Here is a 63,759-nt window from a genome sequence, read left to right as displayed (position 1 = left end):
TGTCTCAAGACTCCTTTCCCCATCTCGTTCCGCTCTCCACTCTCCAGCAGACCCTCCACGACCTCTACCCCTTCGACTTCTTCGCCGCCCTCGACCATCCCCCGCCCTCCCCTCCCGCCCACCTCTCCATGACACAAACCCCGCCCTCGCCCACGCTCGCCTCTGGATCCCCCTCCGCCCCGTCGGACGAGTCCTCGTCCCCCGACAACTCCGCAAAGTCCTCCTCCGCAGCCCCCTCTTTCTCCGACGATCCCGGCCAGCGCTGCCAGTGGGTCGAGTGCGAGAAGGTCCTTCCGGACCCCGAGACGCTCTACAACCACCTGTGCAATGACCACATTGGCCGCAAGAGCACCGGCAATCTCTGCCTGACCTGCAAGTGGAAGGACTGCGGCACAACCTGCGCCAAGCGCGACCACATCACCAGCCACCTCCGAGGTACGTTTTCCACTTCTCCCTCTCCCTCCCCCGAGCGGACCTCCGTCCTATTCCGTCCAACACCACGGCTCACACGCACCCAAGTGCACACACCCCTCAAGCCTCATGTATGCGAGATCTGCAAAAAGCCGTTCAAGCGGCCCCAGGACCTCAAGAAACACGAAAAGATTCACACCGAGGAGCACCACGCGCAGCACAAGCACTCCAAGGCCATCACTGTCACCGACCCCTCCTACTCCTCCCGCGTCCGCGGTGAGAGCGACAAGGTCCACGGGCTCGCCCCGCCCATGCACCACGGCGTGCCCGTCGCGCGCGCCAAGTCCTCCTCCCTCTCCCTCTCAGACAGCTCATCTGGTCAGTCTCCATGCCGTCCTCTTCGCCCGCCCGCGCTCACCCCTTCGGACCCTTCCTCTTAGGGGCCGACTTCGGCGTATTGCCCACACCCTCGCCGGAGCTCGATTACGCTTCGGAGGCTGTCGCCGCCCACGGCCGGGGTCAGTTGTACCGCGTCCACCCTTCGCTGCCGACATGGGAAGTGCTCTCAGACGAAGTTCCGGCCCGCAACATGCCCGTCAGCGGCTCGAAGCGGAGCTACGATTACGCCGTTGACGAATTCTTCTCCGATGTCAAGAAGCGACGTGTGACTCCCGCATACGATCCCCGTGAGTGTCCCGAGGCCGCTTACGACAAGACCTTCACTCACTGCTGCGCGCTGCATACTTAGACATGGCCGCGCGCCTGAGCAACCTCGCTTACCAACAGTCGCTCAGCGCTACCACCAACGGCGCCCCCGCTCCAGTTCCGATCCCACAGGGCAACTTTCCCCCACGCTCGGTCTCCTTCGACATTCGCACCCCGGAAGAACTCGCCGCGGTGAACGAATTTCTCATCACTCTCGGTCGTGACGTCGCGGCCGGCGGTGCCCACGCCCACCCAGGCTCGCGTCATCACCACTCCCAATCGGTGCCATCCGCGGTCGACGACGCGAACTTCTTCGACCCCGCCAACCTGGCGCAGCTCGGTCTCGGCGGGATGCCGGGCGTGCCGAACGCGGGTGGCCCCGGCTCAGGCGCAGGCTACCACGGCGAGAGCGGATACATGCCCCTCAACGAGTTCTCGTCGCACCCGAACGCGTCGTACGCCGCGCCGCGCGTCTCGCACGGGCACCACGTCCAGCAGTACGCCATGTACGCCAGGGGACACGACATGGGCGGTCCCCCGGTCGGGGGATACCGCCGCGACATGCGCGCGTCCGCGTCCGACGAGCACATGCTCGGGCTCAACCTCACGCCCTCGCCGCCGATGCCCATGCAGCACGCGTACCCGGCGCAGGGGGGCGTCCACGGCTACTCCTCGTACCTCGACATCGCGGGGAACCTCGTCGCGTCCCCAGGGTCGTCGCACTCGGGCATGTCCACGCCCCCGAACGCGACGCCGCCGCACATCCCGCTCACCGTCGCGCCGGAGAGCGCGGCCACGTTCGACTACCTCCGCACCGGCCGCGCCGCGCCCGTCGTCCAGCTCGGCCCCGTCGACTACCACTCGAAGACGCACCGCACCATGGTCCCGCTCAAGTCTGCCGGGCCCGACTCCTCCTCCGCCGCCGCGTCGTCCCAGCGCCGTCGCTGAGCAAGCGCCCCGCCCCGGTCGAGCCGTCGCTCGGCCCCGCACGGCAGCGCGGGCTGCCCGCGAAGCTCACCGCGTTCGCGGCGTCGTCGTACGCGTCCTCGTCGACGTCCGCGATCGCGCCGAACAAGTCCTCGCCGCTGTACCCGCACATCACCGCGGGCGACGCGCAGTTCAAGCTCCCGCCGCTCGGCGCGCAGTACCGCTCGCCCTCGCCCAGCGCGTCGTCGTCCGGCTCGGGCTCGAGCCGCGAGGCGACCGTGTCCCCGCAGATCCCCCCGCGCGCCGCGCCGCTGTCGCGGTCCGCGTCGGAGGAGTCGATGCCGGAACCGACTACGGCGGCAGCGGGGAAGGGGTCGTCGATGTACCCGGTGCTGCCGCCGATCACGGCGTTGTCGCGCGGCGGGCGGGAGGACGAGCTCGCGCGGGGCGTGGGGCGCATCGCGCTGGGGGCGCCCGTGGAGGACCGGCAGGAGCACGCGCGGCTCATCCGCGACATGCTGCTCGCGATCAACGCGGAGTACCGGCGCAAGCACGGCACGCCGCCGCCGCCGCGGAGTCCGAGCGTGAAGGAGGAGGTGCGCGGGCTGGAGAGGGAGGTGCGGGACGTGGAGATGATCGCGGTCTGATCTTGTCGTTCTGTGTCGGGAGCGGGGAGAGAGGACAGTACTTGGACGGTGGACACCAGCTGCTAATCGACCCGGCCGGCGCGGGTCTGTGTGTGTTTGTGTGTATGACGACGCGGTCTCCGGTCTGTAATTGTATCTGTCGCTAGCTATATGCTCCGCTCGCCCACAACTTATCACTCTACGTTATGACGCTCCTCGTTCGCAATCGTATTCTCTTTTGCTCTGGACTGTTTCCCTGACGCGATTGTTGTGGTGTCCGCTTACGTCGGTTTGGTCTTGTACGTACGCGCTGAGGACGAGCACTGCACCAGTCGGTGCTGCAGGCTGCAGCACCACCCGATCGGACACATCTGAACCACAAATGTCGCCGCTTCGGAGAACGGGTGGGACGCGCGCGCCCAGCGGCAGCGCATCCAGCAGCATCGTTTGTTTGGGCTCCTCACGGCGCCTCCGACGCGAGCGTGCGTATATAAACGAACCAGCTGGACACGAGACCGTCGGCCCTTCCAACTGCTGTCTTCCCGCGGTCACACACCCCGACGATCCCCTCGCACCTGCAACCCACATGGCCTTCGCGCCGTTCTACTACGACCCGAAGCTCGACTTCGAGCGGCTCCTGGACGAGCACGCGTCCGCGCCGCCGGCGCTTGGATCCCCAACGGCGGCGGCCAATGTAACGGGGGTGGCTCGGACCCCCGTGGGCCCCGTGGGTGGTACTGCCAGGTTCGCATGCTTTTCGATCCCTGGGGACGGGTTTCCGCTGACGTTGACTCGGTCTTTTGGACGGTGGCCTCCTGTTCGCTCGTACCCCACGCATGCCGCCTGACACAGCGTTATCCCCGCCGCCGCCCGCGCCGCCCGTCGTTCGGTGCGGACCTGCTGGGCTGGTGGGGCGTCGCGAAGCGGGCGACGACGGGTGCCCGGCGCGTGCGGACGTGGACGATGAGGGTGCGGGTCGCAGGAGGATGCATGTGTGTATATAGTAACCAGAAGTTCGCTTCCCGACTGTACTTGTACTTTCCACCTTGAAAAACGATCGATTTCAATGGCTGAGCTTGACTGCGGTCGCACGATCCTCGTCTTCCGAGGCGAGCAGAGACGGTCGGCGTCGTCGATGACGTCATGGTCTCCTGTGACGCCTGAACGGTTGCGCATACATACAGTCGCCGTTCGACCTGCGAAAGTCTCGTTTTTCCTTTTCATCGGTACCACCACCACTATGGTCGCCACTCGATCTCAAGACAGCACGTTCAGGGTGAGAGGCAACAGCGTCAGCCAGCTCCCCAGCGAAGTCTCGAAGAAGCCCACCGGCTCTCGCAAGCCCGCCTCGGCCAGAGCGGCGACGACGAGCGAGAAGGCGAAAAAGAAGGAGGAGAAGCCCAAGTCAGAGAGGAAAGAGTGAAGGTCGAGGTGGGAGAGAAGCGAGAGGGGCCCGAGGCCAAGGACGACGACGTCGAGCGGCCCCCTGCGAAGAAGTCCAAGATGGACGAAGCGGAGGACGCGCAGGAGGGGAAGCACCCCCTCGAGAACGCGTATCAGGCAGGTGCGTCTCCGATCCGCCGTCTCGTACCCTCGCCGACCGGTGCGGCAGGCACCATCGAGCGCGGCCACATCTACTTCTTCTACCGGCCCAAGGTCGAGCGCGAGGAGGCCCACTCGCTCGACGACGTCCAGCGGTTCTACATCCTCCTCTGCCGCGGCCCCCCAGTTCGCGTCCGGTTCCGCCGCCGACACGGCCAACGATGGGGAGCAGGAGCGGGAGATGGCCTCGTCGAGGAAGGCGCGGACGCCGTGCCCGCCGCGGAGCCCCAGGACGAGCCGAAGAAGCCCTTCCGCCTGATCCACGTCGGGAAGAAGGGGCTTCCAGACCCCGAGCGGGCTGGCGGGGGCGGTGGCAGGCGGAGGCAGATGTTCTGGGCGTCCGTCGACAGCGTCGGAGATGACCTGACGGCGCTGCAGGCGGGCCTGGAGGGGTCGACGTACGAAACCAAGACCAGGGGTGCGTCGCCTCGCCGACTCGCCGCTTTCCGGCGGACGGGACCGTAGATCAGACGTTGACGGCGTGCAGGAACGCGCCACCAAGGCCGGCGCGGCTCGCGGCGGCGTACGCGATCGTCAACCAGGACGCACGGATACCGTCTCAGCGCGAGACCCATCTCGGGTACCACCTCTCGCACCCTCTGCGGACCAGCTGGGGGAGGTGCAGAGGACGCTCGGCGTTCACCCCGCGTCGTCTTTCGTCGTGACGGTCAAGAACCCGCTCGCGCCGGCGAGCGGTCCAGGGCAGGGCTCCCGGAAGGCAACGCGCCCAGTACCCACCCGAGATTATGAAGGGCGTGTTCGGGAAGGGCGGGCGGCGCGGGAACGAGACATACGGGCTGCGGTTTGCCGCATGTGAGAGGAGGGAGATGCTGGACTACGAGGGGACTGAGTTGCTGCTGATTGCATCCAGAAGCGGAGAAGAGGGCCTTGAGGAGAGCTTGGGTGGCGGCAGAGGCAAAGGTGAGGCCCGCGCTGCCGGTGCATCTCGAAGGTTAATCATCCCCGTAGCTCTTGAGGAAGCCGAAGATAGGGAAAGCCAGGAGTCGATAGATGAGGTCATGAAAGAGCTTGCTATGGATGTTGAGAAGATTCCGGCTGATCCGTTGGAAGGTCTGTGGGCTTAGGCGGGTTCCCCGAGAACAGCAAGCCTCCTTGTACAGTAGTGTAACGCAATGCTTCACATCATCTTATCTTGAGAAGGGCTGAATGTGGGGGCTCGCCTGCTGCCGACCGGAGCTCATGCACACTCCAAGATGCATCGGGTATCCTTCGTTAGTAGTCGTCACATACACAGTACAAGTCGTACAAGGTCGGTAGCCGCCTCGAATCACTGCGACTCGGGCTCATCATTGTCCGTGTTGATCCTCAGCACCTTGACCCACTCGCGGTAGTTGAACTGCCCGTTCCGCGTGAACGGGCCCTTCAGGAACTTGTCGATCTGCACCACCGACGGGGCGTGAGCATCCCGTGCTCTCCTGGCGCAACCGACGGCGCGGAAGAAGGGGGGAAAACGACACAGGGCCGGCGGCTCACCTCGTGCTCGTCCATGCGCTCGCCGACGTCGCCCAGCCACCGGCGGACCTCGTCGCAGTTGACGAGGCCGGAGTCGGACTCGTCGAAGCACTCGAACGCGGCGACGAGCTCCGCCTCGGCGTCGAAGTCGTACAGGTGCTCGCCCATCATGGTGAGGAACATCGGGAAGGTGATCCCGCGGTCGCCCCCGCTCCCGCGCCTCCGTCGTCCGAGGGCGCGCCGGGGGCCGCGCCGCGCGTCGCCTGGGCGGTCGGCGAGGAGCTGGTCGAGCGTGGAGCGGGAGGGGGTGATGCCTGGGCGGTGGAGAGGGTGTGTGTGGGGTGGTCCGAGCGGAGGGCGCGGAGGAGGATGAGGGAGGGGACCGGGTGAGCGGCGGGAGCACGCGGGAGGAGAGGGGGAGAGGGGAGGCTCACCGAGCGAGGCAAATATGTGCTTGAGGTCCTGCTCGCCGACGAGCCGTCTCCGTCGCGGTCAATGAGCGAGAACGCCTCGCGGAACTGCTGGATCTGGGGCGGGGAGAAGAGCGAGAACACGCCGGAGGGCTCGCGGCGCGCGCGCGACTTCTGCGCCTTTGTGAGCTTGCTCGGCGAGCTCGTCGGCGTGATGTCCGCAGAGAGGCCGTAAGGGTACGCGACATGACTGTACAACGGAGGGCTTGATGTGGAAGGATGGAGTGGAGGTGGAGGGAAGGAGCGGCGGCAGTGGCGGAGGTCGACGACGGCGGGAAACAGGCGCCTGAGTGGACTGAACGCTTCGAGTTCGGACATTGGTGGATTCGGAAGGTGCAGGCATCACAGAACCGACGGCACAGATTTGTAACATACATTCAATAGAAGCAAGTATATGAACATTGGCTGGCCCATTGGCCCTATGGTCCATTTACTTCTGCATTGCCTTCAACCTCGGACGTTCTCCAAGATTCTTCCACAGTTGCCTCAAAATCCAACCACGCGGAAGCCACTTCATGATACTGTAGAACCCCGACAACGTTGCCAGGGTCAAGTACCTCGGCGGACAGGGCTTCAGGACCGCCCCGACTACTTATGGGCGAACGCCGCGGCGGGCATCGGGTTGTTTTGCTGGCTCATGACGAGCCTCTGCATGATCGCCGCGAGGTAGTCCTTGTACAGGCTGCCTCGGGGAGAGCGACGCGGTCGGCCTGGTTGACAGATATGTTCGACTTGACGCCTCCGGGAGAGACGAGAACGACGTTGATGTTGAGCGGGGTGCATTCCATGTATAGGGTGTCCGTGAGGGAGTGAGCGGCCGCTTTGGTCGCGGCGTACACACCGGCCCACGGGACTGGGCTATGAACAGTGATGTGTTGAGCGACACGCAGAGACAAGCCTGGAGCTGAGAGCGTACATCTCGCCAGCCAGAGACCCTATGGTCACGATGGTGCCGCTTTTGCGAGCTGCCATGTGTGGGATCACTGCCTTGGTCAAGCGGACGATGGAGAAGACGTTGGTGTTGAATGTCTGGACTATTTCCTCGATGGGAATGTCGATCAAGGCTCCTGATGTCTTGTCAGAGTCGAGTATATCCTCGCAAACATGTCCAACACCCACCGCTGCCACTCATCCCAGCGTTGTTGATCAATACATCGATGCGACCTTCACGCTCCATGACTGTGTCTACAGCGAGTTGCACGGACTCTTCGCTGGTGACGTCAAGCAACAGCTTATGAATTCCGGGGTGATCGAATGCGACCATAGACCCAGTCGACGAGCAGTTGCGTATACCGTGCATCCCTTTTCTGCAAGTTCTTGACATCTAGGTGTGCGTGAGCAGGGTCGCTTCGACATCGTTGAGTGTTGACTTACAATGCGAACCCAATACCTCCCTGAGAGCACCCAGTGACCAGTGCCACTTTCCCGCCAGTCATATCGAGCTGGGTTGGTTCGAGCGATGGTCTGGAGTGTTTCGCTGACAGACACCCTGATGGCGCCCGAGAAGGTAGCAATCCAGCTCTCACGAAGAACTCGGTCGAGTCCATGTGACGATGGCCGGAGCGACGGCTAAATTCGAGTCGGGGCCACGAAGCTGCATTCGGGGTGGAATTGCAACATGGAGACAAAAGAGATGGAACAACGGCCTCGTGGATTTAATGGACGCAGATCATGGACGGCAATCTGCTGCCGAAATGTGGACCAATCCGTGAGAAGCAGTCTCAGCAGCCACGAGGGAGACACGGGTGGAGTGGCGCAGTGGTGTGGTGCCGTTTGTGTGCATCGGTGAGCAGCGGAGGACGAGGCTGAGCCGCGCGAGTCGGGGTGCAGACGAGGTCGAGAGCAGGAGCCAAACAGAGCGCAACAGGCCGGCGCCTGGCCCGAGCGGCGGGTGGAACAAGACGGGGAGCGCTCGCCCCACTCCGCCCTGCCATTTAGCGACCCGGGGACAGGACCGTTCGCGCACACCCGCGCCGTCCTTCCAGCCGACGCCCATGTCGTCCCCGACCGAACTCTATCTCCCTTCCACTCTCCCCTATCCCCTCAAGCTCGTCTCCTTCGCCGTCGCTCCCGACACACCCGTCCAGCGCGGCTCGCGCCTCCTCGACTATTCCTTCACCCACATACCCCCAGACGACCCCGACCGCCTCGAGCTCCGCTTCGGCACCTGGGACTCCTCCCTCGAGGGCACCTTCTCCCGCTGGTCCTTCAAGCTCGGCGAAGTCATCACCGACCGCCGCGCGCGCGACACCCCCGCCGCATACATCCTCGAACCATGCAAGCACGGCGTCCAGATCGGCGGCCTCTGCTGCCTCTGCGGCAAGGACATGACCAGGTCCGTCTCCCCCGCGTTCCTCCGCGCGTCCCTGCCCCCCGCCGGCTCACGCCGTCGTCGCTGCCAGCTTCGACTACACCGGCTTTTCAGACGCGTCCCGTGCGTCGATCCAGATGACCCACCTCGCCAACGGCCGACCGTCTCCTTCGAGGAGGCGGAGCGCATTGAGCGCGAGACCGCCGAGCACCTCTTCCGCTCCCGCAAGCTCTCCCTCATCGTCGATCTCGATCAGACCATCGTCCATGCCACCGTCGATCCCACCGTCGGCGAGTGGATCACCGAGGGCGAGGCCTGGGAGGCGCGCCAGGCGAACAAGGCCGCGGACGCGGAGAACTCTGACGCGGACAAAGCCGAGCCAGGGGAGCAGAACGGAAGCCCCGGGGCGGATCCCGCGAAGGCGGTAGCGCAGGATGACGATGATGTGAACCCCAACTGGGAAGCCTTGAAGGACGTCAAGAAGTTCAAGCTGGGCCCCGAGGCGCTCGGCCAGCCACATCAGCGAAACAAGAGCAAGGGAAAGGAGAAGCTGATTGAACAGGAGGGGTGCATGTACTACATCAAGCCGCGGTACGTCGTTCTTGTTCGTGGTTCTTCTGCATGCGAGGCCCGCCACGCGGCCCGCCACTCGGGCCTCGTCCGTTATCTCCTCTTCCGTGCTGTGGGTGTTCCGCGAGACGCTCCGCTAGGAACGGGCCCGTCACATGTCGAGTGGCTCACCCATTTCCGCGCTTGAGCCTTACTGACATTACGACAGCCCCGGATTGCCGGAATTCTTGAAGACGATGGCCACCAAGTATGAAATGCACGTGTACACGATGGGGACGCGCGCGTACGCGGAGGAGGTCTGTGCTGCGATCGACTCTGACGGCAAGATATTCGGCAATCGGATCCTAAGTCGCGATGAGAGTGGCAGTGAGTACCATGTCGATTGAAAGGGCGACGCAGGAGGTTGACGCCGCCGCGAAGGCTTGACACAGAAAAGCTTGCAGCGACTGTTCCCTTGCGACCAGTCCATGGTTGTTATAATCGACGACCGAGCAGACGTCTGGGAATGGAGTCCTAACCTGGTCAAGGTCATCCCTTGTGAGTATCTCAGTGCCTGTCTATGATATTGTCTAACATCGTCGCCCAGATGACTTCTTCGTCGGTATCGGCGACATCAACTCCGCCTTCCTCCCTAAACTCGAGCCTATGGCTCCTCCCGCTTCCCCACCTCCACCTCCTACGACAGCCGACGCGGGACCAGACCCAACGTCTGTCTTTCCAGACGATGACGACGAGGATGACTCCGATCTCGACGACGACCTGCTCGACTCCGATGGCCCCTCTTCCCCCGCTTCGGCCACTGCCGAAGACGAACTGGCCGCCGAATTGGAGAAAGACGAGATGATCTCACGAAATACTCTCGCTCTCGAAGCGCAAGTCGAGGAGCGGCCGCTGGCGAAGAAGCAGGAGGAGCTGCAGGAAGAAGAGGAGAAGCAAGAGAGGCAGGAAACGCCGCCGGCCGATGCTGAGAACGGCGACAAACCCGCGGACCCCGAACCCTCCCAGAACGGCTCGACAACTCCGACGCCAGAACCGAAGAAGGAGAAGCCGGTGCGCAAGGCATTGCTGAAGAACGACGATATAGAATTGGCTCGGGTCCAGAGGGTATGTCAACACCTCTTCGTCTGAGTCGGCTCGTCTCACGCGTTTTGTAGATCCTCGAGTTCGTGCACGACCAGTTCTACGTCGCGTTTGAGGCGCGGAAACCGGACGAGTCCCACAGATCACCGAAGAAGAAGAAGCGACAACCAGATTCTGTGGATTACGACGTTCGGGTACGTCCATGCATGCGTTCACTCAAGTCCCCTCACTGATTGTGCACAGAGGATCATCCCGGCGATGCGGATGGCGACTCTTGAAGGTGTTCACCTGTTGTTCACGAGTGTCATTCCGTTAGAGACACGTCCAGAAACGAGCGAGATCTGGAAGACTGCGACTGCGTTCGGTGCACAGTGTTACACTGAAATCTCTTCTCGCCTCACCCACGTCGTCACCAACAAGGTGTGTTGCTTTCCCGCCACTCGCATTCGATTCACGGGGCTGACTTTCATCTCGCAGCCCAGTACGCAGAAGGTCGACGCGGCGCGGCGCTACCCTCACATCAAAGTCGTCTGGTTCCAGTGGCTCAATGACTGCATCTCGCTCTGGCGGCGGCTCGATGAGGGCCCGTACCTGCTCACGCCGCCCCCACCGCGCACCAGCAACGGCTCTGGTGGCGAGGGAGGCGGCGGCAGCGGAGCGCTTGCGAGTCCTCCCTCGGATCCTCACCAGATTAGTTCTGACCCGGAGCCGGACGCAGATGACTGGGACGATGTCGTCGTCGACCGCAGCCGGCGGGGGGCGCTCGGGGTCGAGGGCGGGAGCGCGCCGCCGACCCCCTCCGGGTCGGGAACCTCGTTCCACCCCGACGAGATCTCGTGGGAGGACATCAACGACGAGGTCGACGCCGCCATGAACGAGAGCGAGGACGACGGCGAGGACGACGAGGACGGGACGCCGAGCCGTAAGGGTGCCAGCGTGCGCGGGGGCGCGAGCGAGGACGAGGGCTCGGGGACGGACGGGACCCGGAGCGCGTCGCCGTCGCCGCAGCTGAAGCGCAAGCGCGTGCGCAGCCTGACGCCCTCCGAGCTCGGGCAGCTCGCCACGGCCATAGCGTCGACGGGCGGCGAGGACGGGCTGCGGTCGCCCCTGGCGAAACGCAAGAAGCTCGCGGCGGACCGCTCGGGCGCGAGCCGGCTGAAGGAGGGCGTCACCGCCGCGCAGCTCCACGAGGACGGGGAGAGCGCCAGCCAGCGCTCGTCGCCGGCGAACGGCGTCGGGGGCGGCGAGGACGAGGAGGACGAGTCGAGCGATTCGAGCGACGAGGACGACGGGAGCTCGGTCAACAACATGGTCGAGGACGACTTCCTCGCGCGGGAGCTCGAGGCGGAGTGGGGATAGCCCTGGTCCGCGGTGCGCCCGTTCGCTGCTCTTCCTTCTCCTTGGCCTCCTCTCTTCGCTGCCGCTGCTTTCGTCCATGCTGCTCGTCGCGTCTCTCTCCGCTCTTCCGCTGTCCGTGGTCCAGGTCCAAGTAGCAGTAGATTTATTGCCTCATCTCCGATGTAGCTATGTAGTATACGGAACCGGGATACCCCGCGACACACCCACACCTCACTCACGCCCACGCCTACGGGCCGCATCTACACACACGCAACACATACTGGAACGGCTTTTCGTTCGGTTGACCCACACATATGTACCTTAGCATCTAGACGTGAAATGAAGGGTTCTTCAGCGCGCTAAGCATCGGTTGGAAGCCAGTGGGCGTGGTGTGATGTGCAATGGTCTGAATGAGTGGTTGGCATCGCCGTGGGTGCGAAACCAGGTGGGGTTTGCGGCCAAACGGTGCTCCAGCGTGAGGATGGGAATGGGCACTACATGGCGCAGAAAGGGAGATGACGGCAGGCTTGACAAACGAACAACATGCATTGAAATTCTCGCTTCTTGATGTTCGATGCCCGCTCTTGAAGAGCATGTAGGGAGCTCGTGAACCAGTTGGGTGCCTGGAGCGACAGTAGAAGGGCCAACGGGTGAATGCATTCCACATCAAGTTATGGACGCCAGCCAGGCCCAACACATCGCTACGAAACCTCAAGCCACACGGACCCCCGGCAAGACGAGGAACGGACGCTGGAAACATTGATGTTAGCGGGCACCCAACGGCCATCGTGAACTGTTGAACTTACGACAGGATCTCGAGGTGAATGGTTGGCGGCCCATCCCGAGACGTACACGGAGGAAGCTCCGGAGCTGTGGATGTGAGAATGGGGGCAGGTGGTGGTCCGCCTTGGTCCACCAACGCCGGCTGCTTCCTCAACTGGACTTCGACAAGGTTCCGTGCAGTGCCATGTACAAACAGGCACCGTCACTGTCGATCAAGAGAGCGTCCATTCGCACTTGGTGTGCTACGCTCTACGCCAGGCCTCCTTGCTTGAGAATGTCTTCCTCACCGCCGACCGTCCCTTGGCCCCGTTTCCGCGCCCTCGGCTTCGAAAACTGTCCATTGAAGTCCAAGCGGAGCAGCAACCGCTCGACGTGCCGCCGCACCTCCTCGTCTCCTTCGAGTCGCCGGCCGCGCCGCGCACGCAGGAACGTGTGGAACCCGACACCCGTCGTGCTCGCCATGCTCGCGTTGTACATGGACTTTGTGGCGTCACCACCCGCAGGGCAGAGAACGGCTGCAGCGTGGTGGACAGCGAAAGCTGTTCGTAGAACGCGTCGAGGAGGGTATGCAGTGTCTGTGGAACACCGGCAAGTCAGCTCAAACGAACGAGCTGCGATACAGCGGACATACCTCATCGATCTCCCCGACGATAACATGCCGCTCCGCGACCATGTCCCCGACGCGGTTCCCGCCCGCGGCGAGGCTGCCCTCGAAGAGCAGCGCGGGAGTACATCCCGCCCCATCGCTCGACCTGCGCCGCGAACCGCTCGCACACTTCTAGCACCATGCGGATGATGCTCGTCAGCGCCGGGTTCGCGAGCAGGCTTCCGGTGAGAAGCCGCTCGAGGTAAGTCGTGTGGATGTGCCGCAGGGTGGTGAAGTCGAGTGGTGGCGCGCCAGCGGCGAGGTTTGCATTCGATGCGGTGCTCTGCGCGGGCCCGAATGCGGAGTGCGCCCGCGAGACCCCGAACGGTGCATCAGTCTGACCCGTCGCCTGTGGCCGCAACAGACCGGCGGGCTTCCCGCGGAGGAGTGCCTTAAGCCGGCGGAACTCGACGTCGACGACGTCGGTCATCACGTAGCCGAGGAGGGTGTCGAGGAACCAGTTCATCTCGCGCACGACGCCCCAGCCGCAGCGAAGGAGCCGCTTGCGCGCCTCAAGATCCTCCGCGGTGCCGCCGTCGCCAAGCCCCGTCCACCGGCGGCGGGCGCGCTGTGCGTTCGAGAGCGCGGTCCAGCAGACATGGATGCGGGTATGCGTCTTGCGAAGCGCGGAGAGGTAGGAGAAGAGGCCTGCATAGATCTGCAGATCAGAGGTGTGGAGGAAGAGGTCGAGCGGCCACTCGACGGTGTAGGTGAGCAGCAGCGGGGTGCCGAGGAGCATGTCATCAAAGGAGGTTGAGTCTGGGGGTCCAGAGAGTGAGGTTGACAGGTCTTGGACCGGCGGCGCCGCGAGGGAAGGCAACAGAGGACGGATGGGACCTGCGGGCATGCGGAAGTGGAGATGTGCGATCGACGGGTCTTGCTGAGCGGTTGTACCCAGCGAGGCACGGAGGAGGGCGAGGTGGAGGTCCTGTTCCCGGATCATCGAGCTAGGCACCGACTTGCCCGTGAGACGTGAAAGCTTCAAACGTTCGATCTCGCGAATGAGCGACAGTGCAAACTCGCCATTGCGTAGGAGGAAATAGTTGGCTCTACAGACGTGTCAGCCAGACGACCACCGCCGGCTCGAGAGAATGGGGTACGCACAGCGACTCGACGGCCTCGTCGACATCTTTGTGCGTCAACACGTTAAGCCACAACCACTCACTGACCGCCGTCCGGATGTCCGCAATTACCCGGTCGAAGACGTATTGCTCTTGCGGGAGAGTGGTGTGCAGCAGCTTGGTATGCTCACGCGCGAGTTCCTGCGGGAACTGCTTCTCCCATTTGGCAGCCTTGACCGTCCCGATCGCGCGCCCGACGTACGTGATCGACTCCCTCGACTGCGCGGACACGCACGACGGCACTGCGCCGTCGACGAAGGCGTAGTGCGTGTCCGCGATCGGGTCGGTGGGGGCGAGCGAGCCGTGGATGAGGAGTGCCTGGAGCTGGGCCATCCACACGCGCTGTACGGCTGCGGAAAGACGGTCGTAGATCGTCGCGATGCGGTGGATGCCGGTCTGGGAGCGGGTAAGGAGAAGGTCGATGAGCGGGCCTGGCTGCCAGTACTCGTGCGTGCGGAGGTCGTCGACGAGAGTGTCGAGTGAGGCAAGGGGCGCGTCCCACTCAGCGAAGATGGCGCGCAAGGAGGCGAGGGGTACAAAGGAGCCGCTCGCGACGAGGCTGCTGTCGCGCTGGAGCACCTTGGCCTCGGTGTCGACGACGAGGACCTCGTACTCGTCCTTGAGGATCTGGTTGAGAGTCGCGCAGAGGGCGGAGACGTAGCGCGAGGAGGGGCGCGCGAGGGTCGTGCAGGCATGCTTGATCTTGCGGTAACGCACCGCGATCTGACCAAGAGACTCGAGACACTGTTCCTCGCCGGGATGGAGGAGGGGTGCGAATGCGGGGTGGACGGTGTGGTCGGTGGGGAAGAGAGAGGAGGAATGACCAGCGAGCACGAGGAGTACTTCAGCAATCATGGCAGACGCAGATGATGACGGTGATGATGGGACCGCATATAGCGGGGGCTGCAGCCCTGGCGGTGGTGGCCTTGGACAGGGAGGAGCAAGCGCGACTCGGGCGACGCCCGCGCTCGCGACGCGTCTGTGGCGGAGCGCGGGAAAACTTTCCGTGTCTCGTTCTCCTCTCCGACTTCCACTCCCCACTGGACTTTTCACTTTCGTATCGCAAGCTCATCTCCGAACGCATCCCGGTCGACCAACCGTCAAGTAATGGCAACAGAGAGCACAAACGGAAGCCCTCCCCTGGGCAAATATCTTGCCTCAACTGGTGCGTCCTCCAGGTAATGGCTCGCGCAAGATCGGGAAGCTCATGGACCTCAAGACAAGAAAACGCGGGACAAGGCCATAAAGAGCCTCGCCGCCTTCCTATCTGACCCCGCGCGCGAAGCTCTGCCCAAAGCTGAGATGGCGAAGCTTTGGAAAGGGATCTTCTACTGTGAGCATGATCTTAGCACCTTAAGTCCGTTTTGCTATTGACATCCCTCCGTGGAGGTTTTTGGATTTCTGACAAGCCTCTGGTTCAGCAAGCACTTGCCACGGAGATTTCAGACATCCTGCTTGCGATCTCCGATTTGTCAGTCTCACTGGCGTTTCTGCGTGGATTCTGGGAGTCAACTGTCCGGGAGTGGAACTCGATTGATCGGCTTCGGTATGTGGTCCTATTGCTTGTCCAAGTTCCATCTTTTCACCGTTCTTCTCAGAATCGACAAATACTACATGCTTGTTCGCCGCTTCGTGAACGCCTCGTTCCGTCTTCTAATTCGAGCAGAGTGGGATGGTGCGGCTTGCAAGGAATATAACGGCATACTCACACAACACGGTGGACCTCTATGGTGCGTCTCGACCACTGGCTGCTCACTCACCCCCCGCAAGAGTTCTCATCTTATCTCAGCGTCGACGATCAACGAGTGCCATTAGGTCTGGCCTATCACCTTGCCGATATCTACGCCGAAGAGCTCGATAAGGCGCTCGCAAATCCTCCAGTCGATTCCCCTCTTCCCGCACCAATTACCACTCTCCTCGCTCCTTTCGCTACCCTGCTTGCGCGTGCACCTACAGTAGTGGCCTACGACCGCGTACAGTCGGCCCTCATCGATCCGCTTCTCGACGCCCTTTTGTCAGAAGGAACCTCAGAAGAACCCCCGAGTCGCAAACGGCCACGACTTTCCACAGAAACATACCTCCACCTGGTCTCGAATTCATGCACCTCAAATCCAGAACCTGAAAAGCCGCAGAGCACCACAGCCCTCCGGAAAGCAGTCCTGCAACAACTGTTCGATATCGCCAGTGAACCCGACACACGGGATGCCAGCCGGCGGAGGCTATATGCACTCTGGAAAGAGCGCAGCGAGGACGACGAATCCGAGGACGTCGCCAAGAAAAGATCAAGGACCGTCGACGCGAGCTGAGCGTTGAGCTCTCCGAGGCCCACACCTCAGGTCCGGTAGGATATGTTGTGCATAGCCGTGTACGAGAGCCAATCATAACTCTGTACACGAATGCCCCGGTCTCTTCTAGATCTCCATCGTGCCCGGTCTGCGTCCTCCCGGGAAGGGGAGGAGAAAAGACATGCGTGGTGGCGCCTAATGCCCAAGCGGGTCGCTCATCGCCCCCGCATCCGTTCAGATGGGTCGGCCTCGAAGAATGGTCAAGAACACCTGCAGTATATATGTACCCTGTAGTCACTCGGATGTCTGATAGCATAGGCGAAGGAGACAAACGGTAGCATTGATGGACCGTCAACTATGTTTGCCATACTTACATAGAAAACGTTGACACCCAACACAACATCGTAATCAAAGCGCGCCAAGATTGGGCGTTCCGTAGGTGTGTTCCGGGTTGGCGACGGCGCAACATGTTTTTTTTGGTCGTCCTCCTTTAACGCCCTCGAGGGCAGAGCCCTATGGTAGGCGTACAGTACAAAGCTGAATCTAAACTATCGGACCGGGATCACGAATCGGGGGGGAAGCTTGCGTCAACTACACAAATGCCCCGGGGGGCAGGGGCGCAACATGTTATCAAGGATAGTACGATGACAGCATATACTGGAACATAATGAGAGTACGAGCACATCGACAGGACCGACATGTATGGAGCACGTCTCAATGGTACCCACAACCAGTGGCACGTCGAGACCTCCGAAACATCACATGTCCTGTGCCCATCGTGAGTAAACCACCGAGAGAGGCAGACACCAGAACGTACCAGACAGTCGTTTTCCAAATCGATATACCACAATGGTTTGACCGTCACTCCGGAAAACGGCCTCAAAGCTTCGTCCAGGGTGTCGAGGGCGAAATCATAGTCGGGGCACTGCCAAAATTGCTCGTCGTAGTTGTAGTTTGTCCACAAATAGACGACAAATTACGCGAGAACGCCAGAGTCTGGGCAGTGTGAAGTTCCACACCAGACTTGTTCGACAGGTCCTTCGCCATAAGGTAGAGGGCCGCGGCAAACATCCCTCCCCCCGACGATGTGCGCTTCCGGCGATTCTCACCTCCTCCCAAGTAGGAGCCTCATCGAGAGGCTCATCGTTCAGTGGAAGCTTGAGTTTGTGGTGCTTGACGTACTCGGCAGCGACGTCGCCCTTGAAAGCGTAGCCGAAACGCCAGAGAAGGGGGCGGTTGGTGCCGTTGTATACCTCAGCACGGGGAAGACGGCGTCGTGGAGGATATTGCGCCTTGGATCGTGCGACGCGCTAGTATATGGAGATTCCTGAGGGCACATATGAAGGAATGAGAGCGAGGAGACACACTTCTCGACGGGCCACTTCGGATGGATGGAGTTTCTTGGGGCGCAAAGAGGTCGCCGTCCCGGCGTTTCCTTTCCCATCCATTCGCACTCGAGAGGAGACGCCACGCTGTTTGAGCTCGGTGAGGGAGCTGTGGTCTGAGGGCTGTAATCGTTAGATCCTCCGTCAATGTTGTATCCTTGTTGCTCGTGGGTCATGCCAGTGTGAGCCTGTATTTTGGAGGATAGTAGGGGGACGAGAAGCCTGAAGGAAATGTGACTGTGGAAGACAGACCAGCCTGCGGCGCCACTCGCGGGAGGCGTACTAGTACACGTGACCGCGTAGTGACAGCCCGGCCAGTGCCGGGCCCTCCACCGGTGTTACCCTTTCCCTTCGATACCTTCGTCACGGCCCATGACTCCGGTGGTGACCGCTTCTCGGACCTCCGCAAGTCTGACTGGTCGTCCGCGAATCCTCCACCATTTCTAGCTCAACATGCCTGTCCAGGAGCTCGGTGCCTGCGCCCCATAAGCGCAAAATCCCCGGCCTGTAACACATTTTTGACAGGCTTACTGCCAGTGAACCGAGACGAACGATGCTAGCCATAGGAGCGCGAAGGTGGTATGTGCTCCGATTTCCAGAGCGGCGCGTCGAGCAAGGACGAAGACAGCGACACCAACAAAGAGGATCTTTCAGAGCCCACGCTCCAAATCCAACGCGTCTTCATGTAGCCGTGCAATAGAGCGATTATAATGATACATACATGCTGGTATCTTGTACAGGACGTCCTGGTCCGGACTTCTCATTCGACTGCGCCGCCCCCGCCGACCGTTCAGGTCGACTTGTTCCGCGTCTGCATGACTTACACCGCAACCCCGCCGCGCAGCCTACTAGTCCCAGATGATAGTGTCGTTGAGAGCGGGTATGATCATGGACGAGTCACCGACCCAGAGGAGCTCAGCGCGCCGAGTGGGCCTCGCGGAGCTGGGTGGTCTCGGCGATGTGGATGGGTTGGTGGGGGTGGTCGCCGAACCGGCTGCGGCCGAAATAGCCTTTGGGGATGGCGGAGGGAAGAGGGCCCGTAACAATGCTGGAGAAGAGGACTCGAATTAGTATGAAGCTGATGGCAAGGGAGGAGGCAACAACCTGGGCTTCTGCCACTGGGAATAGACGAAGACGGCGAGCCCGGTCTCGAGGGAGGTCCAGAGGATGAGTGACTGCCGAAGGGGTTTCTGTCAGGGACCTATTATGGATGGAGCTGTAGAAAGTAGAGCTTACCGGAGCGCGGGCGGCGATGAGGGACATCATCGTGAGTGAGAGGGGTGGTTGGTGGTTGAGTGGTTGAGTGGGGTGTGTGGGTGAGACTTGAGTGGAGAGGAGTGCACTCGAGAGTCGAGGAAGAGATGACTGAGTAGAGGGTGTTGTGGAACTGTGGAACTGAGGTCTCACCGAGTCTAGGCGGTCCCGTCTTTATACACCCCGGCGACCCTCACCACATCATCCTGCAGCCCGCCTCACGCCACCTGTGCACGAGCCTCCCGGGCACAAGGCCCCACGCACGGTACGCACCGGGACGCATCGCCCAGCCCAGCTCGATCTCCGCCCGCGATAGACCAGGTGTGCGGACGTGACACGCACCGCATCAGGCCTAGGGCTGGCGGCGGCGATCACGTGTGGGGCCGATAGACGTTCTGGCCGAAAGCGGCGGTTCGAGCCCCGCCACCGCCCACAAGCCCAAATATCCCCGCCCGGCTCGGACGGTGCGTCATAAGCTCGAGGCTGGGCTGCAATAATTGATAATGTTGATCCGTACAGCCATGACCCGTTTCTTGTCGGTGCCGCTGAAGAGGTCGGTGGAGCGCCCGGGGTTTGTATTTGGCAAGGCACAGACATGGAGATTCTAGGCCGCTGGTCGAGCCGGTGCTGGAAGACGGATTGCGGATGCGTGACTTGAGGAACACCAGGCCGACTGGAACCTGTTGCGCTTCGCTTCATGTAGTTGTCACGGGCCGCCGCCCAGCACAGTCCAGAGTCCAGTTCTAAATCCTGATTGAGGAACGTCATATTACCATTCTCCGTGCATCTAGCGATTATCCTTTTGCAGTGTATATGCGTACAAGACGGCCGGGCAGACCGATGTCATGTCATCCCTGGTCGTGTCAACAACGTCAACGAATAATGGTACCCACGCTTGTAGCCCACCCTGCGGGCTCATATGTCAGGAAGCTCCCGCGTGATCAGCCTCTGCCAGGTGCTCTCTCGCCACCACTCGTCCATGCTGTTGATCCGCTCCCAGAGCGTCTCCTCGTCGACGCCGTACATCTCGTACTTGCCATTGTTGAGCGCACGGCCTTCCCTTCTCGCGACTTCTAGCGCAGCTTTATTCTCACCCCTGCAAAAGCATGTGTCAGCGAGGTGTCCGTAGAGGCATCACGATGCGACGCACTTCAGCAGTTCGAGAAGCTCCTTTTTGTCCGGGAAGAACAGTCGAGGCTCCAGGACCCCCAAGACGGCTAGCGCGGCGCGATATAGGAACGCGTCTCCTTCGAGAACGACGACGTCCCAGACTCGCGCACACGCCTCGAACGGTAAATGTTCGATAAATAGCGGCACTAGCCAATCCGGAAGGTACGATGATGGTGATATTTGATGCTGCTTGAAGTTGAAGTAGACTGACAGATGATACTGTAAGCAAGGACTAGACTAAGGCAAAGTTCGTATGTACGCACTTTTGGGCATTCCATCTGCTAGCAAGGTGTCGAATATCCTGCTTCATGTCAGCGCTGTGTCGCCTTTTGACTGGATGTATGCGTTACCTGTAGTATGCTTCTACCTGTGATTCCGTGCGTTAGAGTAGCTCCCATGTTTTACTGCAGATCACTCACATCGTCTTTTGACGACATACCGCCATAGAAAGACCGAAGACAATGACGCTCTAACAGGTTCCGTAGCGCGATGAAACCTTGCATCGGCGCCATGTTGATGAGGATCATCGCCGCAATCTTGGCCACTCCAACGACGTATCCAAGCCCCTCATCCGACCGAGAAACGACCCATGCGCAAAGCATGTCTCTCAGGTCCTGATACAACGGTCCTGTCTCGGGCGCAAACAGGTGGACCGATGGTAATGTCGTCCGGATGTCGTTTTCCAAGAGGTTGAGCACCGTCGTCGGGAAGGATCCCGATGCTAACGCTCTCTTTGCTCTCGATAGACACGTCTTGAACGAATCTGGGACACGGGTGTCGGGAACGCAGCCATTGGGGGAAGCACAAGGGACGCACCTTTGCTCAGCGCGAGCGGGTTCCCGATCGCTGCTTGCCACATCGACGCGCGCAGCTTCGTCGGGATCCCCTGCCACCACAATCGTCGCAGATGCGAGCTTCTATGGACGACCGTCCAGTCCGGTACGATCTCCCGCTCCCACTGCCCAATCGAGTCCTCGATCCTCTTCTCCCGCGCCAGCCGCCGCTCACGTAGTGCTTTCCTTCGCTTTTCCTCTGCCATTCCATACCCCCAATCCAGACGAGGATGAGGACGACGTCGGGGTCGACGCCACGCCAGACGCCAAACAGCAGAGGGGTCGGCAAAGGCGGGGACGGAGACGGAGACGGAACGCACGCTGAGTTAAGGTGAGGCAGCACCACCGACGAGCCGACCGAGCACACTCACCCGTCGCCCTGCTCCGCCGCATCATCTCCTCCCAGTCCTGCAGGTGCTTCCGGTCCTCCGTCCGCGGCTTCGGCGGCAGGTGCGGCGGCCGCGTCTTGCTGATCACCTTGTCGAGCATGCTCGGCCCCACCGAGCGCGTTGGCCGGTGCCGTGCCGCCATGGAGGTCGGCGTCGGGGGCTGCGGCACCGTGGGCGTGGGTAGAGACGAGGACGACGGGAGCGGGAGCGCGGACGTCGAGGCGGACGCCGCCGCGCCCGCTGCTGCGCCGGAGCCGCTGATGTCGAGCGGTGCGGGCTTGGTGCGCAGCTCGTGCTGCGACGCCGCGTGCTGGTGCCTCGCCGAGACGGATATCGGGGGGAGGTCGTGTGTCTCTGATTCCGAGCGGGGCTGCGACGCCGCCGAGGACACGGACGAGCGGGCGCGGGCGTGCGCGCCCACCTCCGTCGCCTGCGCCGTGGGCCCGGAGAGGTCGATTTGTACGGCGGGGTAGTCGGACCCGCCGCCTCCGTCCGCCTCTGCGATCTCCTCGGGCTCGTCGCACTCCTGCAGCGGCTCGGCGCGCACGTTGTCCGCGCTGAACCGCTCCTGCGACGGCTCGGACGACAAGGGCACGTCGTACATCGACGCGAGGGAGTCCATCCGCGCTGGCCGGGGTGGTGAATCGGGCTCCGCGTCGATGTCGAACGTCGAGACGGAGGCGTCGGGGTCCGCTGCGTACCCGATCTTTGCCGCCAGGTCGTTCATGTTCGTGTCCAGTTCCAAGTCCACGCCCGCCCCAGAGCCCCAGCGGTCGTCCGCGGCGCCAGTGCGGGCCATGCTCTTCGCGAGCTCTTCGCGGATCGCCGCGGGGGAGAACTCCGGGACGTCGATGTCGTTGTCCGAGAAGGCGTCGTCGTCGAGGACGAAGCCCTTGGGAAGGCGTGTATTTGTTCCATTCCCGTTCGTGCGTATGGGGCTGAGGTCGTCATCGTCGGAGTGCATGGACATGGCGGGCACCGTGAGGGGGAGAGGAGAGAGATGGTGTTGCCACTGCTACGCTGTGCGGACCCGTACGTGGGCTGTTCTCAGTTTAGCACTCGACCCGGGCAGATCGGGCCGCCGAGATCGAAGCGTCCCACCCGGCCCCGAGCTGTCTTGCGCTGCTTGTGCGAGGATAGTATGTAACGCATCAAGTGAAGGTTCTATTTCATGGGTGGTACATCGTTGTCTAACACGGTTGTCACTCGTCCCACGTTTTGCTCAACCTGGGGCGGTAACGCCTTCCTGTCTGAGTCAGATCCATGGTATACTAAGTCGCGTAATGTATACATCGTTGGGCAACAAACCAGCATTGCTCGCACGCAAGACAGAAATTCGTCACTGAGGGTTCAACATTTCAGCAAGAGTTTCCTGCAGCTCTATCACCGCATACGGATCCTCGTCAACCACCCGCGCCATGAACGCTGCGCCCGTCGGCGAGACATGGTCCGCTGTGTAAGCAAGAACTTCAAAGAGCTCCGCAGCCCCACTCAGGTGCAGGACGTGCGCGAGTGCACAGTGCATCCGCAACAGATCCGCATTGGGCAGGGCGACTCCTGCGATGGGCGAGGACGAAGTGACGTGTTTGGGAGCGTCGAATTCGGCGCTGTGGTCTGCGAATGTGACGTGGTCGCTTGTGGCACGGCGCCCTTCATATCGTTCGTTGTCCGGCATGTAGCATATCCGGTATCGGTGGGGTGTCTGTGCAGATATCAGGATGTGGGACTATGCTCTTGTCTGAACCAAATGGCACCTTTGTAGCCTTGAGACACCAATTGAAACCGTCGAAGTCTAGACGGGCTTCCACTGATAGCAAGAGTGAGTTTTGCGCATTGTCCGGGGTATTGATGATGGTCTGGACAACGGAGCGGTGTATCCGACAATAGTCCTGCAGAATTCCCAGCGTAGTCGAAAGAGACTGATCATTCCTCAATGTCAATAAACGCTCGCAGGATCGAATAAAGTAGTCTACCTGAAGCTCGTTCGATTCCGGGTGCAAGGCAACTGCCGCAATATTGAAGATGTGCGCTGCCTGCAACCGGGAAGCATAGTCAAAGTTCAATCTGCTACGGTACTCCTGAGGACACTCCTTGTCGAGGGCCTTGTTAAAGAAGCAGGTGTAACGATCACGGAGCAGCAACTACGGAGGGTACATGCATATGAGGACGCGTTGGATCGCCCGATAATAGTCTCGAGCACTCACGGATTTCCACGGACAATGCGCACGGTGCCTTTCCGCGTCTTCCGAAGTCATCGGGGCAGTGGGAGTCGAAATCATATCCCAGGAGCTGGAGTGGTCCGTGTCGTCCACGTACGCCATCGCAGCGACTGCAGCATTAATCGTCGGTCAGCGTGAGTGGGCAGGTATCAAATAGACGAAACCCCCACAAGGCCAGAGCATGTACGCCACCCACGCCGTTGCCTGCCTCTCCAGCCCTACCGCCAGACACTTATCTCGCTCCCGCTCGGGTTTCCCGGCTGCTTGTGCGACACATTTGTGGATGGCGTCGAAGACGTACCGTCGTCCGTGGTCAAGGTCTAGTAGGTCGGCGGTCGCGCACATCGCGACGAACATCGCGTGGGTGGAGTATTTCGACCGTGCGGCCCGTTGGGGTCCCTGTAGCAAGTAATTCTTTCGGCCCATCGTGGATGGTTGCACGTTTCAAACTGAGGGAGCAGTAGGACGTCCAGGTGCTTTCTGACACCATCAATGTCGTGAAAATGCATAGAGGATTTTAGCGGTGGCAAAAATGTGTCGGCGGAGAAGTCGTGGGTGGGCATTCGAGAGGGCATGTCGCATCTGGGGTGGAGATCCGAGAGAGCCACGTCGGGCAGGCGTCTGCACTGGGCGCATATCACGTGCAATATCACGTCGGCGATGCTTGCTTCTCCGTCTCCCTCTTCTTTGCACTCGCCCCCACTTCCTTCTTTTCTCATTGCGCCTTTCAACCGCGATCCAGTTCCGCGGGCCGATGATGGCCGACTTTGACGAGTATCACGCCTCCGCCCGCCCCCCACACTGCGACTGCGACTGGCTCGCCGCCCTCACGGACCCTGCCCAGGAGGACGGGCGGGCGTGGAGGGATCGGTTGACGAGCCTGAGCGCACGGCAGAAGAACGACCGGGAGGGGTGGAGGGCGTGCCCCCCGGCGGCCCCAAGTTCAAACGTTCACGCCCGGGTCTCTGTCTGGGCTCTGGGCAGGCCACCGCCCCGTGAGTTTCTCGCCTTCTTCCCGGCACCCACGCTCGCACGGTGTAGGACCCGGACGTGGACGGGCATGCGCTCGCCGCGCGCTCGTACGTGTTCGACGCGAGGCTGTCGTCAGCAGGCCCAGGACGGGCTCAACGTGGACGTCGACGAGCTCATCGACGCGGTCTCGACAAAGAGCACAAGATGGACGATGCGCACTCGCGCGGTAAGCCCAACGGACTCGGACATGTAGGATCACGCGCGTCTTCGTCGCAGGCGAGGTAGTGTGCGTTCCTCCGTCCGCTCTCCTTCGCTGACCTATTTTCTCCCCTGTGCGCGCACTGACTCATTCCTTCCTCCTTCACTGTCTCACCCTTCTCTCTCTCTGCTTCACTCCCTCGTCATTCCCTCTCACACGCACACAGACCCCCGCGTGATGCGCGCATGCCCGGCGGGTGTACGCGCTCCACGGCCGTGTCCGTCCTAGGCGTGGCCTTGTCATCCTTGTCCGCCTTGAGATCCCGCCAGCGGGCTGCAGCGGCGCTCTCCCCGCCGTCTTCCGCGAGTACGTCGTCGGCGGGCGCACGCTGGTCGGCGGCTGGCGGCACACGACTGCGAGCGGCCCGCACACCGTCCCGCTCGAGGGCACGTTCGTCGTCTCCAAGGTCGACCGCCCGCCTGCTACTGCTCCTGGTCTGGGTCTACATAGTTATATTGCACCCTAGGTTCCGTCCTCACCAGGAGTGATTGGATAGATTGTAGTAGTCACATGCAATTCATCTATTCGTCGCTTCCACTGTGTTGTAACATGGGTGTACGGGGTGTGTGAGAATGGTTGAGGCCAGAGAGAGTATGCTATTTACACTGTCTAGTCGAAACCTATCTTGCGAGGCTGGCTGGCCGATAATCACCTTTTCAGACCAGGCAAGATAATGTATCCCGCTCGGGATATCCTCCGTTTCCATCAACGAGCTAGCCCGGGATGGTCTAGGCTTTGGGTCGAAGTCTGGACTGATCCTGAGGTGGTGAGATTTCATATACACACCAGGATAACTCCCAGCCGTGGCTCGTCAGTAATCTATCCATCCTAACCTGAGTATGTAAGAAATGTGTTCATGCAATGGAATGCGTACCGCCCTACGGCAGCCAGCTAGGGCCACGTCCAAATTTGTTCGATGAGGTGTACCGTGCTCACGCCTGCTCCGCCGCATCGAGTACTTGAATCCATCTTATATGTACTGTTTCGAATTGTTGGACCGCATGTTCGAGCGTGACTCACGGCAGGTGTGGTCGGGTGTATTCGAACTTCGACCGGACCGCCCGTGAACGGTTCGCCTCAATACTGTCGACTTTTGGGCACTTATGTGTCCATATCGATCGAGCGCGAGCTGCTTCCGAACTTGTATTCTTGTGACCCACGACGTTCGAACAATTCGAGATTGGACAGTACTATCGACACCAGCTTGCTACATCCCCTCTCACCGTTGCACAATGGACAATACTCTACTAGTGTGGGGAAATGCCCGCCACTTTGAGCGACAGTCGCAATCCATCGAACTTGAACGGGTCTTCGTCGACCACATGCTTCTGGAAAGCATCTCCTGTCCCAGCCACTGCCGCGCCCGCGCCCGCAGAGCCGTCCTCGTTTCCAGGCTCTCTGAGCGCATCGAACAGCCCTGCGGCCCCGCTGAGATGCAGGACGTGCGTGAGTGCGCAATGCATCCGCAGCAGCTCCGGGTTGGGGAGATCGATGCCCGTGGCACTACTTCCCCGCTTGCGAGTGCCAGACTTGCTGAACACGGAGGACATAGCGGCCTGTTCGGAAGCGCTGAACTCGGCGCTGTGGTCCTCGAATGTGACGTACTCTTGCACAGGGTCGCGCCCCTCGTATCCCGACATGCGACAAATTTCGTAGCGGTGGGGTGCCTGCGATGCTAATGTAAGTGCATCAGTCGCCTTCAGCTCCGAGTAGCGCGTACCTCTGTAGTCTTCAGGCACCACGCAAAGGCATCGAAGTCGGAATGGGTTTCCGGGGACAGCAGAATGGCGTTCTGAGGATCGTCTGTCGTGTCGATTATGAGCTGCATGGACCGCTCAACCCGACAATAATTCTTCAAGATCGTCAGGGTAGTTTCGAGAGACTTCTACAGCGCTGTGTTAAACAGTCGCCAACAACACCAAGCATGAATGACTTGCCTCCGCATCTGTGGACCCTTCGTGAAAGGTCGCTACAGCACGCTTGAATATGTGTGCTGCGTTCAACTTAGTCTTATACTTGTACTGTAGTCTAGAACGGTGTGCCGTGGGACACGTCGGGTCGACAGCGCCGGAAAAGAAACACATAAAGCGATCACGAAGCAGAACCTGAGGAATGATAGTAAGACGTTAGCACGAATTGCCACCAAAATCAACCCGGGAAAAGGTCACAAACATGATCTCTCAGCGACGAGACCCTGTTCTTCGGTAGACTGATGATGGAAGAAGTTGGCGTGTCAGTGCCGGAGCCTGGCGCAGTGGCGGCTTCAGATATCTCCTCGGGTTCCATGATATTCATGACGGCGGCCGTGGCGACTGCCAAAAGAGACCTCGGTGAATGAGCAACAGATGAAACGAAAAAGAGGGACGCACAGGGCCACAACATGTACCCCACCCACGTCGTCGCTAGCTTCTGCAGCTCCTTCGCCAATATCATCTCTCTGTCCCTCTCAGGCTGTCCATCGGCGGTTTGGACGCAAGTTCGGATCGCCGTCGATAGGTATTCTTGAGCAGAATCACCGAGGTTCATACGTGCGGCGGTTTCGAACATGGCCGTGAACATCATGTGGGTGGTGTACCTCCCGAAGCGTATCTCGCGAAATGGTTTGATGCGTGATTCGAGTCGCTGGACCCACGTGGGCCGATTGTACCCCTCGAACCCAGGCTGGAGGAGAAGTTGGAGTGTTTCCCAGTCATCGTCCGACACGTTGGAAGGTCTGTTCGGTGGCGCCTCCGGGATATCCGAAGGCCGAGTCGGCGGGTCGTGCGGAAAGTTTGGAGGCGGAGTTGGTGGCTCGTCCGGAAGGGCTGAATATTGGGCCGGTGACGAGTGGATAGGAGAGCCGTGATCAGCACAGAGACTAGGTGCTGACTCTGAGCTGGCCATGGTAGAGAGAGAAGAAAGGGAGTCGGCCCTCTCTCGAGTCGTGGTGGATTCAGTATCGGAGGCCATGGTGGACGACAGACGAGCAGTAGAGCTAGACACGCCCGTCTGGTTTATATATCTCGCGCGAGCATCGAAGCACCAGGATAATCTTCTTCGGGTGCATCCTTGGCCGCCCATGATGTCAGTGAAATAGCCCCGTATAAGGTAACCAGGTTGGCGTCGACGCCAAATGAGCGGGCGCTGGTCACGTGATGTGGCATGCCGTACACGACGCCAACCTTACATATCGCTGGTTCGACTCCTCCCACTCTACCACGACCATAACCATGTCCAAGTCGCCCGTGACCTGCCACGGTGCGCGCACTTCTTGGCACCTGCGCATCAACGAACTGTTGACTGTCGACACTCACGTTGCAGTGCTCGACTCGTCGATAGGCAAGCCTGCTGCGGGCGTACCTGTCCAGCTCCAGGAGCTCACCTCGGCCGATGGGCCCACGGCGGGCTTCCGGGTCCTCGCTGATGGGCACGTCCACGTCGCCCGACGTCCGCAAGCTATGCTGATGCCCGCACGCCCAGGGTGACCGATTTCGACGGCCGCTGCATGCAGCTGTACCCGGAGGCCGCGCCTGACCAGCGCCGTGAGGACCTGATCAAGCTCGAGGCAGGGAAACTCTACAAGGTCGTCTTCAGGACGAGGGACTACTTCGCGAGCGTGGGCCGCAAGTCTTTCTACCCGTGGGTCGAGGTCGGTCGGTGTTCTCTCAATGGCACATTGCACAGACTGATGTCGATGCGCGCAGATCACCTTCGAGGTTCCCAACCCTCAGGAGCATTACCACATACCGCTACTCATCAGCCCGTATTCTTACACGACCTACAGGGGCAGCTGATTCAGTCGCGGAAAACACGCGGCGTGCGGAGATTGAAGCGAAATATAGGGAAGCAGATAGTATGACTAAGTATACACATGTAACGTACTCTAGGAACGATGAAAACAGGATATACAGTGCGAGATGACTGAAGCCCTAGTGGTACAGATGCGTCTCATACTACATGCTCGCAAGGCGGGGATTAACTTAGGTACAATACGATGCTGTGGTGCTAGTGACTGAGCCCCGGGGGAGCTAAATGCGGACTAGCGACGCAAGGCGGCGACAACGAGGACGGAGAACGCTCGCTCTCATGCGATGCTCAGCCCGTTGACGCCCTCCTCCGTGCTGTCGACCTCCCGCTCGCCCTCTCGCCGCGCCCGTGTCATGGGGCGCAGCACAGGGCTTGCGAGCCCGATTTGCGCGCGGAGCGTTGGGCTCGACAGCACGCTCGCCGACCCGAAGCTCTGGCGAGCTGACCAGTACGAGCTCGAGCCCGGGACGATAGGCGAGGAAGAACCGGAGTGCATCCCGTTTTGGATGGGGATGGGGATCGGCATCGACAGTCGGGGCGCGCCGGAGTGCCGTCCGTTGAAGGCTTCGCGAAGGTGGGAGATGGAGGGAGAGACGGCGCGCCGCTTCGCAGAGGTGGGGTAGGGGTCGTAACGGTCATCAACTGGGTGTGGAAGGCGCATATAGTCAGGACTTGGATGATGGCATGGGGAGAGTGAAACTGACTACTGGACATACGTTTCCTTTTGTTGTTCCGCACGGCACTTGTCGTGGGAGGGGGCGTGTACCGCCATGAGGACACCACGGGAGAGGAGAGGACCGAGGACGGCTTGGTTGGAGGCTTAGGGTTTACTCATGGCGAAAGGCAAAATGAGAACGCACCATATCAACGTCCATCGCGACTCCAATCGGGCTGTCGAGCATGGACAGTTCGTCGCCGTTTACGCTATGCGCAGGGGTGACCGGCTTCGTAGCGACCACAGACTCGCTGTAAGAAAACGCCGGCGCCGATTCGTCCACCTCGTCTTCGTCGTCGCTCGGGGAGGACTCGCGATGTGCATCGTCGCCAACTGCCTCCTCGGGGTACCGCCCACGATCAGACGGCGCTCGTGGGGTACGAGGGTGGCTCGGCAGGTCGCTCAGGGAGGCGAGGATACGCTGGAACTGGGCCTCCGACTTGGCCTCGTTGTCCTGCAAGTGCGACTCCTGTACGAGCGCCAGTATGCGCGGGACCCGGACCTGCGGCATGCGGCGACGCATCATCAGTGATGTTGGAACTTGGAACTCAGCTGAGGGGGGTGGTCTGGGTGGCGCAAAGCAGCGGAGTAGTGGCACGCATACACCCAGCGGTGCAATGCGGCGGGGAGGAAAGGGGAGGAGGGAACGAGCAGACGGGCACGGGGACGTACGGGGTGTGACAGCCTGCGATTGTGCGCCCGCGTGGGCTGGTCCTCATTCCCCGAACTGGAGCTCGAGGCCGAAGTCAGCCGGGGAGGCGTGCGCGGACGGCTCGTCTTCATGCTCGTGTCGCTATCGGTGTCTATCACCGGGCCCGGCAGAAGGGGCGTCGCGTGGCCGGACTCGCCGTCCGTGGACATCTTGTCGCGGTCGCTTTCGGAGTCTTCGCCCAGGCCACTGCCACCCTGGCTGTAGCGGCGGGTGAAAGAAGAGATGAGGGGACTGTGGAGGCGGTGGTCAGGCGGTGAGCCGTCGCTACCGCGGGATCTCAGGTTGCTTGGCCGGCGAAGACGCAATAAAAATGGGCTCAGATCGTCTGTAGAAGAAGTGGCGAGGGCGGAGGACGGAGACGAAGGAAGAGCAAAGTCGGACGAAGAAGTTGGGAGGGAGGGTCTTGAGGGGATGGATAATGTTGGCCGCTCAAAGTGCTTCTCCATGTTGGTTTACGCGAGCAATTGTGGGTAGGGATAAGAGGAAGTTAGGTGGTGGCTCATGGAGGGTGTAAGGAGGACAGGAAAGGAGAGTTGCCGTAGTAGACTTGGGCTCGAGAAGCCTGACGCCCGAGAGGCTCGCCCTCTATCCCAGCTCTTACCCGGCTACCGGGCCGGTGACTCTGGTCAGGGACTGCCAAGTGAGAACACTACATCGATCCTCTTACTTGGTCTCGACATACCCGCAGTTCAAAGGGAATACCTCCGACAATCGGCATTACACAAACGACAGACCGCCGACATCAGCAGACTTCGCCGTTAAACCCCGAGGGAGGCTTTGAACTGGATGATGTTGCTGAACACGCGAAATCATCAGCAGTACTTAGCAAGCAGAGAAATCGGTGCCAACGTAAACGTTGTTTATATGTAGCCCTCGGAAGGATGTCTTAGTACGGATTGCGAGATACGAACTGGCTACGGCGTAGTATGGCGTTCACTGGATGACGGTCCGTAAGCCAGACTTCCAGACCTAGCTCCGTACACGCCCGAGACGCCGGTAGATAGAGTTGAGATGATCTGTGGCCGTATCCGTAACGTATGGCGTCGTCCGTAGTCCGACAATCATGATGTCTATCACTGTTAGTTCCCCCCTCTGCTCGTCGATTGCCCCGGCTCGTGTGCGAGACGATCCCACCTCAGACTAGGTGTGTGAACAGGAAGGTACATGTAAGCATCCCTGGGGCGGGTAGTATGCGTCGGAGGTGGCCGCGGTGGCAAAGGCGCCCGGTGCTGTCTATCATTCATGAGGGGGGAGGAGGAGGAGGCGGGTGATTATGGGGGTTAAGCTAAGCACACAAACTTGAAGACTTTGCCTCATACATACCTGAGCAGCATTGTGATAGTTCGAAGTAGAGTCAGGAACACGCGGAGGTCGACGATCCAGCTGGATTTGATGGTCATATCTGACCGCAGTGAGAGGAGAGAGGCCTGAGAGATCGTCTGGAGGATCATACAAGACGGGCAAGGTAGGATGCCCACATGAAGGAAACGTGGACGAAAACCAGCAGAAAGCATTCTTTTCGTCCGGCTGAGCCCCTGTGTTTCTGATAGGGCAACTGTTTAACTGTCAGCCGCATTTCGTCCTGGTCAAAAGGCAAACTGTCCGCGTGTTCTGCTCTTGCGTGATGTTGCGCAGACCGCGCGCGCGAGAGTCGCGAGCTACGTGCCAGGATGCGCGCGCTGTGCATTGTGCAAGATGGGGAGCACCGTTCAGTCGTGCGTCGTAAGCCGCGCGTCGTGCGGGACATGCGCGATGTATGACGCGCACGCATCCCCCTCTGTGTCGTGTGTCGTGCGGACTGGGGACGCGCGAGTCGCGAGCTGCGTGAGGCGGGGACGCGCGCTCGCGCGTTGTACATCGCGCAAGACCGGGACGCTACCTTTCGACTGGCGGATATTTTATGAGCGAAGGGGTCGGGCGCTAATGTATGACGAGAGCTCGTCGAGAGCATTCCAGCGCCTGCAAGTTTCCAAACAGGGAATGGATTTTGAAAATACAGAGCGAGTTTGGTCTGGGAAGGGGGTCGGGACCCCTCCACAGACGGCCAGCGCTTGTCCAGCGCTCTCTCGATCTACGGAGGCCCCCGTCATCAACCTGGAGCATATCTCATTCGGCATCTCGGCGGAATTTCCTTCCAGAGCGATCTAGGGAAGTACGGAGCGTCCGTAGTTCCGTATTTCCTTACGGAACGTCATCCACTCTGGCCCCTTCGGCAATCGTGAGTCGCGTAGCTCAGACATTTTTGGAGCATTCCCGACCCATGTTTGTAAGCACAGATGGGATGCGTTGAAGTCCCCATGTGGGATAGCGTACGAGGACGTAGATACACTTGCGTAAACAATAAACAACATCTTACAGAACCTGCTTGAGCAGGGTCGCGACACTGACCGTCGCGGTGACGAGAGAGCCTAAAATTCGGACTATTCAGCTTCGAGTCGCATAAGGCGAGCAATCATCCACTTACCACCTAGACCCGCCAGCCCGAAGAGACTGCCAATGCGGCTTATACGCTACAGTCCGATCTGAACATGCGTTCTGGGATGACATAAAACGTCCACTCACCTTGGCCGGATCACCGGTGCTGTAACCAACGGTGTAGAGAATGCGGTTCATAACCCAAGCGCCACACAACCCGGCAGAGACCACGGGGTATTGCAAGCCACCGATCAGGGTGGCTGCGACAATGACAGGGTACACCTCGAGCGTGTTTTGGTGCGCACCTGCGACAGCTCATCCCTCAGATGTGGGCGGAAGACAGCAAGGGCTAGTAAGACGTACGCTGAGTGCAGTTAAACACCATAGCTTCCTTCCTGGCGGATGCATCGGCCTTCTCGGCATAGACTGTGGAGGACCAGAGCACTAGTTAGCTCTTGACAAAAAACCGGGAGAAGCGGAAACGCACGATAAGGGTATGGTACTTGGGCACGCTTACGAGCTCCCGACACCTTCACGGTCTGCCAGGCGATGAGGTAGAAGGTAGAGACCACGGCGGCGACCGGGTACACGAATTCCTTGCTCAGGACGATGGACATGGCGGCGATGTGGAGAAAGGCGGAGTAAGGGGATAGAGAAGAGCGGCCGAAGGGTGTGGGGAATGTGGGATGTGGACGATGGTCGGCAGAGTTACGCACTTATACTGGCTACCGGGTACCCGGCAGATATTACGGCAGAATCGGAATACGGCTGACGCGTCCCCACGGCACGGCGAATGTACGTCGTCGTCGTCCACAAACGGTTACGCGACACGTATCCCCTCTCAAGTCCGTCATTCCCGGACCAGCCACGTGCAGCCTAGCCATGGCTGGGGCACAGTGGGGCACCCTCTGTGTAAGCAAAGGACCAAGTTTGATGAGGATGCGCCCGTGAATGTTTTCCGTGCTTAGGATGCGCGCACGGATATTCGGAATCAGACATTCGGAATGCCCGAGATAGTACTGCGGACCTGTCAGTCCTGGCGCGCCAAATAGCAAGCCGCTGTCAGCTTTCAGTCAGCTCGATCGGCATCAATGAATGATTTTCCGGGACGGACGTAAGATAACCTCGTAGCCGGCATCTAATCTCGAACACGCCAAATATCCAACTTCACCACTCCGGAACTTGAACGCGTTTATCATGGAAGAACTTTAGATCGGCGGGTCCACGGTCTTCGACCACACAAGGCATTTTGGCAGGTGGTCACCGCCTGCTGAGGTAGGTCCCTTCGTCACCGTGCTGGCAACCGGTACTATGACCGCAAGCTTCGTAGATCGACTAACCCGAGGCCCACCTTCAAACTTGTATAAATCATTAGCGTACGTATTGCTATCATCGGCGATGCGGTCAGTGTCGCAGACTGAGTGCTGCAGGAAACCTCATCGTTCGGAAGTGAAATTGTGCCCGCATTAAATGACAATGTTGATCTCAAGCTTAAGATTTTGAGGTGCGCTCAAGAGCTTTACCATAAAGTGCCAGGTATGTATGGGAAGTGATTATAAGCAGGACCAGAAGCACTACATCCGAACGCAACGAATCTCAAAAAGGATGAAGACATAAGGATACATCAAAATCAAATAGCAGCAATAGTGTGCGTACGTAATAGACGTCGCAGGTCGTATATATGGTGTCGTTACATCTTCCCCAATGCCAGATCTCCCCCGTCTCCCTACCACAACACCATAGCACAGATATGGCACACACGTACAACATCACATTACACCGCATACGGCCTCGAGTGCGGAAGCCCTCACTTGCCCTCCCCGGGCTTCTCGTCCATGACGCCTTCTGTGCCCACGCGCTCCGCGTCCACGAACGTCGACGGCATCGTTCTCGAGCGCGCCGCACCGGCGTCCGCGCCCCTCGTACCCATGCTGGGCCTTGACAATGTCGTCGGTATTGGCAGCGTCACATGCACGTCCGGCGCGCTCGCGGTCCCGGTCTGGAAGCGGATGCTCGGACGGCGTGTGCGCGCCTCCTCATTCGCGCGGATCGTGCTCTCGCCGTGGACGAGCCCGAGGCTCCCTGCGCTGGGGCTGGGGCTTGGGAGGCCGTTCGAGGAGGGCGGCGGCGAGCCGGACATCGGGCTCTCGACCATGGTTGCTGGCAGCCAGACACCATCTCCACGACCTCCACGCGACTCTTCTCGTCCATCTCAGATGTCTTCTCCTTCTCCTCTCCCGGACGTCCGGCAACGCCGATGGGCTGTGGGCTGGCGAGCGCGATTCGGGGCGGCGGTCGTGGGCGAACGCGCGGAACCACGAGCCGCCGTTGGCGCGCGGCGGAGGCGAAAGAGAGTCGCGGCGGCGGACGGTCGCAGTGCCGTTTCCGCTGTGCATGCTTCCCGCCCCAGAGATGGAAAGATGGCTGCGCGATGCGCTCGCGGTGGAGAGCGCGGTTGCGCGCCGGCGTGCACGGATGATCGTCCCGAAGAGGCCACCGCCCATGCGCAGGGAGTCGATGCCTGGCTCTTCGGAACGGGCGACGATGGCCCGCTTCTCCTCGAGGAAATCCCAGTCGTCATCAGTGTCGGACTGCGCTCGGCCGAGTTCGAGGTCGTCCGTTGAGCGTGCGGGAAGAGTGGAATCTTGGCCTTGGTCGGACAGAACGTGTGCATCGTGAATGGAGTGCGCGCTACGCCGCGATCGGTGAGAATGGCGAGACCGAACGGTGCCTCCGCGGCCAGTTGGACATCGTGGGCTACGTTCGGGTCCGCCTCTTGGCGAGCTGCTTGTAAGAGCAGTGTGGTGTGTTCATCAACCTTTTTTCGCAAATTTAATAATATGTATGCGGCATGAACTGGGTGACATACGTTGCTTAGTTTCCTTGGATCGACCTTGGTCATCTGCAGGATGACGATACCAGTACAGATGACGACGAATGCCAGCACGATTGTGATGATCTCAGAGGCGCTGGCCTTCAATCCTTGGTAGAGGATCTGGATGCGCTTTGAGTGAGCTCATGCATGCAAGAGTAGGTACTGCAGCGTACAACTGAGGTGACCAACGTGCAGAAGGTGACTGGCAGTCGAAAGCAGGTGAGTGAGGGTGGGCAGTGGATCTGTAGGACACTCACAGGTCACGTAGTAAGTGGGCGTAACTTCGAAACAAAGCGTCAATCCTAGTAATGTGAAGCGTGGAGAGACTGTGAAGCTTACCCATAGCTGCGTACAGTGGTTAGAACATTTCACAATGTGCACATCAGACGGGCACTTGCCTGTGTTGAACATTGCTAGCGCCACATTCAGGTAGTAAATCTCGGTGACTGGACCCGATAGTCAGTTTCGAGGTGATGAAACAGTGAGACACGCAACGCACGCAACGTGATGACCACAAAGATAAGCAGGAAGTAGATAAACCAGTTCTTGAACTGCACGCAGCGTCAGTGTTTGACCAGCAGTCTACCAGACGTGAGCAGACACACCTGGTTCTGTCCTCGAATGGACGTGACAATACATGCGCCCAGACCTTGCGTGCAACTGACACTGAGGCCACCAATGAGGCTGCAAACGCCCTGTGCGCCACCGTGAGTCAGTTCAGCTTTGCTAAGAATAACCGTGGTAAGGACTGCAGCGCACCAGATAGGGCATCATACTCTTCTTGCCCCATTTTGGCGCGGCGTACACCGCGAGGAAGACGGCGGCGGCGATGACCACGCCTCCATACGCGAGGAACCATGGTGCGAGGAAGAGGTGCTTGAAACCCTCGATGGTCGATACGCTCTGCTCGTCCGGCGCGTTGATGGCAAGAATGGATGCACCGAGGAGGCACTGGAAGGAGGATATCCAGCCGAACAGCGACAGACGTTCCTTGAGAATAAAGTGCGAGAGAATGGAGGATATGACAACCGACAGAGCGCCCATTGGAGTCTACGAGGGGCGAAGGGAGGTGGGTACATGCGCAGAGTGGACTCGGGGGAAACGGGACTCACGACGACAATGGCCTCTACGAATGCATACGCGCCAAAGTTGCAGAGCTCACCGAGAATCATGATGATCATTCCAGTCCACCAAAGAGGCTGTTGGGCGCGTCAGTGAACGCTCGGGGAGCACTGCGCGGGCAGCTGGGCGACTCACCGACTTGAGATAAGCGACACCTTCGCCGGCGACATGACCCTTCTGCGACGCCAGGAGACCCTTCTTCTTGAAGACGAAGGACGAGCCGATGAGGACGCCAGAACCTATGGCGAGCACGACGCCAACGCTGCATTGCGATCGGCACGCTTAGCGTTGACATCGGGTAGGAGGGCTTGTGGTACTCACGCGCGGTACGTAGACGGCTGGTTGGAGTCCGACATAGTGGACGACGCTCAACGCCTGACACGGGGCGAGAATACGAGTGCGTGGCGGGCGTCGGGCAGCGGGTGTGGGGTGGGAGCGGGCGGAAGGGCGGGCGAGGCACGTTCGCAGGCGGAGTGGGAGGCGGGATCGCGTCAGGCCAAGCACGGACATGACTGCATCCAGCGGAGGGGTTTCCCCGCGGTCTTCTGATGCTCATGCTCGCAACTTCTACCACCATGCCCGTTTTGTTCCTGAGCATATCGTGCTGTTACCTCTCTGCGATGCGACTGCTTCGGTGTGTACTCAAGTACTCAAGTCTCAAGATCTCAAGGCCGCGACTTTGCTTCCTAGATTCTCAAATCGCGACCATGTGACTCCTTGAAAATCAAGATCGGCCCCAGCCTGGCGCAATCCCGGCTACCACCTTCGCGGCTGACTGCGCCGCAGTGAGCCAGCATCTAAATGAATCAGAATTCCTCAAAGTACATCCAAGATCTCATTCGACGACCTGTGCCACCCCCGTACGGCATCCTCTTCCTGTCTTCCATGACTTTGTAACCTCCGTGTCTGGCTCCTCTTCATCCAACCCAGTGCTCTCCGAGGAGTCCAAAATTCCCCCAGACCTGGCTCGAAGTCGGGCCTCCAATTGCAGCTCTCTGGCGTACTTCAAGCTTCAGCGCTCAGGCCCCAGTTGGCACATAGACGGTATCGGTCCCTCTCGCACCGTTCTGACAAACCGCTGGGACGGTTTCCCCTCTTACAGTAAAATTACATTCGCTGGCCATCACGTACGGTTCTTCGTTATCGTGTACTGTCTTCTGATCATGAACTGAAAGCGGTCCACCTGGCACGAATGCGAGCCTCCAACTCCTTATTATACTTGCGTCCTCCACAATCGTCCGACCCTTCTCGCAAAAGCACCCAGTCCCCACGACGTGCTCGCTCGCGAATGTCCCGCTCGTGTGCGATGGTGTCAGGGTGTAGCATGTTCAACTCCCCCTTGATCCAGTCGATGTGCCACTGGCGGAGCTCGGCGTCGATGTTCTCGAGCCAGGCGGGAGAGGAAAGCAGAGAACGCTGGGCGGCATGGAGATACTGTAGCTGCAGTTGGAGGTAGCGAATGAAGCTCTCGGACGAGGTGTCCATAATGCGGTGCACCAACGCGCAGTAGAACCGTGGCAGGGACGGATAATGGTCGGCACCGTTCGGGGAAGACCAGAGCTCCTCGGACATGCATGTCCACACGTTGGCATCGAAGAGAACGGTGAGGTCGTCGCAGGGAGGGTCGGAGGGCGCGGGGGATACGAGGACCACGGGAGATCCATCTACGGTGGGGTCCCAGAGCTCCACGCATGACGGGGGGTGCACCGTATGAGTCCAGCCCGCGGAAAGGAGAGCTGCCTCCGCGTCAGAGACAGAGTGGACGAGGAGGTAGTATTGCAAGGCGACGGTGTCTGAGCCGTGGAATTGCAGCGCTCGCTCAAACCAGTGACAGAAGGGGACGTTGTGCTTGATGAGGATCGGGCTGGGGTTCGGGTGGCCGTTCGTGGAAGACGGCGGCGAGGCGGACATCGGGCTCTTGACCATCGTACTGGAGACTACCTCCACGACCTCCGTTTGATCTTTCTCGTCCATATCCGATGTCTTCTCATGCTCCATCTCCTGGATGTTTGGCAACGGCGATGAGCTGCGGGTTGGCGAGCGCGAATGGATGCACGGCTGGTTGGAGTCCGACACGGTAGACGACGCCTAACGCGTGGAACAGCGAGGAGTTGAAGAGTGCGGTGCGGAAATCGCGTCGCTCCAAAACTCCCTGCAGAAAGCGCCCGCCTGGCCAGGCTCTGGCATTTGCCGAGCCGTCCTCCCAGCGCCAGCTCATTGTCTCCTCCTGCCTCCAGTCTCCCTTCAAGCTTCAAGGCTCCACCTCCCTGCTCATCCTCCCTCGCATTCTCGCGTTTATCTGTCCTCTCGCTATTGCTTGCCTTTGCACCCTTATCTTTACTAGCCTTCGTGGACACGACATAGCTCGCTGCGCAATCCTAGCAGCGGGGCACTACACATCGTTCCAGTTTCGGCTTCACACACCATCTGGCGTGGGCAGCGGTATCGGATGTATCAAGTACTAAAGTACTAAAGGCTGAGGGTGCATCGGCCAACAAGCCGCGCGGCGGCCGACCGTAGTACGGCAAGCGCTTGCATGGCTGGAGCGCCCGCAGAGTTCAACCATGCACGTGACTTGACCACCATTGGCGATATTTCACCCGTACATTGACTACATCCGCGTCAAATGTTTTCAAACTTTCAGAAGTATTAGATGCATGGTTCTTTAGCACGAATTTTACTTTAATAGCAGCCAGAAGCGGTTTGTGTTGATTTAGAGGCAAAACATGCAAGACAGACGATTTCGAGGATAGACGCTGTACCGCTGAATTTGTACTTGTTGTGATCAGAGCTCACCCCTTCAAGGCGCTTAATTGCTCGCTTCGTTACTTCTTATCGAAGACGTCTAAACTGTGCAAGGACACTCCTCTCCCAGCTACCTCCCAACCTCCCTCTACTCGCCCGACCTCTGTGCCTGCACCGAACTTGAAGACCCCCGCCACATGCCAAGGATTTCCAGCATGACACCATCAGCCCGGAGATCGCTATTGCGGGGCAGTGGCGAGCTACCGCGGCCTCGCTCCATCTCGGTGAGTCTTCCTAGCCATCCTCTCTCACTCTTCTCGACCCCCGCTCCTTACCCAGCTCTCTGCGCCCTCGCCAGCACCTCCCCCCTGTGGAGCACCACCACCTGGACTCGCTGCGCCGGCGGTGTCCTAGACGGCTGAGCGCGTGTGCGTGGGGAGCGCGACAATATCTAGAATACCTCACGTTGACATCGGTGAGCTTAGATCCCAACCTCCGCATCTCCGCGTGCCCCATCTGACAACGCGCCCACCGGCGTCCTCCGCAACATAAACCGCCATGTTCAACATTGCTGAGGGCCCAATAACGAGTGTGCCCCAGTGTCCTTCGCGCGTGGCCGGCGAGGGGCCCCACGCGTGGGTCGTGGTCTGCCGCGCACAACTCATTGCCGTCTCAGCGAGGTGTGCGTGCATAGGGGCATAGGGAGTGCGAGCGGGATGTATTTGGGGATGGACGTCGGGAGCTCCTCTGTAGCGCGTGCACCCACGGCGTCCACTCACTTCTCCAGAGTACCATGCGCGCACCGCCAACCGCGCCTTCTACGCTCTTCGATATTAAGTACTTTCTTGTTATGTTGTTGTTGGTGGTCAATATATTTTGTTTTGAGCCTTCCTCCATGGTGAGAGCGTACAGATCTCAAATTCGCCCATGCCCAAACCCCAGATAATTTAACATCCTCTATGTTGATGGACGCGTCATGTCATTTGGCACGTTCTTATCGCTCCGTGTGATCGAGCATGCTGCAGACCCCTCAAGGCCTCAACGCTCAGTTCTCCGTTCCCCCGCCCAGGTGAGCACGCCCCCACGTTTGCGACTTCCCCTCCGTTGCGTTGAACGACACATCAGTACCCCTTCTTCCGCGACCACAATCCTCAAGATGGATCCAGCTCCGGACATCCAGAACCGTCAACGCCAGTGCGTTCTATAGACCGACTCCCCCCAGTACCCGCAGGCTGACCACACTACATGGACTACAGGAACACCCTCCTGACCGCACGCGACGTGGCAAGAGCCATGCGTGACGACGACGTATATGCAGTCGTCGGAGGAGCGGCGTGCTTGATATTCGGCAGCACTCGGTTGACTACCGACGTCGACATTGTCGTCCTCAAGGCACCGTCAAAGAGTTGCGGTCTCGGCTTCGAGACTCCGCAAACTTCATCGTCGAACCCAGAACCCTACACACCGAGCATTTGTCCAAGGTTCCCATCGACATTGTATTCCCCCCGAGGATGTTCACTTATCCTTTCACCGCAAGTACCCCAGTCGTCGTCGTCGACGGCGTTAAGGTCCTCGCTCCGGTACCCCTCCTGGACTGCAAGTGCTACTCAGTTACGGGCCGCACCATCGAGGGAAAGAAACTCAGCGACACCACTGACATCAAGTTCCTGCTTCAATACTGCGCCCGCAATAGCATACAGCTCCAGGCGGCTGCCTTGAAATTCCTCGACGCCGAATTAGTTGAACTCCTCGTGAACGACTACCGATTCCGGAGCAGTCTTTTATTGACGTAGGGTATGACGCCGTCAGTGAGTTTCAAACTGTCCAGTCAATGCTTTTCACCCCAATCTCCCTCCTCCCCCAACTCCAAACTCCCTCGACCCTCGTCCTCGACTGCCCCAACCCCTTCGCCTCCTTGCAACTACCAAATCTGGATCGCCCTCGTCCACCTCATTGTGAAGCTAGCTAACTACGGCCCTTCAAACAGACAAAAGGTTTCCCTGATTATGAATATCCGATACGAGTTCTGTGACATTGATGGTATGGTACTGTTGACAAAATCAAGTTTCTGTACGACCTTCATACACACATGTTGCGCCATCAACGCTCACAGATGGCCTGTCAGTCACCACTTCGTGGCCGATCCCTCCGCCATTTGAAGTTCTCGCTGTTCCGCTCCTTAGCCGATTGATTGTATCATACTCCGTCCACTTGAATGTATTCCCGGACACATATTTTCTGTCTGCGCCCTATCGCACTGTCTCTTGCGGAACATGCCAGAAACAATACATGTTGCAACTCACTTTCGAATCCACACGTACAAACTCGCAAAGATTATGACCTCGCCACGACCTCGTGCCGATAATCCCCGCGCCCCTCCAACCACTCCCGCACCCATTGCACCTGCACGTCCCCCCGCTCCGAGCCCGTCACGAGCATCGCGCCGTCGGACGAGAACGCGCACGCGGTCACCGGCCCCCGAAATCGACGCAGCGCGCGACGCACTCCCACTGCGTGCCGGCGTCCGCCCCGGTCGCGGTCCTTCGCCACAGCCGCGTTGCGCCGTCCCTCGCGGACGCGGTCGCGACAAGCGCGCCGTCGGGTGACACCGCGAACGCTGCCGCCGCGGGTGCGGAGCAGGACGCTCGTGCCCGCGACCGCACCCGCGCCGTGAACCGTGGCGACGACGGCGACGCCAGTAGGGACGTCGTCAGGCCCGCCTTCGGAGCATACGAGGGTGCTGCCGTCCCGGAGCAGAGGGCGTTGGAAAAGATGTGCGCGGAGCAGAGGTGCAGCTGGAGGAGGAACTCGTACTCAGCGCCGCTGCAGCGCGCGGGCGCTGCGTCCGGATGCGGCGTGGTAGCAGCTGCGAACCCGGCGGGGAGGGAGATGGGGTGAGCCAGCTCCAGAGTCCGCCCATCGGAAGAAGTCCGAAGCCTTGCGTGTGCGCGGGGAAAGAGGAGACCACCGGGCACACGCGCTGCGGCAGCTCGTACAAGAGGGAGTACGTGCGCATGTCCCACACGAGGACCGTGCCGTCCGTGGAGCACGTCGCGAGTGCGGTGCCGTCGCGGGCCCACAGCACGGCGGAACAGTGGTTGTGGTGCTCCCCGTGGGTGAGCGCTGCGGCGCGCGTGTCTTGGCGGGTGTCCCAGACCTCGACGGTGTTGCTCCAGCCGTCCATGGAGACCAGACGGGTGCTGTCGAAAGAAAAGGCGATTTTCGGGCGCGCGCAGTCGTACTCGATCGTGGTTACTGTTTGGTCCACGAAGGAGGTCCAGGCGCGAACGGCCTCTCCGCCGTCTGTGGGCCATAGGATGATGGTGGGGACGAAACAGAGGGGGTCGCTGGAGCTTGCGATCCAAACGCCGGATGGGGACACTGCGAGGACTGCTACGGACCCCATGAAATGACGGCGTCCCAATAGTGCTGAAGCAGGGATCAGAAACAAGCACTAGTAAATGTGTGGCCAACGCACCCGGTGTTACCATCAGATGGAAGATGCCATGTTTGTATAACATCGGAAATGCCGTCTGAATTGTTTGCTGCACGTTATCTTCGTCGGATGATTGGAATATCGGAACAACGAAGGTGATGTTGACAGGAACTCGACTATCTCGCACGAGAGCAAGGGTGAGAAGGGCCCGCTCGAGATCCAAGCATAGAGGCAAGTGGTCCTCGTCGATGATAGTGGTCCTGATGTATGCATCGCCCAAATCGTTCCATTTGAAGCGCAGTCGTCGTAGTTTGGGTGCGGCTGTGACGACAGTGCACAGCTGTTGGACGATATTCTGGAACCTCAATGAAGGCGGGTCAACGCCGAATGGTCTCCCTATAGTCATAGTGACCGCGAGCGACTGCAGCTGATGGTATTGACTTGGGACTCGCATGACAGGCGTATCTGGTATATCAGCGGGTCAGTCGCTGGGAAGAGAGGAGCGGCGGGGTTGCCTACCAAATTGAGCAGTAAGTTTGAGATCGCGGAGTTGGAAAGCAGTTGAACACATCAGGATGTTCAGCAAAGTGGGGTTGCATAGCGATAGCTGAGCAATGGAGCAATGATGTTAGCAAGACAACTTAGATAAGTGACGAAATCCGACCACGGAACCGTATTACTCACTCGTAGGCGTACGATAGTTGACCGTGAGATAAGCCGCCTGCTAGCCAGATCGAGCGCAGGCGAAGGAGGCTCATTCTTGCAGTAGATGTTGTTGCAATTTAGCGCTGACAGGGATGTGAAGCAGAGTAGCAGCCGCACAAAATCCAAAGGGGTATCGAAGGACATGTCGCTCAGCGTTAGAACACGCAGGAAGGATCCACATCGCGCGAAGCCGTGACTGACGAGGCACCGACCACTGGATTATGGAAAGCTTCCCAGAGACCCTTGCAAGTCCAGGAGCACAAGTTAGGGAGTTTGTGGAGAAGACCCAATAGAACGGCGCTGGGATAGACCTCGTTGTAGGTGTCATGGACGAAGACAGCTGTGACATGGCACGCCAAATCCGGGGTGCGCTGAAGAGCGGTCTGGATGGCGTGGAGGCCACGCAAGTCGGTGATGTACAGTGTTTGGAAAAGTCGAGCGCGGGCCCGGGGCTGCCACGTTGTGCAAACCAGTGCACAAGTGCAAAGTGCTCGAAGGTGGTGGGCATCCTTGAGGGGAAGATTCGCGTCGTGATCGCGCCTCAGCTGGTCGATGATCGCGAAGTGTATCTCGAGAGGGAGGATAAGGCGGAAGCGCATCCTGGAGGGAAGAGGATGACCTGGACGACTGCCCGACCATTCTCACCACTGGCAGGACTGGCTGTTTGAATGGGACTTCGGAGGGCGGCAAAATTGACAGATGCACATATGCGCCGCAGTCGGTGTCCCTTATGAACAATGACATGCTTGACCATGTGCTTCCACCAGGTCGTTCGAAGGGGAGCGCAGCGACGGTGGTGGCCAGGTGACGGTGGCTGCAGTGGGGAGAGCCTGAGAATATTTAGGCGCTTGCGCGGTCTGAGTCGCGTCGCTTCGATGCTTTTCACCATCCACCACCCACCATTAACCCACAATCTACAGTGAAGGAACGCCACTATGTTGGACGGCTTCGAAGACACAGAACGCGAGATAGAGCTGCGACTCCATATACACAGCCTGCTCGACCAATATTTTCTCGACCACGGTCTGACCAAAGACTATATTGAGTGGTCAACAGAACAGGTTATAGATGTACGCATATATTCACTTTCGACGCGCATATAACAAAACGCACTTTGTTAGATTCTTTCCGAGGGCCTCAAATCTATCCCAATGACTGCATCCACCAACATTGCTCTACCTCGCGACCCCTTCGAGATCTTGTGGAATCAGCTCCAGCTCGGTAAACTCGAGCCGTATAGCCCCCGTTGGGTGATCAATGACCGCAACACCATCTCGTTGATCAGACGGTGCCTGTCTCTCGTCCCAAAAAAGGTATCGGAGTCCTACTTGTACAAGGACGATCACGGTGCGACCAAGTTTCACCTGTCTGAGGAAAAGCTGACCGCGTTCCAGATGTCCATGACTCTCCTCACCCTCTCTCCCCAGTTCTCACCTGGAAGTCCATGAGAGAAACGCCACGTCCCGGAAAAAACACCTATCCCGGAAAGTCGGTCAATAATCTGCAAGAGGTGCTTCAAACGTACAATATCTCTCGAGTGGATGATGTCGCCATGGAGGATATTTACGTACGAGAGGAAGATGCGCTGTAAGTCTCTAGTTTTCATATCATATGGCACGTTTCACGCTTTCCATCACCGTAGAGGTTACAAACTCCAGATTGACTCAAAAGAATGCGCCCGCATTATGTCACTCATGAAGTCCATCCCGTTGATGAAGCGGCAGCAGAGCGAACCTCATGTTCCACAAGCCATGCAGGATTTCCTGCGAGCGGATTCTCCTGTGCCCTTGGCCCCGGAAAGTCTTGAACTGCCGATATTTTCACGAAACGATCCGGGGCGCTCAATACTCAAGGAAGACCCCGGAGATCGTCGATTATCCACCTTCCTAGAATCAATCCCAGGCCTGTCAAAGTTGTGGCCTCGCCCTGTTGAGATCATGGAGGAGGAGGAGGACATGGCGAATGCGCATCTTGCTGTGCTAGATGCACTCCGTAAGCTACGATCTTACGTGGGTAGAGGCCCCACTCACGCCTTTTGTCACCAGACCCCTTCAAACTACCGTCATCGCCGTTCACACTAGGCACGCCGTCACTATCGAACGATTCAGATGAACATGAAGGAGCTATGATACCCTCATCTCCCAAACACGTCTTGGATCGACCTTTCAGCCCAATGGGTGAGTTTAGCGCTAACTACAGTCATCCTCCAAACTGACTCGATTTCAGAAACCGTCATATTCCCCAGGTCAGAGACGATAGGAGGCACAATCAGGCCACACACACCTGTCTTCGGTGATGGCAAGTGAGTAGTTTCTGCGTTCAAGTAGCATGCATGATGCTCATGAGAACAGGTTATCAAGTTTCGTTTCTCAGTACATTAAGGCCGTTCCAATGGGCTGCGAAGCGAACATCGTACTATCTCCGAAGTTACGTTCATCATCCCCACCGATAACGCTCTCCATGCTGGGGCAACCACCAACGGAAGCGGAAGTTCTCCCAGCGGCCGATGATGCCCAAAACCCTGCCACAGGGAGGCGCGAAATCCGGATATTAAACAGCGACGATACGGACGACTTCATCTTAAAGGCAGTGGAAAAAGCATGTGGCGGTCCTCTAAGCGATTATGACCCTTTCCGTCCAATCCTTGAAGAGAAGTTAGATGAAACAGAGAGCATTTTCATGGACGGTACGTTTGTACCCTTCGCTCGCAACCGCCAGAGCCGACCCAACTCTTTTTCCAGTACCAAGAATGCGTGACCCCACCGAATATCCACGAGAGCAGCTCCTTCCGACCACGCTTCACGACCTCGTTTCGCTAAAGCCCCAGCTCGCCAATGTTGAGGAGCAAGAGAGCAAACCCGGATTCCATTTCCTGAAGAAGGCAAAAGGACTGTCCGCTTTAAACCTGTCTCTAAGTTGGACGTAAGTACCTGTTAGTCGCTCCGAACATCTTTCTGATCAGTTCAAACTATTTCAGACCGTTTAAATATCGCAACACGGTCCCCACGCAGGAAGACATAACCGGGCTGACTGAAAGAGACTTGACTGAGAAGCTTGCGAACAAGATTGAACTGCCTCGCGACGAGATAGCTGCTAGAGTTTCTGCCTTACTCGATGACCTTGCAATTCAAGATACACTCCCTGGTATGGATCTCGTACCCTCCTCGACGGCGCTTCGAGGCGACCACGCTTCGGATGAGGTTCCATCGAAGATCTATGTCACTTCGCAAGAACCAGAGTTTATTCTCCCTCGCTCAGACCAACGGCGACTTGCTGGTATGTCTATCGAAGAGGATTGGGACTGGGAGGGTAGCGACACCCAAGACACAACGTCCCCTGAAGAAAGTTCTTTCACACAGCCTCCTCTCAAACGGGTGCGCTTCGCAGACTCTCCGCTGTGCTACTCCGCCGAAACTCCCAGGTCTATGGCTGGGACCCCACTTATCAGCTCGAATCTGGTATAGTTGTGTCGGAACAAACTCTAGGCGACGAACGGACTGTGCTCATGCGTACAATCAACGACTCTGGAAATTTCGAGGCAGATAACATCCGCTGTCCTCCCCTCTTAGACATCGACTGGCTGGATCCCTATTACGGCCTCGGTGTCTCTCCGCAGCACAACAGTGTCTATACTGAAGTTCTCCGATCACACGCTGCCCCAATGCTCTCTTCGGTGTTGCCTGACGGAGACGAAACGAGTCCCTCGCAGCCTTCGGAAGACGGCGTCATTGACGTCATTTCCTCGTTCGATAACACTCTACCACCCCACCCTATCAATCTCATTGAAGCTCACGCTCTCGACTCTGTCAACACACAACCCCAAATTATCGACCCTTCTAGTGCGATTGGAGATGCGGTGCCGCTCGACGTAGCTCCGCGTCTATCTGTGACGTCTTCCCATTCGTCCACTTCCAGTCGACAGTCGCTCCAGCAATTTCTAGCTCTCTTCGGGAAGGTCGTGCAAGTAGAGGAGGCGCCATCCTCCGAACTAGATCAACCGTATCAGCGTCAACACCAATCCCTCCCGCTATCTCACTGGGTCCTTCCATCCATTCTGCAGTTCGGAGTATTCCACCCGAGCTACTAGACCGAAGCACTCTACAGCTGTCCGACGATTACGTGCCACCCGACACTATTCACCGCTACATGGCCTCGATGGATTTTATCCAGCGCCGCGCCCTCGTCCGCGCGCTTCGAGCCTACTGCGCTGTCGAGCTGATCGAGCGAGAACGCCTTGGAGTATCGTCTTCTCCCAACGCCGCCACTACTCCCAATAATTCAGATGACGCTCACCTCATTCTCGACGTCGACGCCGCCGTTCTCTTCGTACCGCTGGAGCTTCTCCCGGCGCGCGGCGCCGCCCTCGCGGAGCTCCTCGCCCGGCTCTCCTGGCGTTACTTGTGCCAGCTCGTCATCCTGCAGTGCTACCCCTCTTCACACGACATCCGCGGGGACTCGAGCCTCGACTCGTCCGCAGCCCAGGCGAACGTCTGGAGCCCCCCAGTCGTCCGCGCCGTACAGCGCTACGGCGCGACGTTCAGATTGCCGAAGGCATGGACACCAAGCGCGCTGGCTCGGCGGTCGTCTATGCGTTCGCCGCCAGCGTCGAAGAGGCTGCCGCGTGCGCGCGGGCATATGGGGACATAACACATGCGGAGGCGCACGGCGCGGTACGGTGCCCGCGAGAGTGGTTGACGCACGAGGAGCGCGATGTGAGTTATTCTACGCAGCTCTCGGGGATCGGCGTCGGTGGTCTGTCCGAGCACTGGCGGCTCGGTTTGACGCGCTGACGGACGTTGGGCTGGCTAATCTTGGTTTCTCGCAGGGCGAGGACGAATTGTCCAGCGTGGACGGCATGAATCTCTTCGCCGCGTCGCTTCTTCTCTCACAGACAACGCTCGAGAAGTTGCTCGAGACGAGCCCAGACGAGCGGCTGGTCGAGTACTCCGACCTCGTCGGCGCGGATCGTATGGTGCGTCGCTCAAGGTGGATGGCGTGATGGGAAACAGCTCACGGTCGGCTCGTATTTGATCTTCAGAAAACTTTCAACGAGTACATCGCGAGGCGTTTGGAAGTGATAGAGTTGCCGCCATCCTCACCGCCTCCCGAGGACGTCAAACCCGACTCGTCTTCCGACCGCTCGACGTCGTTGTTTGGAGAGGGCGATCACAGCGCTGAGTGTTGATGGGATCCTCGAGCGTATGCTCGACGATGAAATACAACGCAGTACAAGATATAAAAATAGGTCTCACAAAGCGGCAGTCACAGATATTCACCCGTACATGTCGACTGTCAGATAACGCAAACGCCTCTACCGGTGTCACCGTCAACGCCCGAGACCACCTTCGCCGCGATCGGACGAGCGCCGTTCGCAGATCGTCGTCGTCCGCCGCTCAATTGACCTCCATCTCCCACAGCTCGCCCGTGCGCTCGTTCGTGCCGAGCAGTCCGCCAAATAGGACGGCCTGCGTGTGCCCGGCTGGATCGCACCAGCTCGCGCCGGGGAACCATCCACGCCCGGCGGGCGGGTCGAGCGCATGCTCCTCGTCGCCGGTGGTGTGCAGACGGTGCCACGCCCACCCTGCACGGAGGTCCCAGTCGTCCGAGCCGTCGTCGCCTTTGCTGAGCACCCACGCGTCGTCCCAGAAGTGACCCGCTCCGGCGTGTCCTTCCGCCGAGGGGGCGCCTTCGCCGTGGTAGAGGACCGCGAGCCCGTGGGCGAGCGCGGGCGTCGGCGCGGGGGAGCGGAAGGGCGCAAAGCCGTGCACGGACCGCGCGCCAGGCGAGCCGTGCACGGCATCCGCGACCGGCTGGACAGTGAGCCACTTGTCTTCGGAGATCACGTAAACGTCGAGCTCGCCCATCGCGGAGGGGAGCTCTTGCCCGCAAAACCCTGGAAAAGGGAAGGTAAGCTTGTGTTCGACGCACGACACTGGATGCTTCCTCGACGCGGAATGTTCACACAGCCTGTGCAGAACAATAGGGCATTTCGCACAAATCGCTCGGCCTTTCCATAACCAATCTCCGCCACCACCGGGCCCATGCCGCCCCGGATTGTCGCTGAATGTGGGACTCCCGGAAGGCAAGGCTCATCGTTCTAAAAACAGCTGTCATATCCTGTAGATTCTGTCACTCTCGCGCAGAAATCAAACATCTGGGAGGCGCACCGCGTGAACGCTGTACGTCCTGGCACGAAGCGTTCACACGGTGCGCCTCTCCCTGGGCTTCCCTGTTGTCCTGTGGTCTCGTCCCCAGCCGCTCTGCACCTTTACGAAGATACTTAGGATATCAGGCAAGAAATCACCATCGCCGCCGCTCTGCGCCGTACCCAACCACCGCCTCCACCCGGCACAAGGCGGCTGGAGATTAAACCATTGTCCCCGGAGCCGGGCAAGCTCAGGCTTCGCCAGGCGATCAAATGTGCGTTTGACGTTGCACGGCTATCCCTCGACAAACGTGGTCCCGAAGCGCACGGAAATACCCGGTTCGGGGCGAGGCATGTTGCGGGGATTGTGCGCAGATAGAGCAAGGGCCTGTACTCACCGCCATAACGCAGAAGCACGTCCGTATCGCCCGCGAGCCGTGTTGCGACAAGCGCGGTGCCGCCGCGCGGGGTTCGGGTGCCGACGCGAGAGCTTCCCAGGTGCTCGTGTCGAGGTCGAAGGCGTGCAGGGTGTTCAGGCGGCCGCTCTCGGGGCACCCGGCATGGATGTACATGATGTGCTGAGGCGATCTGCGTGAGGACCCATATTCTCGCCCGAGCTCCGGCCAAGTGCATGAACGGTACTCACTCCGTGCACCACGGCGGTGTGAAAGCTGCGCGGGGCCGGCGCCGCCGCCTCGTTCGCGGCAGCGACGCGTTCCCACCGAACCGAGCCTCGGTTGCCCGCCGCCCCGCCAAACGTCGCGCGCCAAACGCCCGTCTGGTGCGCGTCGAGAGGAGCCATGTCAGGCCCGCCGCGGCCGCCCCACATGTACAGCGCGCCGTCGTACCAGACGGCGGCCGCACCCACTCGGGGCTCCGGGAGGGTTTCGGCTGCGACGGCCTTTGGAGGAGTCAGCGGGCGCCAGCCCTGGGAGAGGACGCTCTTCGCGAGGTCGAAGACGTGGAGCGTGCCGCGCGGAGTGAGATCGCGGCCGAGACCGGTGTCGACGGGGGTGCGGGGCGCGAGCTCGCCGCCGTAGACGACGAGGAGGCCTGCGTCGGTGATCGCGACGGCATGGGCGCCGCGCGCGAGGAAGGGGGTGTCGGAGAGGAGAAACCAGTGGCCCTCGGCTTGTGCCATTATCGTCGGGTAAGCGGTGGCGAGGCGGGAGGCAGACGTGGGCTTGGCGTGGACCCCTGCGGACCCAGCTTGCCAGTGCACGACAACACAGTTTGCGCAGTCCCTTCACGACGAGACAGACGGGACCTGGCGCGTGACGGGCCGCGGGGGCGAGGATTCGATCGGAGCCTATCGACCCTGCGCAAACATTTGGTCGGAGCTTCGGGGCGCATGGCGCGGAGGCTGTGTAATTAACTTCGTCTTCACGTCAACCCAGTCGAGGTCTCCCCGTTCCCAACACACTTCTCGCGTTCTGGACGGTGCTTTTACTCAGCCATCATCTTCGGCTTGGTTATCAATCTAGCCACGCAGGTGCCGAAGGGCAACGTCGACGCCGGCCATCCATCTCCACAGCTTGCCGATGCCGGAGGACCGCGTCGTCCCACAGAAACCACCTAGCCCACGTCACTAGCCTCTCACGAAGGATGCGCTGTACGTGTGGGTCTCCAATAAAAACAACGGCTTGCTGGGCTGTGGGTGAACAGGACAACACCCTATCCCTATCGCGCACTCTGCTCTCAAGCCATGTCTACCACCAAGGATTTCCAGGTCACCATCATTGGCGGCGGGGTGTGCGGATTGGCGTGCGCTATCGCGCTCCAGAAAGCAGGGCTTTCCGTCGACCTGTTTGAAGCAGCGGTATGTCCTTGTCGCGTTCTATCTTCCGAAAAGACTACTCATAGTCTCCATCATCTAGGGTGCTTTCGGCGAAATCGGTGCAGGCATTGGACTGGGTATATGCGCTCTCTCATTCTGTAAACGTCTGACGTGACCTTCTGATTGCGTCTGCTTAGGGTCTAATGCTATCCACGCCCTGAAAGCCATGGGTCTATTCGATGCCGTACTCGCCAAAATTAACCCTGCGAGTTTTCGGCTAGGAGTTTTCTGTTCTATTCAGGCACTGGAGCCCATGAACTCATCTACGAAGTACGCACATCCGACTATTTTCGTGCAACGGTGTTCTAACCCCTCATATCACTAGTATGTTTTCACGCCTGAAGGAGCAGGCATCACAATGCTTCGGTAAAAACTTACCTCTGTGATACACGATGAATATCCTCTGACCCGACATTCTACCCTATAGTGCCGTCTTCCTCGACGCGCTCGTCGGACTCATCGACCCCAAGTCCGTGCACTTCAAGAAGCGCTGCACCTCCGTCGCCCCATCGGCCACCGACCCTGACCGGGTCATCGTCACCTTCGCCGACGGTACCTCGCACGAGACCGACCTCGTTCTCGGTGCCGACGGCGTCCGGAGCAAAGTGCGCGACTTCGTCGTCGGCGCGAGCGAACCGCAGCGGGTCGTGTTCAGCAACGCCGTCGCGTACCGCGGCCTCGTCCCCCACGCCGTCCTCAAACAAGCCGGGTTCAAGACGACGCTGACGGACCGCCCGGCGTGCTTCATCGGCCCGGACCGGGTGCGCCCCCGTTGATTCTCTGTCTCCACTCCCTCGCGCTGACCTCGAGTCCAACAGCACATGATCGTTACCCCCCTCAAGAACGGAGAGCTCGTAAGTACCCGCAACCCGACCCCCTCGTTCGGCACCTTTGCTGACAGACTCTTGCCCCCCTCTAGGTCAACGTCGCAGCGGTCACCGCGCGGTACGACGTCCCGATGGAGGCGTGGGCGCCGGACACGCCGTGGACCGCAGACGTCCCGCGTGCGGAGGTGCAGGAGGCGTACGCGGCCTGGGGCTCCGACGCGCTCACGCTGCTCGCCTGCCTGCCGGAGAAGGTGCTCAAGTTCTCGATGCACGTCGTCCACCCGCCGCTGGAGTCGTACGCCCGTGCGCGCGTTGCGATTCTCGGAGACGCAGTGAGTGCGCGCTTTGATGCCAGCCCCGCCGTCTGTGCAGCTCCACCGCGCTTCTGCTCTCCGTCCAACGGAGCGCAGCCAGCGACGCTAGAAGCGCGGCGGGACGCACACGGCGGAAGGGAAGTCCGCACCGCGCTGATTTCAATCTGGCGCAGGCGCACGGGATGTTGCCCCATCTCGGGGCCGGGGCTGGACAAGGAATCGAGGACGCGCTGCTTCTTTTCCGACTCCTTACCCACGCGCAGACCAAGAAAGAGAACCTTCCGGTGAGCGCGTCCAGCTCCACCTCCTTCTCGCGACTGCGCACGGAAGTTAATAAAACGCATCGCCCCCGGACGTACATAGGCCGTCCTCACAGCCTACTCCCACGTGCGACGGCCGCGCTCACAGGACGTGTGGGAAGGCAGCAAGCGCGCGGGAATGATCTACCACCTCCGCGGACCGAGCGGGGCGACGCACGAAGGGATCCGCAAGGACATCGTGAGCGGAATGTGGCAGACGGTATGGAACTACGACATCGACAGCGACATCGTCCGTGCTGTCGAGCACCTGCAGGCAAGCGGCACCTTCGCCGCTTGATCGGTGATGCCGCGGCGTTATGTCATCCACTACTCACCGCCCGCCACAACTGTCATGGAACATGGACCCCCGTGACAACTTTGCACCGCCTTACTACTTTTGTACAATTCCATGACATTGATCGATACGGAACTCTGAACATACTAGGCTGGGGGAATATAGTACACGGGCATGACGCGCATACAGCCATACATTATAAGAGCAGGACAAAACAAGCTTAAGCACCGAAACCGTAGAGAGTGCGGCCCGAGCGCTTGAGGGCGTACACGACATCGAGCGCCGTCACGGTTTTCCTGTCAGGGCGGTCAGTTGACGCGCATCACGTGTCATGGGCGCCTGCTCGACTCACCTCTTCGCGTGCTCGGTGTATGTGACGGAGTCACGGATGACGTTCTCGAGGAAGATCTTCAGAACACCACGGGTCTCCTCGTAGATGAGACCAGAGATACGCTTGACACCACCACGACGGGCGAGACGGCGGATAGCCTGTGCACCAGGACGCGTTCAATGGATGGGGAGGCAAGCAGAGTGATAGGTCACATACCGGCTTGGTGATGCCCTGGATGTTGTCACGAAGAATCTTGCGATGACGCTTGGCGCCGCCCTTTCCGAGACCCTGCGCAGTGGAGAAAACGTTAATAATGGGCTACAGCCACAACGCGTCATGAAGGACGACGCGTCTTACCTTGCCACCCTTTCCGCGTCCAGACATGTTTGAGATGGGGAGGTAAGTTGAGGAGGTGGATTGTGAGCCGACTCAAGGACGGTGGGTAGTAGAGGAGATGGTCGTGGTCGTAGAGCAAGTCGCGTCCAACGCGTTGTGTTGAATGTAATCTCGACGCGTTTGCGTCTGTTTGGTGGCGCACGTGACTGGCGTAACGCGTGTGAGGAAAGGCGCCCGTAACGTGTGCGTGTGCATCGACGCCGGTGACGACAGCCGTCGCAATGCTCCTCCGCACGCTCACCCGCCCCTCGCTTATCTCTCGCAAGCTCCCTCGCCAGTCTCCCCTCCTCGCCAGAGCCATGAGCATTCAACACATCTCGGATGCCAAGCAGCTTGACGGCATCTTGGCCAAGTCGAAGGACAAGTTGTCCGTGAGTTCTGCCGCCCTTTGCCCTTCGGCATGTCTCTTGTGACTCAGCGTCCTGCGAGCAGGTCATCGACTTCCATGCTACATGGTACCTAACTTGCCATCTCCTGAGAGTGCCAAGCTGACCCGGCAAAGGTGCGGACCGTGCCATATGATTGCGCCGACCTTCGAGTCTTGTCCAAGCAATACCCCGCTGCGAACTTCCTCAAGGTGGATGTGGACCAGGCGCCAGATGTGTCCGGGAGATATCGGGTGACCGCCATGTGAGTATGGTTACTCTACTCGGACGACGAACTCAACAGGGCGGCACGCTCTAGGCCCACCTTCGTCTTCTTGAAGGGTACATCTGAGGTGGATAGGATCCGGGGTGCGAACAAGGGGTAAGCGACATGTTGCCGTTCGGGCTGCTACTTTGTTCATGCGCGTTATCTACAGTGCGCTCGAGGACGCCGTGAAGCGGCACTCGTCGGCAGGCAGTGGTTCCTCGGAGTCTTTCTCCGGACGCGGCCATACTCTCGCAGGTGGTTCGTCAGGCAGGAGCGGGGCTGCAGGTGGAGAGACACCAGGGGCAGCTATGTTCCAGGCCCTGGACCCGAATATGCAGACCCTGCTGTACCTGCTCGCTGGTTTCGGGGCATTTTGGTACCTCAGCTAGCTAAGTGCGCCAATTCATCCACATCTACACGCCCATCCGTCTGGTAGCCTGTTGCCGTTGCATTGGATGCCGTCCCATTGAACGTGAAAACGATAAGGCGATCTTGGTGACTTCATGCCGTCGGCTGCAAGGCTTCGATCCAGTTCATCGTTTCGCTTTCAGCGCTGGCTTTCAAATGCCGGCAGCGCAAAAAGTCACACATCGGTGCGTGTCAACTTTGGCATCGTAACAGGCAGCGGTGACCTGCTTTGAGCACACCCCTTGACCACATAGTTGAGTCCTCGATCGCTTCGAACGGCGGCCGTCGGCGCATTATACGAGTTCTGCGAGTCGCGACATCCTTGCGACATGCACCCATGCACCGTTCTATCTCCGCCTTATGTTTTCATTGTCTTTTCCTGCGGCTATGTGCAGCGGATTCCGGCGCTAACCTCCTCGCGCCTGCAGCTTCTGCCGTGGAGCATCAGCGCGCCGATGTCCTCCGTTACAACGTACTGGCGACGGTATCATCACCGCAGCCTTCCTCCCGAATTCTACAGTGTCTGCTCACATCCATCGCCGGCCCACATCTATTACTCGCCCCGAGCAGCGCACAGGGTGGGAGATGAATAACAAGCCCTTAGTCTGGGACACGCACCGCAAAGGATGCGAGGAGCAGGATGTGCTCACCTTCCCGTCTGAGCTTGGCGCGGGTCGATTGGCAATGCCAACGTCAGAGCCGCTGGGTTGCCGCGGGTGCAGTGGCTGTCCGTGGACGCGCATCACGCGTCGGCGCTTCGCCTGCGCACCGAACGGCGCAATCGGAGGGCGGTCAGCACGTAGCTCTCTGCTTACCACCGTCTTCTGTTCACAGGCTGACGGCCTTCTGCCACGCGCCCCGGCATGCTCTCCGTGCGGACATGCGAAAGGCTCCACGGCATATACCTACACGAGCCGGCACCCTCGGTCTGGAGCACCGAAAACGTCCGGTGTCTCCTCCTGCGGTGCCCCCGATCCCGACGTTAAGCTCGGGATGATTGGTATGCCGGAGCGCGTTACGGCCGCGTGCGCCAACCGCCCTACAGCGTGCGGCCCGCCTCGTCGGCTGAATGCTTGCTTGATCCCGCGCGACTCGATTGACGCTCTCCGGAGATCTGTGGTCACTCGGCAGCGTTTCCCTAGCCCAAACCGGGAAACACATCGTCCCGCGCGATCTCGGTGCGTAGCCCCCAATCAGCTGCCTCCGTCCATTTCGTGTCCTCAGGCGATTTGCGACTGATGCGTCTGAACCCGTTTTGGGCATTCTACCAGATTACGGGAATCTGCGCGTCGACTGCGCAGAGACTTGGCTGTATTCTGGCTCGAATCCATCATCGTCATCATCAGCGCAGTACGCAGTGTGGCCACTCAACGGGGGCGACGGGATACTCCCGCGTCGTACGGCCGGCGTAGGACGGGGGGCCCCGCTTGGCCGTCGATGCGGCCGTCAGTTCCTCCTGGAACAAATCGTTTTCCCGATAGCTACTCCACTAGGCATATGCCGCCGGTGCCTATGGTGATACTCCCAAGCCCAATTTGAATGAAGACCCACAGAGTTTTCTCATCGTTACTTATCGCCGGACGACGCACGTCCACAACCGGTGCCCCGGAAGACTCGTTTTTTGGATTCAACTCCACGAGCGCTGGCGCTCGGGCAACATGCATCCTCGCGGTCAAACCCTTCGCGCGTAATGTGCTCGGGTCGCCGAATGGCACTGTGTTTCTCACGTCCTCGTCTCCTCTTCTATATAAGCGCATCGTCGATGTTTCGGCCGCTTGTGCAGCAGCCTCGCGTCTACGGACCATTGCTCTCCCCTCCCTCCCCATCTGCCCTGACATCATGACGTCGATCCCACTGTCTTTTCTCGCCGACCTGCAGCCCCCGCCGCCCTCCACAGGGTCCTCCTCGGGAACACCTCGCCCAGCTCGTCACCGACTCCGGCCGGGTCTCCACCCTCCTCGACTGCCTCCCGTCCACCGACACCCCCGCCCTCTGGTCCCCCGACGCCACGCAGCCGCCGCTGACGCACGCCGCGCTCAAGCGCTTCGTATCAACTTCGCCCTCCCCACCTCCGGCCTCCATGAACGGCTCGGGCCCAACGACCGCGTCATGGTCGTGCTCCCGACGAGCCCCGAGAACGCGGTCGCGCTCCTCGCCGTGTCCACCTACCACACCTGCGCGCCCGTCAACGCCGGGTGCACCGCCGGCGAGCTCGCCGAGGACGCGACGCGCCTCGGCGCGAAGGCGATCCTCACCACGCGCGACGTCTGCGAGCGGCTCGAGCTCAAGCGGCTCCGGGAGGCGCTCCGGTGCGAGGTCGTCTTCCTCCGCGCCCGGACGGACGGGCCCGCGGGGCTCTTCGACGCCGAGCCGCTGGCGGACGCCGGCGGGGTCGGGGCGGACGACTGGGACGTCGTGGCGCAGCCGCGAGGGCGCCGTCGCGGCCGCACGGGCTCGCGGACCAGTCGCTGGTGCTGCACACGTCGGGGACGAGTGGGAAAAAGAAGGTGGGATGGTTTGCGTCTGTGTATGTGGGTGCGCGGATGCTAAATCCGTGTTCCTCCGCAGGTCGTGCCTTACTCGCTGCGGTCGCTCATCGTCGGGACGTGCGCAGTGGCTGTTCATGGGAGCTCAGGCCGGACGACGTGAACAGTGAGTGCAGTTTCGACGGGGACGAGCGTGGGCTGAACGGGACGTCGGGACAGTGAACATGATGCCCTTGTTCCACGTGGGCGGCATCGTGCGGAATCTATGGGCGCCGATCTTCGCCGGAGGAAGTGCGATTATGTGCGCTGGGTTCGACAGCACTGCTTTTTGGCCGATTGTCATGGCCTGCGGAGCGACGTGGTAAGTGTCTTCACCGGCGGTGATATTCCGCGTGCTGATCGTGAACGTGCAGGTATTACGCAGCGCCGACGATGCATCACGCTATTTTGGGCTCGAAACCCGAATCAGTGCAGCCGCTCCGCGACACCCGGATCCGCATGATCGCCAACGCAGCCGGCGGGCTCCTCCCGTCTCTGGCGCAACAACTCAAGGAGACTTTGGGTCGGTCGTCCTACCGTCTTACGGCATGACGGAGTGCATGCCAATCGCCTCGCCGCCTACGAGCTACCAGCTCGACCGGCCTGGGTGCTCCGGTCTCGCGTGCGGTCCGCATCTGTCCATTCGCGACCCTCTCAACATCGAGCGCGAGGTTTCGCGAGGCTCCACGGGCGCGGTCTGCGTCCGTGGTGTTCCCACATTCGATGGCTACGAAACGTCTCTCGGCGCGCCCCTTGACACATCCGCGTTCTCATCCGAAGGCTGGTTCGACTCGGGCGATGTCGGCTACATGGACTACGACGGCTACCTGTACATCACCGGGCGGTCCAAGGAGATCATCAACAAGGGTGGCGAGGTCATCTCGCCGTTCGAGATAGAGGAGGCCATCAGCTCGCTGGCCAAGCACCGCGTCAAGGCCACTCTCGCGTTCTCCATCCCGCACGATGTCCTCCAGGAGACGATCGGGGTCGTCATCGTCCCGGCTCCCGGCGCCCCCCGCGTCGGCCTCCCCGAGCTTCTCGACTTGCTGAAGACACAGCTCCACCCTTCCAAGTGGCCGTTCGCGGTTGTCTACATGGAAGACCTCCCGAAGAACAACGCTGGGAAGCCTCTCCGGATCAAGCTAGCGGAACGCCTTGGCTTGCAGCCGCTCACGGACCACACGCCCTCCGTCCTACGCCACTTCGAGGCGGACACCCCGCCCAAGGAGGCCGCCCTCTCTCAGCCGATATCTTGCCGCCGCGTCGCCATCAACGTCGGTGACATTGAGCGCGCGCTCGCGAGCCTTGACGGTGTGGTCGAAGTGGCTGTTCGCCTCCGGAAGAATGGTTCTCCCGAGGCGTTGGTTTCGGTCGCCCCGGCCTCTGCGCCCGTGGACGTAACTTCCATATGCGACACCCTGTCTTCCATGATTCCCGGTTACGCCATCCCCGACCCTCTTCTCGTCTTTACCGAGCCTCTCGCCAGGACTCGCGATGCGGCTGTGGACTGGGAGCACATGGAAGCGGCGGTCGCGCGACGCAACGCGACGGCGATGTCTCCCCACGCCCTCCTCGTCCGCGACATTGTGGCAGATCTGCTTGTCAAGGACCCTGGCACCATCACCGGCGACGCCGACTTCTTCCTCCTCGGAGGCAACTCCCTCCTCATCGGTCGCCTCTCCCACCGCATCCGCAAGGATACGGGGGTCACGCTGCGCGTGCCGGACATCTTCGCACACAGCACCATCAACGGGATTGCCTCCCTCATCGAGACGAACGGTGGGTCGGTCCTCCTCGACTTCGACAAGACCGCGGTGAACACCGAGGTGAACAACTCCAAGGCCTCGTCCCGGCACTCGCTCGCCGACACCCTCGACCTGCCCACCTTCGACCAGTCGATCAAAGTCAGCCTCAAGGTCGATGACCGCGGCCGCAGCCAGTACCACCCGCTCGCTCTTCTCGTCCAGACCATTCCTCTCCTGTTCATCTACCCGATCAAAACCTCGTTCACTTGGACCGGGATCGTTTACATCTTGTCGGTCTTCACCCAATTCGTCGACAGCTCTTACTGGTTGCGCATCGGCTCACTTCTCCTCGCGATCGTCGGCGCCCGCCTGGTGGTCAAGATCGTCTTCCCTCTGTTTGCCATCGCGTTCAAGTGGGTGGTTATCGGTCGATACAAGCCGGGGACGTACCGCTTCTGGAGCAACTATCACCTCCGCTGGTGGATCACGAACCAGGTGATCCGTGTCCTGGGTCGTGGAGTTTTCGCCGCGCACCCGTCGACGGAGATTCTCTACTACCGTCTTCTTGGCGCACGCATCGGCAAAGACGTGTACATCGACCCCAAGGCACGCCTCGGCGAGTTCGATCTCCTCACTCTGCACACGGGATGCCGCATCGACAACTCTCTGGTCCGCGGGTTCTGTGTCGAGCGCGACGGCTACTTCACCCTCGACCGCATCGTCATCGGCCGCGGGGCGACTGTGAACACCTACACTCAGCTGGCTCCTGGTACCGTCATTCCTGATGGCTCGACCTACGGTCCTCATTCTTCCTCTCACGACGGCCCGGCTCCCAACGATTTCTCGCAGTACAACCGCGGCGCCTTCCGTCAACCCCACTGGGCTCTCAAGGTCTTCGTCGCCGCACCAATTATCTTCCTCGTCAAATTCGCCTCCTACCTTCCCTGGTTCGCCGCGCTCATCGCCCTCCTCTCTCAGCCCGCGCCGCAGGGCGACTTTACCGCTCTGGAGAGAGTCATCGTCTGGTTCGCGTCTCCCACCCGGGTGGCCTGGCACAGCGTCGCCCGTGTCGTCCGCGTCATCTTCCCTCCCCTTGTCCAGCTCGTCCTTGGGATCATCATCAAGCGCATCATGGGCTTCAACCGCGAGGGCCCTGCCGCCGACGCCTCTCAGTGGGACCTCCTTCGCCGCTTCATTAACAGCGTCCTCCTCAGCCAGAGTGCCATCAAGCGCTCCTTTGACATCATCGGCTCGCACTACGAGGTCACGTCGATGGTCTGGCGTTGCATGGGCGCAAAGATCGGCAAGCGCGTCTACTGGCCTGGCTCAGGTGTGTACTGCCCCGACCCGGAGCTCTTCGAGGTCGGCGACGACGTCGTGTTCGGGTCGCGCTCGGAGGTCTTCACCACCGACGGGCACGGCTCTGCGCGCGTCGTCGTCCGCGATGGGGCCATGATCGCGGACCGCGTCGTGCTCCTTCCCGGCACCACGGTCGGCAAGCGCACGCTCATGGGCTCGGGCGCGCTCGGGAGGCGGGAGGCGACGTACGAGGACGGCTCGGTGTGGATGGGTTCCGAGCGCGGCGAGGCGGTCTGTTTCAAGACGGGCGGGCAGGACGCGGACCACGACTCTCCGACGGTCACTCCCTTCGGCCGCGCGTTCTACGAGCGCAAGGCGTCGTACTTCGTCTTCCCCTACCCCCTGCTCGTCGTCATCAATGTCCTCGTCGCCATCGTCTGCGCCGGGTACTGGTCGATCGCCGCCGTCGTGGGCACGCAGGTCCTCAATCTGCTCCGGATTCACCTCCACCACCTCCACCTCTTCGCGGACGGCTGGCGCCAGATCTTCATTCTTTTCGGCCTGATTTCCTGCTGGTTCATCAGCACGCTCAGCCTCCAAGCCGTCGTCGCCCTCGTTTACACCGTCGTCATGAAGTGGCTGATCATCGGCCGCCGCGCTCCCGGCGGCTACGACTGGGACAAGAGCTCGTACTGCCAGCGCTGGCAGCTCCACCTCGTCGCCTCCAAGCCGCTCTACCGCGGGTACGGCCACGGCGGCATTCTGGGATGCATCAGCGGCTCCGTCTACGCGGTGTGGTACCTCCGCGCTCTGGGCGCGAAGGTCGGCCGCGACTGCGCCATCTTCGCCGGCGGCTGGGTCGGACTCATGACGGAGCCCGACCTCGTCGAACTCGGGGACCGCGTCGCGCTCGACAACTGCTCCGTCGTCGCGCACATCAACTCCCGCGGGAAGTTCTCCCTGAACAGGCTCACCATCGGATCATCGTGCGTGTCCTCCATTTGTCACGCACCACGCTAGCTGACATCGCCCCGCTTCGCGTGCGCAGCGCCGCGCTGCGGTCCGGCTCGCGCCTCCTCTCCGGCGCGAACATGGAGGAAGGGTCGATGCTTCTCGAGCACACCCTTCTCACGTCGGGCGAGATCGCGGAGTCCGGCGGCGTTTACGCAGGCTGGCCCGCGCGGCTTCTCGAAGGAGAGAAGGGCTCCCACCGGCAGTCGTCGTACCAGCTCATGTCGGCCCTGCACCTCAGCTCGCGCTACCGCAAGCTCCAGCGCGCGACGCGCGACATGCGGGACGAGAAGCGGAGGCTGGACGAGAAGCTCGAGCTCGGCCAGCGCCAGCTGCGCGAGGCCAGGCGGCAGCTCGAGGGTATGCTCCCGGTCAGGTCGCACAGTTCTTCGGAGGCCTCAGAGGCCTAATTTTCTCCGCTGCGTTTCTCTTTTTCTTTCTCTCACATAGACTTCCGCTCCCTTTCATATGCATCGTCGCGCTCCTCGATTGTCTGCTAGCATGTATCCTGCTCTGCCCCGTGTTCTCTGACGTTACCGCATCTCCGGACCTGCCGCTCCTTGTCCGTCTTAGTTCTTTACTCTCGTTCCACTGCCAGCTAATTGGCTTAACTCACACTCCTTAGTTCACACCGCGCTCTGTTCCCTCTCTCCTTGAGTCCAGTGTTCTCGTACTCCCGGAAAAAGTCCACCCTTGTTATAAGAGTAGTATCGGGCCCTCCTGTGTTGACCTCGTGTTGCATCTGTATATATTCATGCATGCATCGAACCATCGTCAGAGATCATCGAGCGAGTGCCCATTAATTACTATAGGAAGCCTCTAGTCTGCCTCGTTACCAGCAGAGTCGTATGCTACATACCAATGGAACGGTTTCTAATGTTCCAGGCACGACGCTTGAGAGATGTAGGGGTCTGCGTGTGCCAGGATATATCTGTGCGGTATGTTGCTTGCAGCGTCAAGGGACTTCCGTGGGGTTACGCTACAGCCCTTTGCATAAAAGTGCGGAATCATCACGAAAGCAATTTCGGGTAGACGCTCAGGCACAATGCGCAGATGTGACCCGGTCGTCACACCCCCCGCGAGCTGGATCCCGCGGTCGGACACGACTTGCATGAAGTCGGGTGCTCCCCATTGCCTTCCCGCACCAAGTATATGAAGAGTGATCATAGTATTGGGGAAAGAACCTATTAAACTACATGAAACTATGTACATGATTCAATTCTTGCCAACGCCTGCTTGCGCGTGATCACATGTAAGGCGTGACGAATCAACCATGGGCTTCGACGAGGGCGATGATACCATCCATGGAAAAGGCAGAAAGGATAGAGTAGTGTTGGCCACGAATAACCGTACCACGACGTACGCACGCGAGCCCAAGTGGTGCCCATCCCATCCTCCGTTAATTCGTCCGACCATCCGCTGCTGACTCGTCCGACCAGACCATATTCCATGCGGATTTCCCCCCACTCCTCTACCCACGCGCCGCGGAGGAGCTCGTTGCGCTCAAGCGAAACCTTCGAGACCCTCTCGCGAGTGGACGCTAGCTTGCGCAAGATTTGAGAAGGGGTCAACGAGACTGTACCAGCAGTGACTTGGGCCGAAGTGTGTATGCAGTTCGTCGAGATGGACCGCTGGGTTTCTCTCGATGGCTGTTATGATAAATTGTATGTCGACGGCTGAAAGGGAGCGTGAACGTCGAGGCCTGGGGAGGATACCTGCTTTGCCAGACTCCCGGAAGTGTTTCACGCTGCGCACTGCTGAAGCGGTGACCTGTGGCAGGTGGCGAGTTCGCAGATCTCGGAGACCGGCCTGTTGTCGACGACGTGCCAGTGGATCACGTATCTCGAGACTGAGGAGCCATGGCTGGACGCGGGAGACAAGAGTAGCTAGCAATCTCCGAGACGCGTCGAGCATAAGTAGGGAGTCGCGCGAGGCGCGAGGACCGCGCGCGCTACTCACAGAGGGCGTGACGCCCCAGGTCACATCTGCGCATTGTGCCTGGGCGTCTACCCGAAATTGCTTTCGTGATGATTCCGCACTTTTATGCAAAGGGCTGTAAACTGCGATCTTTGCAAATTGAAGAGGGAGGAGGGCGCGTGAACTTCAAAATTCAAATGAAATCGCGCCTCGCGTGTTGCCCCAGTCACGTGGTGTATTCGTGCAGGCGCGTCGTGCTTGCTGTAGCAGTCATTGTTCGACGTTCACCCTTCCCTCCCGACACCGATGCTTTCTGCTCGCTAGCTCTCCACGACCTCATAATCATTCAACACACCTATACAACGCCCTTTGTCGCCCACTCTCGGACGCGCTCGACCCTACCGGACGGCAGGACGCCGCTATGTCCTCTTCCAAGC

At 59.9% G+C, this 63,759-nt stretch overlaps 25 protein-coding genes across 25 annotated transcripts; 10 read left to right on the top strand and 15 right to left on the bottom strand.

Moving 5' to 3' along the window:
- Positions 1-128: 128 nt before the first annotated feature.
- On the top strand, positions 129-2,690 carry BXZ73DRAFT_55548 (uncharacterized protein; the record flags this gene model as incomplete). Its single annotated transcript, XM_048021361.1, has 5 exons — positions 129-435; positions 520-789; positions 852-1,097; positions 1,160-2,042; positions 2,066-2,690. 5 exons carry the CDS (start codon positions 129-131, stop codon positions 2,688-2,690), a joined length of 2,331 nt encoding a protein of 776 aa, XP_047872189.1.
- A 1,482-nt stretch (positions 2,691-4,172) lies between these two features.
- BXZ73DRAFT_92980 (uncharacterized protein) lies at positions 4,173-5,356 on the top strand (the record flags this gene model as incomplete). The annotated part of the gene is made up of 4 exons (XM_048026550.1): positions 4,173-4,732; positions 4,774-4,890; positions 4,990-5,192; positions 5,241-5,356. 4 exons carry the CDS (start codon positions 4,173-4,175, stop codon positions 5,354-5,356), a joined length of 996 nt encoding a protein of 331 aa, XP_047872188.1.
- Positions 5,357-5,559: 203 nt separating this feature from the next.
- BXZ73DRAFT_92979 (EF-hand protein) lies at positions 5,560-6,532 on the bottom strand (the record flags this gene model as incomplete). The annotated part of the gene is made up of 4 exons (XM_048026549.1): positions 5,560-5,670; positions 5,766-6,026; positions 6,128-6,419; positions 6,516-6,532. The coding sequence occupies 4 exons, from the start codon at positions 6,530-6,532 to the stop codon at positions 5,560-5,562; spliced, it is 681 nt and encodes a 226-aa protein (XP_047872187.1).
- Positions 6,533-6,644: 112 nt separating this feature from the next.
- On the bottom strand, positions 6,645-7,650 carry BXZ73DRAFT_92978 (NAD-P-binding protein; the record flags this gene model as incomplete). The annotated part of the gene is made up of 7 exons (XM_048026548.1): positions 6,645-6,771; positions 6,807-6,886; positions 6,916-7,072; positions 7,131-7,281; positions 7,334-7,425; positions 7,476-7,538; positions 7,589-7,650. 7 exons carry the CDS (start codon positions 7,648-7,650, stop codon positions 6,645-6,647), a joined length of 732 nt encoding a protein of 243 aa, XP_047872186.1.
- Positions 7,651-8,208: 558 nt separating this feature from the next.
- BXZ73DRAFT_92977 (uncharacterized protein) lies at positions 8,209-11,534 on the top strand (the record flags this gene model as incomplete). The annotated part of the gene is made up of 7 exons (XM_048026547.1): positions 8,209-9,116; positions 9,304-9,461; positions 9,516-9,632; positions 9,682-10,199; positions 10,250-10,369; positions 10,419-10,595; positions 10,653-11,534. The coding sequence occupies 7 exons, from the start codon at positions 8,209-8,211 to the stop codon at positions 11,532-11,534; spliced, it is 2,880 nt and encodes a 959-aa protein (XP_047872185.1).
- Positions 11,535-12,545: 1,011 nt separating this feature from the next.
- BXZ73DRAFT_92976 (gamma-tubulin ring complex protein) lies at positions 12,546-14,918 on the bottom strand (the record flags this gene model as incomplete). The annotated part of the gene is made up of 5 exons (XM_048026546.1): positions 12,546-12,759; positions 12,810-12,871; positions 12,928-13,000; positions 13,029-13,991; positions 14,047-14,918. The coding sequence occupies 5 exons, from the start codon at positions 14,916-14,918 to the stop codon at positions 12,546-12,548; spliced, it is 2,184 nt and encodes a 727-aa protein (XP_047872184.1).
- Positions 14,919-15,170: 252 nt separating this feature from the next.
- Positions 15,171-16,369, top strand: BXZ73DRAFT_55581 (Nop52-domain-containing protein; the record flags this gene model as incomplete). Its single annotated transcript, XM_048021368.1, has 5 exons — positions 15,171-15,228; positions 15,283-15,396; positions 15,453-15,609; positions 15,662-15,793; positions 15,853-16,369. 5 exons carry the CDS (start codon positions 15,171-15,173, stop codon positions 16,367-16,369), a joined length of 978 nt encoding a protein of 325 aa, XP_047872183.1.
- Positions 16,370-16,910: 541 nt separating this feature from the next.
- BXZ73DRAFT_55554 (uncharacterized protein) lies at positions 16,911-17,321 on the bottom strand (the record flags this gene model as incomplete). The annotated part of the gene is made up of 1 exon (XM_048021362.1): positions 16,911-17,321. A coding segment is annotated over one exon (411 nt), but the record flags the coding sequence as incomplete, so codon positions are not given.
- Positions 17,322-18,648: 1,327 nt separating this feature from the next.
- On the bottom strand, positions 18,649-18,999 carry BXZ73DRAFT_106975 (uncharacterized protein; the record flags this gene model as incomplete). Its single annotated transcript, XM_048016793.1, has 3 exons — positions 18,649-18,781; positions 18,838-18,908; positions 18,970-18,999. 3 exons carry the CDS (start codon positions 18,997-18,999, stop codon positions 18,649-18,651), a joined length of 234 nt encoding a protein of 77 aa, XP_047872181.1.
- Positions 19,000-19,902: 903 nt separating this feature from the next.
- BXZ73DRAFT_81959 (RabGAP/TBC) lies at positions 19,903-22,349 on the bottom strand (the record flags this gene model as incomplete). The annotated part of the gene is made up of 7 exons (XM_048023613.1): positions 19,903-20,083; positions 20,138-20,363; positions 20,421-20,458; positions 20,508-20,524; positions 20,577-20,920; positions 20,974-21,189; positions 21,362-22,349. The coding sequence occupies 7 exons, from the start codon at positions 22,347-22,349 to the stop codon at positions 19,903-19,905; spliced, it is 2,010 nt and encodes a 669-aa protein (XP_047872180.1).
- A 369-nt stretch (positions 22,350-22,718) lies between these two features.
- BXZ73DRAFT_106973 (uncharacterized protein) lies at positions 22,719-23,955 on the bottom strand (the record flags this gene model as incomplete). The annotated part of the gene is made up of 5 exons (XM_048016792.1): positions 22,719-23,081; positions 23,134-23,298; positions 23,353-23,520; positions 23,584-23,708; positions 23,769-23,955. 5 exons carry the CDS (start codon positions 23,953-23,955, stop codon positions 22,719-22,721), a joined length of 1,008 nt encoding a protein of 335 aa, XP_047872179.1.
- Positions 23,956-26,136: 2,181 nt separating this feature from the next.
- On the bottom strand, positions 26,137-27,508 carry BXZ73DRAFT_3568 (uncharacterized protein; the record flags this gene model as incomplete). Its single annotated transcript, XM_048017870.1, has 5 exons — positions 26,137-26,496; positions 26,550-26,711; positions 26,749-26,934; positions 27,002-27,141; positions 27,199-27,508. Coding segments are annotated over 5 exons (1,158 nt in total), but the record flags the coding sequence as incomplete, so codon positions are not given.
- A 530-nt stretch (positions 27,509-28,038) lies between these two features.
- On the top strand, positions 28,039-28,602 carry BXZ73DRAFT_92973 (transthyretin; the record flags this gene model as incomplete). The annotated part of the gene is made up of 4 exons (XM_048026545.1): positions 28,039-28,066; positions 28,130-28,235; positions 28,289-28,457; positions 28,513-28,602. 4 exons carry the CDS (start codon positions 28,039-28,041, stop codon positions 28,600-28,602), a joined length of 393 nt encoding a protein of 130 aa, XP_047872177.1.
- A 290-nt stretch (positions 28,603-28,892) lies between these two features.
- BXZ73DRAFT_55556 (uncharacterized protein) lies at positions 28,893-30,488 on the bottom strand (the record flags this gene model as incomplete). The annotated part of the gene is made up of 4 exons (XM_048021363.1): positions 28,893-29,257; positions 29,332-29,422; positions 29,476-29,832; positions 30,003-30,488. The coding sequence occupies 4 exons, from the start codon at positions 30,486-30,488 to the stop codon at positions 28,893-28,895; spliced, it is 1,299 nt and encodes a 432-aa protein (XP_047872176.1).
- Positions 30,489-32,394: 1,906 nt separating this feature from the next.
- On the bottom strand, positions 32,395-33,074 carry BXZ73DRAFT_106969 (membrane-associated proteins in eicosanoid and glutathione metabolism; the record flags this gene model as incomplete). The annotated part of the gene is made up of 5 exons (XM_048016791.1): positions 32,395-32,450; positions 32,507-32,552; positions 32,605-32,762; positions 32,821-32,883; positions 32,945-33,074. The coding sequence occupies 5 exons, from the start codon at positions 33,072-33,074 to the stop codon at positions 32,395-32,397; spliced, it is 453 nt and encodes a 150-aa protein (XP_047872175.1).
- A 1,190-nt stretch (positions 33,075-34,264) lies between these two features.
- Positions 34,265-36,810, bottom strand: BXZ73DRAFT_106968 (DUF803-domain-containing protein; the record flags this gene model as incomplete). The annotated part of the gene is made up of 13 exons (XM_048016790.1): positions 34,265-34,603; positions 34,701-35,148; positions 35,184-35,275; positions 35,327-35,452; positions 35,506-35,534; positions 35,590-35,613; positions 35,686-35,778; positions 35,832-35,883; positions 35,938-36,027; positions 36,092-36,382; positions 36,445-36,531; positions 36,590-36,716; positions 36,776-36,810. The coding sequence occupies 13 exons, from the start codon at positions 36,808-36,810 to the stop codon at positions 34,265-34,267; spliced, it is 1,833 nt and encodes a 610-aa protein (XP_047872174.1).
- Positions 36,811-37,615: 805 nt separating this feature from the next.
- Positions 37,616-38,365, bottom strand: BXZ73DRAFT_55588 (uncharacterized protein; the record flags this gene model as incomplete). The annotated part of the gene is made up of 1 exon (XM_048021370.1): positions 37,616-38,365. The coding sequence occupies one exon, from the start codon at positions 38,363-38,365 to the stop codon at positions 37,616-37,618; it is 750 nt and encodes a 249-aa protein (XP_047872173.1).
- A 1,850-nt stretch (positions 38,366-40,215) lies between these two features.
- Positions 40,216-40,992, top strand: BXZ73DRAFT_106966 (uncharacterized protein; the record flags this gene model as incomplete). The annotated part of the gene is made up of 4 exons (XM_048016789.1): positions 40,216-40,268; positions 40,325-40,393; positions 40,456-40,680; positions 40,737-40,992. The coding sequence occupies 4 exons, from the start codon at positions 40,216-40,218 to the stop codon at positions 40,990-40,992; spliced, it is 603 nt and encodes a 200-aa protein (XP_047872172.1).
- Positions 40,993-41,667: 675 nt separating this feature from the next.
- Positions 41,668-43,484, bottom strand: BXZ73DRAFT_106965 (uncharacterized protein; the record flags this gene model as incomplete). Its single annotated transcript, XM_048016788.1, has 5 exons — positions 41,668-42,136; positions 42,196-42,628; positions 42,678-43,100; positions 43,155-43,242; positions 43,320-43,484. The coding sequence occupies 5 exons, from the start codon at positions 43,482-43,484 to the stop codon at positions 41,668-41,670; spliced, it is 1,578 nt and encodes a 525-aa protein (XP_047872171.1).
- Positions 43,485-44,275: 791 nt separating this feature from the next.
- Positions 44,276-48,525, top strand: BXZ73DRAFT_106964 (uncharacterized protein; the record flags this gene model as incomplete). The annotated part of the gene is made up of 15 exons (XM_048016787.1): positions 44,276-44,410; positions 44,462-44,687; positions 44,735-44,927; positions 44,983-45,332; positions 45,386-45,517; positions 45,567-45,642; positions 45,692-46,026; positions 46,082-46,262; positions 46,318-46,714; positions 46,762-47,208; positions 47,263-47,379; positions 47,445-47,828; positions 47,882-48,052; positions 48,166-48,312; positions 48,379-48,525. 15 exons carry the CDS (start codon positions 44,276-44,278, stop codon positions 48,523-48,525), a joined length of 3,438 nt encoding a protein of 1,145 aa, XP_047872170.1.
- A 208-nt stretch (positions 48,526-48,733) lies between these two features.
- Positions 48,734-50,626, bottom strand: BXZ73DRAFT_92969 (uncharacterized protein; the record flags this gene model as incomplete). Its single annotated transcript, XM_048026544.1, has 4 exons — positions 48,734-49,283; positions 49,933-50,063; positions 50,132-50,386; positions 50,447-50,626. 4 exons carry the CDS (start codon positions 50,624-50,626, stop codon positions 48,734-48,736), a joined length of 1,116 nt encoding a protein of 371 aa, XP_047872169.1.
- A 564-nt stretch (positions 50,627-51,190) lies between these two features.
- On the top strand, positions 51,191-53,060 carry BXZ73DRAFT_81947 (salicylate hydroxylase; the record flags this gene model as incomplete). The annotated part of the gene is made up of 8 exons (XM_048023612.1): positions 51,191-51,304; positions 51,363-51,399; positions 51,460-51,646; positions 51,750-52,083; positions 52,141-52,176; positions 52,242-52,481; positions 52,637-52,747; positions 52,827-53,060. The coding sequence occupies 8 exons, from the start codon at positions 51,191-51,193 to the stop codon at positions 53,058-53,060; spliced, it is 1,293 nt and encodes a 430-aa protein (XP_047872168.1).
- Positions 53,061-53,277: 217 nt separating this feature from the next.
- On the bottom strand, positions 53,278-53,772 carry BXZ73DRAFT_92967 (histone-fold-containing protein; the record flags this gene model as incomplete). The annotated part of the gene is made up of 4 exons (XM_048026543.1): positions 53,278-53,353; positions 53,410-53,546; positions 53,605-53,676; positions 53,746-53,772. 4 exons carry the CDS (start codon positions 53,770-53,772, stop codon positions 53,278-53,280), a joined length of 312 nt encoding a protein of 103 aa, XP_047872167.1.
- Positions 53,773-54,083: 311 nt separating this feature from the next.
- Positions 54,084-54,806, top strand: BXZ73DRAFT_92966 (thioredoxin-like protein; the record flags this gene model as incomplete). Its single annotated transcript, XM_048026542.1, has 4 exons — positions 54,084-54,155; positions 54,335-54,414; positions 54,469-54,531; positions 54,587-54,806. 4 exons carry the CDS (start codon positions 54,084-54,086, stop codon positions 54,804-54,806), a joined length of 435 nt encoding a protein of 144 aa, XP_047872166.1.
- A 1,858-nt stretch (positions 54,807-56,664) lies between these two features.
- Positions 56,665-62,030, top strand: BXZ73DRAFT_92965 (acetyl-CoA synthetase-like protein; the record flags this gene model as incomplete). The annotated part of the gene is made up of 9 exons (XM_048026541.1): positions 56,665-56,752; positions 56,867-57,318; positions 57,394-57,423; positions 57,456-57,477; positions 57,531-57,672; positions 57,725-57,877; positions 57,937-61,380; positions 61,443-61,765; positions 61,906-62,030. 9 exons carry the CDS (start codon positions 56,665-56,667, stop codon positions 62,028-62,030), a joined length of 4,779 nt encoding a protein of 1,592 aa, XP_047872165.1.
- Between the last annotated feature and the right edge of the window lie 1,729 nt (positions 62,031-63,759).

This window comes from Epithele typhae, assembly GCF_022376455.1.
Source record: "Epithele typhae strain CBS 203.58 chromosome Unknown BXZ73scaffold_96, whole genome shotgun sequence".
NCBI lineage: Eukaryota > Fungi > Basidiomycota > Agaricomycetes > Polyporales > Epitheliaceae > Epithele > Epithele typhae.
Note: the sequence above shows the minus strand (reverse complement) of the source record. Positions and strands in the feature narration are given on the sequence as shown.